Source organism: Aristolochia californica, unplaced genomic scaffold, assembly GCF_029961685.1.
Source record: "Aristolochia californica isolate CCGP_79_NKW_82.1479 unplaced genomic scaffold, dmAriCali1.0.hap1 SCAF_6, whole genome shotgun sequence".
NCBI classification, from domain to species: Eukaryota; Viridiplantae; Streptophyta; class Magnoliopsida; order Piperales; family Aristolochiaceae; genus Aristolochia; species Aristolochia californica.
In genome coordinates this window covers 6,701,239-6,773,327 of record NW_027182257.1, presented here as the reverse complement: position 1 = coordinate 6,773,327, position 72,089 = coordinate 6,701,239, and the positions used below count along the sequence as shown (strand labels likewise).

At 36.9% G+C, this 72,089-nt stretch overlaps 2 protein-coding genes across 4 annotated transcripts; one reads left to right on the top strand and one right to left on the bottom strand.

The window, feature by feature from the left end:
• The first annotated feature begins 29,353 nt into the window (after window positions 1–29,353).
• LOC137935224 (xanthotoxin 5-hydroxylase CYP82C4-like) lies at window positions 29,354–30,521 on the top strand. The gene is made up of 3 exons (XM_068779916.1): window positions 29,354–29,734; window positions 29,784–29,981; window positions 30,384–30,521. The coding sequence occupies exons 1-3, from the start codon at window positions 29,354–29,356 to the stop codon at window positions 30,519–30,521; spliced, it is 717 nt and encodes a 238-aa protein (XP_068636017.1).
• Window positions 30,522–38,343: 7,822 nt separating this feature from the next.
• On the bottom strand, window positions 38,344–54,272 carry LOC137934940 (probable sugar phosphate/phosphate translocator At3g17430). 3 transcript variants are annotated; one of them, XM_068779535.1, is made up of 10 exons: window positions 54,169–54,272; window positions 51,863–52,113; window positions 50,842–50,949; window positions 46,233–46,264; window positions 46,080–46,130; window positions 45,231–45,292; window positions 44,835–45,096; window positions 44,459–44,724; window positions 44,135–44,232; window positions 38,344–38,809 (listed from the first exon to the last, which is right to left on the bottom strand). In XM_068779535.1, exons 2-10 carry the CDS (start codon window positions 51,947–51,949, stop codon window positions 38,621–38,623), a joined length of 1,155 nt encoding a protein of 384 aa, XP_068635636.1. In that variant the 5' UTR covers window positions 51,950–52,113; window positions 54,169–54,272; the 3' UTR covers window positions 38,344–38,620. The 3 variants fall into 3 exon arrangements, with proteins under 3 accessions (XP_068635636.1, XP_068635638.1, XP_068635637.1); XM_068779537.1 differs by having other exon boundaries at window positions 51,863–52,058; XM_068779536.1 differs by lacking the exon at window positions 54,169–54,272 and adding an exon at window positions 53,989–54,041.
• Between the last annotated feature and the right edge of the window lie 17,817 nt (window positions 54,273–72,089).

The window sequence follows — 72,089 nt, the reverse complement described above, 5'->3', positions numbered from 1 at the left end:
TTATCAACAATTGGAAACTGTGTCTCTACAACTAGAAGTAATGTTAAGAGTTCCAGTTTTTACTCCACAAGCAACATTCATGTCTCCCTTAGTGAATCTCCAGGTTGTACCATTAAAAGTCACATTATATCCTTCATCATCTAGCTGCCCTATTGAGATTAGATTACCCATCAGTTTTGGCACATGTCTCACCTTGTCGTTTGACATCCTCAAATTGACATCACCAATACAAACAATATCCAAAGGTTCTCCATCAGCAAGATACACCTTCATGTGATCTCCAACAACATAATTCTGCATGATCTCGTAGTGCGCAATGGTGTGAACAGAAACTCCTAAATGTAACACCCAAAAGTCATTAGGGCTATTAATCGACACGAGTAAAGTATCTTGTATTTTTTCCTATCAAGAACTAGACTTTATATGGAGAAATATATATCAAAAGAAATATATGTAAGTCTATTCTTTTACATATTCAATCAATTTTTTATTTGAATTATCTACATAGAGGAATCGATATTTGAAGCAGTAAAGGTCAGATTGAAAATGAGGTTAGAGCGGCAGCAAAAAGCAACAACTTCCAAGGTATTTTATGCTATTAAGAAAGAGACTTTATATGGATAATTATATATCAAAAGAAAGATAAATAAGTCTATTTCCTTACCTTTTCAACCATTCTCGGTATGATTTTTTTATAAGGAGATATTGATCTTGGAAGATTCAATGGTCATTATAGAAAAACAGGAGAAACATAACTTAGTTTGGCCAGATGATAGAGACCGAAACCTATCAGATTATTTATCATTTGATAATTATATTTTATGAAGAGATGTTATACTTGGATGAAAGGTATTTAAGTCTAGTTTCAGACGAAAAAAATCTAATGTCAACATGATCTATATTTAAAGATATATTCGCATTGGAAGAATCAAAGGTCATGTTGGTATTCTGATATATTGAAAAATCCGAATTTATGCCGAATGTTTTGCGTCACTGTTTGAGTTGATATATCAGGAAAATATCTCACTTCTCCCTGTTTTGAGGGCCCATTTACAAATCTCTATTATTTGGGTTTATTGCTACATTTATGATATTTGGTTCAAGTTGGGATCACAGCCATTACCATCCAGCTTGAGGGGGAGAAGTACAAGAAGTACAAGAAAGAGATATTTTATTCCTTATGTTGTGGATAAGTTTATGTGAGCAAAATATTCAAGAAAGGTGGAGCACAAAAGATGAAGCTTGTACATCAATGAAAAAAAATTTACATCAGATTATTTCATAAGTTTATTATTTTGTTCGTGTTATATTCAGCTGCAACTATTATGTCTCTTTGGAAGAAGATGAAAATTATTTGTGGCTGGAAGTCCATGACGAAGGAACTTATGATTAAATCTACGATATCTCTCAATCCCCCCCCCCACATCATCAAAATATTTTTAACAAATACCAAACTTTGACCGGTCCACTACACATGTGTGCAGTCAAAGGCGACATGTAAGCTTTGATTGCTTACGTATCGCCACATCATTAATGTAGTGAACATAGTTCAACACGTCGGCTGACATGTCATTATTCCACCATATTATCTGCCACATAAGCTGCCATGTCAATAAATAAAAAAATGAAAATAATTTTTTTAAAAAATAAAAAAATCAAATACATTTTTTATTACCTTATATTTAAATTAATAAATTATTAAAAAATCTAATAAATAATTAAAAAATTAATTATTACTTATTTAAAAGCATTTAATATCAATTAAAATATTTATTAAATAAAACAAATTTATCGTTACACTTTTTATTACTTAATTTTTTTTAAAAATAATTACATTTAAAATATTTAGAATTTTAAAATATCTATAAATAGAAAAAATCTTACTCTTACCCATTTATTATGGATTTAAAATATTTATAAATTTAAAAAATCTTACTCTTAAGTCTTACCCATATATTATCAATTTAAAATATTTATAAATTGAAAAAATATAAAAAAATTATTTAGAGTTTAAAAATACAATTTATTTGTATACTTTTTATCACCTTATTTACAAAATAAAAAATTATTAAAAAATATTAGTTAATTAAAAATCTTATAACACCTTTTATTATCTATTTAAAATATTTATTAACTGAAAAAATATGAATAATTTATTAACTGAATGGCCATCGTATTTTAAATGGTTATTTTGGTGAAATTCCCCTAAGTATTTGTTCAAAAAATGCAATAAATTTTTTTCTCTTTGCGGAGCACTTCGTCTTGAGCACATTCATTTCTCAAATGGCGCTAATCTTTCCAATCTCTTTCCTACAAGAATTGCTTCAGGAAAGAGGAATAGCAGAAACATCGACACTTATAAACCTGAACATCGTGTTACTCAGCAAAACCTTAGTTTGATTAGTTCAATAATTTCTCATTGCTGCTATCTTCCTCAACGCAAACATCTGAACCAGTGAATGGCCGTCGTATTTTACAACTCTTATAACCCAGTTTTTTCTAACAACCTTCCAAGGTAAACCAAACAGGCTCAAGCTGTAAAGCAAACCCATAGAGGACAAACCTCATTTATTTAGCAAGATAATATTATGCATTCAACAAGTTTAGAAGTTGTCTCAACAGCCAAAGGTACACCTAGCTCATTCATCATCATAATGCATTCAGTAATTTCATCAATAAGAGAAAAATTAAAATCACCCTATAACTCTCAGCTGATATCATAACATGACTCCATGCATAATCTACAAAGCCATTCTGGTCTGTCTCCAACTTATCCAAATATGATCAATGAAAAATCGTATATTAATAAATGATTTTACATCAAAATGTCAAAGAATATTAAAATACCCATCCTAGTAACTAGGGCAAACATAAGAAAACATAAACAAAACAAAAAAACCTTGTGGTGGATATTTATAACACCCAAAGCTCCTCACCACATGGCATGATCATTCCATGACACTTCAAATTTATTTAACAAAAACTAGCAACTACAAATCTTATCTCAAGTAAACTGCAACTTCATAAATCAGAAAATTAAACAAAATTAACTAAAATTAAACTAGTAACTTTAGAAAATACACTATTGAATGGCATAGGAATCCATAAACTAAAATACAGCAAATTATACAGAAAATTCATAGACTAAAGTTAAACTTTAAAATAATTTTAATTTATCTACAATTGACAGTAAACAATAAATCACAAAAAAAAATCAATACAGTAATTAAACACAGTAATTAGATTCAATTAACAAAAACCCTAAAAAATCACCCAGCTAAATCGGTTTCTGAAATTCAAATTCGGGTTTGGAGGGTGAGTAGGGCTTCAATTTTGAGAGAAGGGGCGGCAAGATAGTGAAATAATAGGGTATTAAGAGAGGGGGCCCCAAGAGGAAATTATAGGGTTCGATTTTGAGAGAGAGGGCAACGAAGAGATGAAATGATATTTTTCGGCTTTGAGAAAGGGGCGGCGAGAGGACGAACAAGGGGGGGGGGGGGGGGGGGGGGGGGGGGGGGGGTCGAGGGCTAGGCCGAACGGAAATAGCAGGGGGGCGGTGGCAGCAGGAGAGCGAGCGGCAGTGGCTAGAGAAGAGGGAGTGAGAGGCGAGGAGAAAGATCGAGGAAGAGAGATTTTTGAGAAAAAACATATCAGTGAGGGCTTACATGGCGCTAATTTACGTGGCATGATATGATAGGGCAAAATAATGGCGTGTCAACTTATATGGCAGATAACAACATGGTAGAATAATGACGTGGCAGCCGACATGTTGATCTATGTATACTGCACTAATGATGTGGTGACACATGAGCGGTCAAAGCTTACGTATCACCTTTGACTGCACACATGTGCAGTGGACCGGTCAAAGTTGGGTATTTGTAAAAATATTTTGATGATTTTCAAAATAAGTTATTTTAAATGATTGTTTTGGTGAAATTCCCATTTTGGTTTTAAATCCTCTACGCACAAATATGATATCGTAAAATATATCTCCTCAGACAGAGTCAAGACGGAAGAAAGATAAAAGATAGAGAACAACCCAGCTGTCATATATTTATTTTGAAAAAGAATGGAGAGAGATTAAATTTCTCAGCCAAATAAACCCACACTTTCAGAGGAGGGTGCAGAAGAAGCTCTGGACTTCGATAAGAGAAGAAGATTACCGAGCTCAGTAAACACTCGGAGGGTAAGGACGAAGTTTGGGGCATCTCTTCTGCCTGCAATATAAACCTTCTCTGCCTGATTATCATCATTCTCGTCCTCCTTTATCACATCAATGTTTAGTCTGGGCATCTCTCTGGCTAGAAGCCTACATGCACTCATAGTGACATTGCAGGCCGACATCCAGAGTGACCTCATGGATTCATATCTCTCCAGCCCCTACAGCAGAGCCACGTTTCCAAATGGGCAATCCCTTATCTCCAGCTTCCTACGCTTTGGGCAACCCTCCTGCACGTGCTGCATCCCCTTATCAGTGTTACCAGCAAAAGCCACGGACAACGTCTCCAGGTTCTTGGCATATTTGCCGATGTACTCGAAAGTTTTGTCAGTTAAAAATCTGGAAACAGCTAGTCTTAGGAGCTTCGTGCAGATCTTTACAACTGCACCAAAGGCTTCATTCATCGGCTGGTTGGTCGTGTAGTCGAGCTCACAGGGGTTCGTGTTGAAGAGACGGAAGTGCGTGACATTGGGACAATTTCGAGCAACGGTATCAACTACAGCATTTGTCTTCTGCCGGCAGAAGTAGAGGGTATACCGGAGCTTTAGCCAACCATGAGATATATTTTTCACCATTAGTAATTTTAAAATCACGTCGTTCCGCATCTTGGTGTTGAAGTTGAGGCTTAAACATCCGAAGCTTCTAGCTATCAGTATTGAGAACAATAGGGGGAAAGGGAACCTGTCAGAGAAGCTTGTGTAAACCGTTTTTATGAGAAACTGTTTTCTCATTACGTGGTCTCAAACTTCTGGCAGTTGCAACTTCCGACAGTTGCAACTCCCTCGGTAACTCGAAACCATGAACCTTGATGGGAGGTTGGTTTTCGGTTAAGAATGGTTTTCGGTCCCCTGTCTCGTCACTCTCATTCCCCTTCAGTTCAGTGCCATCGCCGTGAGTGCCAAGAGATCGGAAGCACCGAGAAAACAGAAGCGAAGGAATTTGAACCGTATGGACGAAGGTATGATTTATCTTCCATTTAATTTATAATGAATTTCATATTGTATTAGAAATTCATGTTTAAGACTTACAGTTGGTATCAGAGCTGACCTCTGATCCAGCGTTTTGATTCCGAGAGACTCTGTTCGGTCTCTGTTTCTGTTTTTGTTTTTTAAAAACAAATTCCGCGGTCTCTGTTTCTGTTTTTGTTTTTTAAAAACAAATTCCGCGCTCACGGGCGCCGGGGCTCTGGCATCGGCGACAGCCAGCGTCGAGCATGACGCCGGTGCCGGCGACCATTCCGCACGGTTGCTGGCGCCGACCGCCGACGGAGGCTGTCGCACAACGCTCTCTGTGAGCTCAATGCGGCGGCTGTCTCTCATGACGCCTGAGAGCGTCAGAGACGCAGCGACGACGCCGGAAATAATTCCGAACTATTTTCCGGCGTCGACGACTTGAAAGTACGCCGGCAGAACGCCGGGCAAAAATTTTTCTCCGCGCAGTTGGAGGTTGAAGACGACCTCCAGCGCACAGAATCATGTTGATTAAATTTATAAGGTATTTTTGTAAATACCATCGAGTTGGCTCGGGACGAGTTTTCTTCGACTCGCCGTTCCTACTCGGCAACCGCGACTCAGGTCGGGTTGACTCAAAGAAAAAAAAAAAAAAAATTGAGTCGACTCGGACGAGTTGAGTTGGCTCGCCATTCCTGGGCCGAGCCGACTCGGTGCATAAAATGTATTTGTGCCGGCGGGATTCGAACCCGTGCGATCGCATATTTATTTGCGCCAGTGACCATTAGGCCACTGGCCGTCTGCTGTTCAATATATAGGAAATTATAAATTTATTTCCTCTTACAGTTATGCATTTTTTTTGCTTATATGTAAATGCATGAAATTAAAGTTATGCATAATATTATAGTTTTCAATTACGCATATCTTATGAGAATATTTGGTGCATAATGATAACATGTTAGAGTAAGTTACAATTATGCAATTCATGCTATTCTCATATATTTATGAGATTTAATGTCTAGTGATTCATATAATTTTTATTAATTAGAGAGTAGCCACAGCATCTTTAACTTAATAAAAATTATATATTATGATTAGGATCACATAAAGAATATTAGACATTAATTGTAACTAATTTTACTTGATATAATAAATTTTATCCCACAGGAATTTTTATTATATTTGAGTTTATTAGTTAGGATAAAGTATCAAGTTATTCATAATTTACCCACAGGGATTATGAATTCATAAATAATTTGATAGTTTTATCATAAAGAAAAATTAGAAATTAATTGTAATTAATTATACTTAATATAATAAATTTTATCCCACAGGAATTTTTTATTATATTTGAGTATATTAATTAGGATAAAATATCAAATTATTCATAATTTACCCACAGGAATTATGAATTCATAAAAAAATTGATAGTTTTATCATCAAGTTTACTCATAAAGAATCTTGAATCTACTTGAATTAAAAACATTTAGCCCACAGGCAATGTTTTCTTATGTCAGTTGATTTGAGTTTTAAGCATGATTTACATTGGTAAAGCATGATATTTTATTCAGGCCTCAATTTTAACATCAGCATGTAATTTGTACTTTTATGCAATTGTACAACCTGCACATTTCTCTGATTTTTGTTGTGATATCCCTGATCTTAAGGGAGATAACTATAAGGTCTGGAAAGAGAGAATACTTCTTCATTTAGGGTGGATGGACATAGATTATGCTATTAGGAAAGACGAACCACCTGTAATTACTGATACCAGCACTACAGCTGCAATTACACTTTATGAACGATGGGAGCGATCTAATCGCCTCAGTGTAATGTTCATTAAGACTAAAATTGTTGTTGGTATTCGTGGTTCTGTTGAGCAGTATGAAAATGTCAAAGACTTGCTGAAAGCCATTGATGCTCAATTTGTCACTTCAAATAAGACATTAGCAAGCACCCTAATCATGAAGTTCTCATCTCTAAAGCACACCAGTATGAGAGGTGTGCGTGAGCACATCATGCAAATGAGGGATATTGCGGCTCAATTAAAAAATCTTGAGGTTGATATGTCAGAATCTTTCGTGTGCATTACATTCTGAATTCCCTTCCGCACCAATATGGACCCTTCAAAATCTCGTACAACACACATAAAGATAAATGGTCAGTTAATGAACTTTTGACCATGTGTATTCAAGAGGAAGGGAGACTGGTGATGGAACAAGGAGAAAATGTCATGATGGCAACACATGGAAAGGGCAAGTATCAAGCCAAACAAAAAGGGAAGGGTAAAATATTTCCCCAAGCTGGTATTAAGAAAGATTCCAAGTGTTTTTTCTGTAAAAAGAAGGGACACATGAAGAAGGAATGTGCCAAGTTTCAGAAATGGCTTGCTGACAAAGGTACACCTACCTCATTTGTTTGTTATGAATCTAATATGGTTAATGTCAATAATTACACTTGGTGGATTGATTCTGGATCAACAATCCACATCTCGAATTATTTGCAAGGTTTGCAAAACCTAAGGAAACCAGTGGGAAGCGAGCATCACATTTTCTCAGGAGATCAGATGAGCTCACATGTGGAAGCTATAGGAACTTGCTATTTAACTTTAAGTAGTGGCTTTGTTTTAAAATTAGAAAAGACCTACCTTATGGATATTCTTTTAACTTTTCAGACTCATCTTTCAGTTTATATTATAAGTCTGATTGTGTTGGGAATGGTACATTGTCTGATGGTCTTTATAGCATTAATTTACAAAACAATGCCACTTACGGTTCAATGCATGTTCACACTGGTAATAAAAGAAGTGTTATTAATGAGGATTCCTCTACATTATGGCACCGGAGATTAGGTCATATCTCCATAGATAGAATTAAAAGATTAGTGAATGAAGGGGTACTTAATACTCTGGATTTTACTGATTTTAAGACTTGTGTAGACTGGATAAAGGGAAAGCAGACTAACAAGTCAAAGAAAGGTGCCAATAGGCCTTCAACCATATTAGAGATCATACATACTGATATATGTAGTCCAGACATGGACGCACATGGTCAGAAATACTTCATCTCTTTTATAGATGATTCCTCACGATACATGTATCTCTACATGCTTTATAACAAGTATGAAGCCTTAGATACCTTAAGATCTTTAAGGCTGAAGTAGAGACACAATGCGGTAAGCAAATTAAGATCGTGAGATCAGATAGAGGTGGAGAATACTATGGTAGATACACTGAGAATGGACAAGCACCTGGGCCATTTGCAAAGTTTCTTCAGGAACATGGGATTGTTGCCCAATATACCATGCATGGTTCTCCGGACCAAAATGGTGTCGCAGAAAGAAGAAACCGAACATTATTAGGCATGGTGCGGAGTATGCTTAGCAACTCCAATCTTCCTAGATCCTTGTGGCCTGAAGCACTTAAGACGGCAGTGTATATATTAAACCGAGTTCCAACCAAGGCTGTTCCAAAAACGCCATTTGGATTATGGAAAGGTTGGAAACCGAGTTTGCGACATATGCGCGTTTGGGGATGCCCGTTTGAAGTGAGAATTTATAATCCACAAGAGAAGAAGTTGGACCCAAGGACCATTAGTGGGTATTTCATTGGATATGCTGAACGGTCTAAAGGTTACAGATTTTATTGTCCATCTCACAACTCTAGGATTGTGGAATCAAGAAATGCAAAATTTTTTGAAAATGACTTGATCAGTGGGAGGGATCCAACTCGGAACATAATTTTTGAGAAGGATTATTCAGAATCTCAACCTTTCACCTCAAGTGATAGATTGGTTATTGTTCACAACACCCCTCAAGTACAAACTGGTGTTGAACAACCAATCATTGAAGTTCCACAAATTGTTGACAACATTCCAGTAGATGAAGTTCTTCAAGAGTTGCCAAGCACTTTTGAACAACTAGTTGAACCACATACTTCTCAGGAAAATGATGGTTCTACATTAAGAAGATCTACTAGACTCAGGAGATCAGCAATTCCTGATGATTATATAGTGTATCTGCAAGAATCTGACATTGGAACCGCAAATGATCCCATGTATTTTTCAGAAGCCATGAGTTGCAAAGAATCAGAATTATGGTACAATGCCATGAAGGTAGAGATGAATTCTATGAAGAGTAATGAAGTCTGGGATCTTGTTGAGTTGCCTAATGGATTTAAAGCCACTGGATGTAAATGGGTCTTTAAAACAAAGAAAGACTCATTAGGCAACATTGAGCGATACAAGGCAAGACTCGTTGCTAAGGGATTCACTCAGAAAGAAGGAATCGATTACAAGGAAACTTTTTCTCCTGTATCTAAGAAAGATTCCTTGCGCATAATTTTGGCATTAGTAGCCCATTTTGACTTAGAGTTGCAACAAATGGATGTGAAAATGGCATTTCTCAATGGAGATCTAGAGAAGGAGGTTTACATGAAACAACCTGAAGGATTCCCCTCTAGTGATGGTGACCAATTGGTTTGCAAGTTAAAAAAGTCAATATATGGATTAAAACAAGCATCCCGCCAATGGTATTTGAAATTCCATAATGTAATTTCTTCATTCGGGTTTGTCGAAAACATTATGGATCAATGTATATACCAGAAGGTCAGTGGGAGTAAAATCTGTTTTCTTGTTTTATATATGGATGACATTTTGCTAGCAACCAATGATAAGGGTTTTCTACATGAGGTGAAACAATTTCTCTCTAACAATTTTGATATGAAGGATATGGGTGAAACATCTTATGTCATTGGCATTAAGATTCATAGAGACAGATTTTGAGGTATCTTAGGTCTGTCTCAGGAAACCTGTATTAATACAGTGTTAGAGAGTTTTCAGATGAAAAGTTGTTCACCAAGTGTAGCTCCCATTGTGAAGGGTGATAGGTTCAATTTGAACCAATGCCCGAAGAAGGACCTTGAAAGGGAACAAATGAAGAGCATTCCATATGCTTCTGTTGTTGGAAGCCTAATGTATGTTCAAGTCTGTACAAGACCTGATATTGCATTTGCTGTTGGGATGTTGGGGCGATATCAGAGTAATCCCGGGTTAGACCACTGGAGAGCTGCAAAGAAAGTCATGAGGTACCTTCAAGGAACCAAAGACTACATGCTGAGGTATAGGCGGACGGACAATTTAGATGTCATTGGTTACTCAGATTCTGACTTTGCTGGCTGTGTTGATTCCCGCAAATCAACATCAGGATACATTTTCTTGTTGGCCAGTGGAGCAATATCATGGAGGAGTGCCAAACAGACTTTGACCGCCACGTCGACTATGGAAGCCGAGTTAGTTTCCTGTTTTGAGGCGACTTCACATGGTGTATGGCTTAAGAGTTTCATTTCTGGGCTTAGAATTATGGATTCTATCTCTAGGCCATTAAGAATATATTGCGATAATTCAGCTGTTGTTTTTATGGCCAAGAACAACAAAAGTGGAAGTCGAAGTAAACACATCGACATTAAGTATTTGGCCATAAGAGAACGTGTTAAAGAAAAGAAAGTGGTCATTGAGCACGTCAGCACTGACTTTATGATCGCAGATCCTTTGACTAAGGGCATGCCACCGTTTAAATTCAAGGATCATGTTGTGAATATGGGACTTGGTTCCATTATGTAAATATTTTCATTGTATGAACAATGTTATTTCAGTGAAATTCTTAATTAATGTGATGTTTTTTTCTCATATTTATGTGCACTTTAATTGTGAGAAAATTCATCTGTGTTGGACCAAGAGTAAACATAGGGTTTATTCATAAAGTATAAGTAATACATACATAGTAATACATGGAAGATAATACTTGTCATTAGAGGACCTATCGCCATGATTCATGTATTTATTACTTAAATTCAGATTATCGATGGGTTTAAGATTATATTAGAAGTTTGGACCAAGTGGGAGAATGTAAACCGTTTTTATGAGAAACGGTTTTCTCATTACGTGGTCTCAAACTTCTGGCAGTTGCAACTTCCGGCAGTTGCAACTCCCTCGGTAACTCGAAACCATGAACCTTGATGGGAGGTTGGTTTTCGGTTAAGAATGGTTTTCGGTCCCCTGTCTCGTCACTCTCATTCCCCTTCAGTTCAGTGCCATCGCCGTGAGTGCCAAGAGATCGGAAGCACCGAGAAAACAGAAGCGAAGGAATTTGAAGCGTATGGACGGAGGTATGATTTATCTTCCGTTTAATTTATAATGAATTTCATATTGTATTAGAAATTCATGTTTAAGACTTACAGCTTGATCAACTCTCTCCTCCTACCTGTCTTCATGAGTTGTACCTAAGGGAATTGAGAAGAGAAATGGTCCAACATGGCTCTATCCCCTCAGGCTTCCTTGCTCGGAGTACCTTTTCCATTGAGAAATGAAATATTGACGAGTTGAGAATTGATGAGACGAAGAAATGGAAGGTGAGGGGGCTGTATTTGAAGACGTTGACTAGATTGGAATTGGAGTGGAGGAGCTTGAGAACTGCCATGCCTTGTTTGATGTGGAAGTCAACGGCAGCTACATCCTGAAAGGGTTCGAGATGCGTTATTGTTACTGGGGTGTTTATTGGAGTAGGGTGATGAGGAAATTGACAATAGTCCTCTTTGTTACATCAGTTTCAAATAATCTGGTGTAGTTGAAATGGTTATGCCGAAACTGATGAAAATGAAAATGTCGACACCACCAAAGGAGAGGGAATAGGTGGCCGTCCCTCCCCTTTATGATTAGTTTATGGAAGAAGAATATGCCGCCCTCCCCGCTGTTGTGCAAAATGCGGAGGGAGGGGGAGAGCGTTCTACCTTTTTTTTTTTGCAGACGAAGAAGGGCCCCTTCGGCAGAAGAAGGGAGGAGGGTCGGTGCTATGCTCCCTTTCCTCTTCTCTAATACTAAACTGGCAAACACAAATTCTTCCCCTAATCAAATTTATTTTTGGTTTTTAGTTATGACACAATATTGACCTTATCTGGTTCAAATAGCAATTGAATCAGTTGAATCGAACCTTGTGAGTTTGCCATGTCAGTCTTTATACATTATTTTAACTCACTCAATCCATGATGATCGTTTACTTTAATTTAGCTTAATCTCTAGAAATCTTTTGCTCTAAGTAACTTTTGGAGTGTAGACTCTATCAGTCACTAAGGGGGTTAGTGCACTTTAAGGGGCGAAGGGAAAGTGGAAGTAAAAGTGAAAGTGAAATGGAAAGTGAATCACTTTTTCCTGTTAGTGTACTAAATGTAAAGTGCACTGGAAAACACTTTCCAGTGTTAGTGTCCAAAATGAAAAATATTGTGTAAACAAAAAAATGAATTACTTTTTATAATATACCTAAATAGATAATAAAGCTAAATAAACATGGTTACTGTTATAATAAGTAATTTAATATAATAGTAAAATAATTTAATATAATAACTAATTAAATAAGATATTTTACTAATAAATTAAGATAGATTGTAGTTTAGTCTAAAATAATACAATAATTATGTCTTAAAATTAATTGTGTACTAATTAATTTAAAAAATAAAATACTTAAACAAAAATGTATACTTTTATAATGTCTATTTTTACAATATTTTAATTATCACTCTTAAACACTAATTTAACAATATTTTAATTATCAACTCAGCTGAGTTGGCTTCATTCTAAGGTCAAGTTAGGGGTTGGACTCACCCCTAGGCCACTCCCAATTTCAAGGACCTAAGTGAGGGATCAACTATGAGAAATGACAAGAAGTATAAAAGCATAAACAAGAGTATAATTTATAGAAAATCAGTAGGTGTTGAGTCCAATTTCTGAATTTAGTTCTCGATAACTTGGCTCGTTCCTCATTCTTTAATCAACGATTTAATTTTCTATTAGTCATATATGTATCGGATGAAGTGGTAGAGTTGGACATAATGGATCATCGGGAACGGACGGAGGACTCATGTACGCAATCAAATCCTTAATGTTAAATGAGGAGTGAATGCCAAATTCAGGTGGCAAATCAACAACATAGGTGTTAGTTCCCACTCTTTTTAGCACCTTAAATGGTTCTACACTACGGGCTTGCAACTTTAGATCTTGCCCCGAAGATAGTTGCTCCCTCATTAAATTCTTTAACATTTTTGCACATATCAGCATACATTTTGTACTGGGTATTACTTGTGTGAATATAGCTACCTACTAGTTCTACTTGAGTTCACGTAAGACTCACTCACATGAGTGCAAGGTTCTCATGCTTGCACGTACGTGTGGTCTTGTACGTGTGTGGCCACGCATGTTCGCATATGTTTGGGTGGGCATGCATGTTACATGTGTGACATGTGGAGCCAAAGTAGGATGAGGATGAGTCTTTTTTTATCGTATCAATTCGACTGTTGGGAATGGATCATGATTAGAGTCATTGGATGAAAATGGTTACAAGATTTAAACCATTGGAAAACCAAAACACAATTGTAAAAGAGTGGTTGATCAACTCAATGGAACTGTCTTTGATCAAGAATTTTTTTCGATTTCCAAATACAAAAATGGTATGAGAATCTATCGTTATAATATTTTATGATGGAACTAACACTTCTCAAGTATATAATTTAAAAAGATGGGTGACTAGAATGAGACAATTCAAAGGGTCCATTGAAAAATATTATAATGATCTTTAAGGTTTGTGGAGAGAAATATATTTTAGCTGTCCTAACCTGGTGGAGTGCGACGTTGATATACAAAAATATAATTCCATCATACAAGAAGATATTCTATACTTTTCTTGATAAATTGGAGGATTAGCTACATAAGATTGGGAGTAATGTGTTGCAACTGCAACTGTTTCCTATAGTAGAACAGACATATGCTCACATTCATAGAAAAGACATTAGATAAGCAATGATGATAACAGGAATAGAAAATACAATTGGAGCTATTATAGCATATAGAGGAATCAAGATGGGGCAACAATAGTCATCTTTACTCCATAAGTATTCTTCTAAAGGGAATGAAAAATTGAATACCACTTCCCAGACAAAGGAAAATCTGAAAGGAGGATGTACTCATTGTGGAAAACTGAAATACCCCCGTGATACTTGTTTTAAGTTATATGGGTATCCAGAATCGTAGTACTACATGGATTATTTTAATTCTGCTAGAGCTAATAATATTCAACATGTGATTAATATCAAAGAGAGACAGATCTGGCTATGGCACCGCCGTTTGGGATATTCAATCATTTGGGTATATGAAGTATTTGTTTTTAGCTTTATTTAAAGATCACGTGATTCAAACTTCAAATCTCATACTTGCTTTTTGGCCAAAAGTCATTGTGCACCTTATCTAATAAGCTTAAATAAAAGTGAAATTATTTTTACTTTAATTCACTTTGATGTTTGGCACATTTGTAGATGTTAACACTCGAATGAATTGGTTGTACATGCTAAAACATAATGATGATGTGTTTAGTGTCTTTTGGTCTTTTCGTGCCATGGTTCTAACACAATTTTCCTCTAAAATTCGGATTCTTTGTTCTGATAATGGTGGAGAATATATCAACTAGGAATTTCAAGTTTACTTTCAGATTCATGAACTTTTACATGAAACTTTGTATATTGCAATGCAATAACAAAATGGAACTGTTGAGCGAAAGAACAAACATATCTTAGAAACAGTACGTGCTCTCTTAATTGGAGCACATATGCCAAGTAGGTATTGGGACGATGTCGTCACCACAGTAGTACACCTATTAAATCAGATGCCTTCAAATGTCTTAAACCTTAAGACCCCACTACAAGTCTCTCCAACCATGCTTCCCTACCTAATCTTTTGGTGATTCCTCCACAAATCTTTGGATGTGTGGCTTTTGTTCATCTTCATAAAAATCATCTCAATAAGCTAGATCCATGTGCGATGCTTTGTATTTTGTTGGAGTATGGACACATTAAAAGGGATATCGATGTTACAACCCTATCACTAAGTGCTCCTATGTCACTATGATGTTACTTTCTTGGAATATGAGACATTTTTTTCCCCAATATCCTACTCTTCTCTTCGGGGGAAGATACAAGGAGAAAAACAGATTTGGTAGAAGTGGCTAGGGTTTGAAGATAATAAATTGAGTGAAGAATATGAGTTTGTGATAAACTACAATGGTTATCTTTACTATTCATCCATTAGGAAAACCATAATAAGAAAATGAAAGAATCAAGTACAACCATGCATTAGAAGAAGGTACGTTTGATGCTAAAGTGAAAATAAAACATCTAATTATACATAACTAAGTGCAACATCTCAACATAAAGCGAATGGGGAGGCAAAATGTGACAAGCCATGAGAAAGACCCAAAGTTACTGGTCTTCATGGACGCATGGCGGACATAGCAAGACTCAAAGGGCGAGGGAGAACGCAGCAAATTTATCGGCAAACAATGTCATCTGAGATGGTGTTATTTAAAATCGAGGGCTATACAATTCTATTTTCCTTCCTTCTGAAGAGAACATTGAAGAACGAAAACTCATCTTTCTGCTATTTTACGCTATTCCAAAATTTGAAGATATGGCCCAAAGTTAACGGCTTTCTTCACCAACAAAATGATCATTAAGAATTTCAAACTAAAAACATTTGGTTTTATTTGAATACTTCGTACTTGAGCTTATAATTGATTTTGAAGTACTATGGAACTAATTCAATGTACTCAAGCAACTATAATCATTAAGAATTTCAAACAAAAAACATTTAAGAACTTGAATTTTTGAAACTCTGCCCTCAAATTCTAATAACTGTACAAATGACCCATCAAAATCAAATATTAAAGTGAATATTTTGATGTCTAAGTATAAGATCAATTTCTCTATCACAAAAGATAATAAGTAAAAAGTAAAAGCTCATAAACACTAAGCTCAATTAAAGAGTAAACCAGAATTGGGGTTGATTGCTTAGGGTTTAGGGAACGAGTAAATCAAAATTGATCAACTCAGTTTGATCCAAATGAGCTAAGACTTGTAAAGTAAGGGATCGAGTCCGATTACTTCCGATTCAATTGGCTAGTTTATTAATAAAACATAGTTATATAATGAAGACTAGTTTTTGTAGTGTAGTCCCGAGAATTATAAGGTATTCATGGCACAAAGCATAAGTCCACTGACCCAATAAAAATGACTGCCAAGAATAGTAGGACAAAACCATTGTGGCAGTATGACTCCAATATTATTATCAGTAGATACAAGAGGAACAAATACTAAGTCTGTCCAAACCAGCTGAAATATATATAATATGTTAGGTGGCCTTGACCGAGTAAAAAAACACGGATGAAACTATAAAGTCTCTAATGTCTACCTTCTTTCATAGTTTTCTCAGTAACATGCCATTTTGGAAAGCCTGCAGCCCACTTATGTCTACCTGGAGGAGCTCTTGATTTAACATTCATCTTCCATTTAAAAAATATATTTTGTTGAATTTTTTTATTCAGGACAAGGGCTCGGTTCATATCTGTTACCCATTAATGGAATCCAATTAATGGGGTTGTATCATAAGTGTTATATAAAATATAATTGAGAAACATATTAGCTTGGCTGTTTTGGTAGTTGAAGTAAATTGAACTAATTAAATTAGCAGATCCGGTAAAAAATGCCAGAAATAGCCTCCAGGCCAAATTCAAGATACTTCCAGGATCTCACATCCAAAAAAAAAAAAAAAAATCTCCACCTTCTCCTCTCGACCAACATTCAATAGGTCATACAGGTACAACAATTAAACAGGAAGCTTATTCACAGATCGCCTGGCAACCTCAATGTTTTTGGATGAGAGGATTCTGATACGGACAAGGCTTCAGGTAGGGGTGGGATCGAGCCGAGCCAACCCCGAACCTGCCTATGTTCGAGCCGAGCCTCATCTCAAGCCTAAAATTGTCATCGAGCTCGAGCTTCAACATACATTTAAAACTCTTCAAAAAAAATATATCAAATAAATTGTATATAAAATTATGCATACATTTTACATAAAATTGGGCATAACCTATATATATAATACATGTATAAGATTGGGCATGACCTCTACTTAAAATTGAGCACAATCTATGTATATAATACCGGTATAAAATTTAGCATAACCTCTACTTAAAATTGGGCATAATCTATATACATAATACCTGCATAAACATTCCATAAACACTCCATGAAATTGTTTATACACTCCATAAAATAGTCTAAACACTCCATACACTGCATAACATTATGAATAAACTCCAAACAATAATCAAACACAACAAAATTAAATGAAATATCACTATCAATTTACAATCACCCAAATAAAAACTATAAATCTATTATAAATTTACAAACTATAAAATTGCAATCGAGCTCGAGCCTAATAATTTTAACTGAGTTTGAGTTTGAGCTCGAGCTCTAGCCGAGTTCGAGGTTAACCTACATTTAATACTCTACATAAAATATATGTCAAATAAATTATCTATAAAATTATGCATACATTTTTTAAAAAAGAATGATAGGGGAGGTTTGGGATTGAATCTCGATAATAGATTAGAAACCACCAATATTAATCTTTTTTACCCCAAATGTTATCTAGTTTATTTTGTAATTTTTGAATCTGGCCATAAATTTACTATGGCCTCCTTGGTGCCCTGATTGAAAATTTATATTCTAGGAAAAACTAGAAATGTTTTTCCTAGGATACACATTTTCAAAAAAAACCTTTAAATAAAATCCTATTACTATTAGAGACTTACTAGAAAATTACTATAAATATTTTAAAATTTTCTTAGGAAAATTAAATGGACCTCTTATTGCCACTTTAGAAATAAATAAAAATTAATAATCGATCTAAAATATTACTATACTTATCGATAAATTTTTAATTAAATAAAATGTCAAACACAAAATTGCTATGAAAATTACCTCATGATAAAAGTATTATAGCATCAACTATCAAATACTTATTCAAAAAAAAATTATACGATTTTCTAGCCCATCTTGGCAAAAAAATTTACTTAGAAAATTATATGATTTTTTAATAAAAATTTCTAATTAGAAAAATATTTCCAAAAAACATGAAGCACTAATGGTCCCTATATTTCTACTAAAATGTTTTTTTAACATTTATTGAAAAAACCACTAATAATCTCTGGAAACGTATTTCTACTAAAATGTCTTTTTTCAATTTTTTGAAGAGCGACGAGGAAGGGACAAAAGGTTTTTTTTTTACTTGTTTATGATCTCACACATGCGAAATCATCAGTTTAGATCTCACACGTGCGAAATCGTCTGTTAGATCTCACACGTGCGAAATCGTCTTCTCCCAACTTAGGTCTTGAGGAACGAAATTATTTCTCCATCGTCAACTCTCACTCTGGTTTTCCGCCGAGACGACACAAAGCGAAGGTGCAACGCCGGCAAGGACCTGTCGTCGACGACGGAGGCAGTGGTGATGGAAGCGGAGGCGAAGAAATCGGAGAGAAGGGGATGTAGCAGCCAGTGAGGAGCTATCGGCGGCGACAGAGGCAGCCAAAGCTGCGGACAGGAGGGGCTCGCCGCTTCCCCCCCCCCCCCCCCCCCCCCCCCCCCTCCTGCTCTCCCGATGTCGATCCCATGACTCGCCCATTAACGAGCCGGTTCACGAACTTTCAAGCCGAACCTGGATTCGGTCGAGTTCGGCTCGTTACCTCAAGCGAGCCAATTTTGGTTCGCGAACTCGGCTCGAACCCGAGAGATACCAAATTCGAGCCGCTCGCGAGCCCGCTCGGTTCGAACCTCTCGCCATACGGATACCATATCCCGTTGGTATGTCCAGGGAAGCATCGATGGTGCAGAACTAGTCATCCTTAATTGCTTACAATTCCATGATAAGACATGAAGGCAATCTGCAATCGAGCACCTGTTTCTAGGAGTACGAGTGGAAGAACAATTGGTTGTGTTCACTTGGAAATGGCAGAAACAGCAATGGTGAGGAGAGCACCTTCGGAACCAGTATTGCCTTGATTTGGGTAAGGATTTGATCGCAATGCAATAATATCCGAGGAATCGTGCATGGATTCCGCAGATGTTTTTTACTCTAGCAGTTGCAACAAAACGAAGCAGTGAACAAAGACATCTCCACCTTTGCTGTTGAATTCGGCAAGACAGGAGCTGAGATACATCACTCAAAAAGCAGGAAAGAATTTACTCTAAGCCACTAACCATCTTAGAAAAGTATCTTGAACATGGAGCCAGACATTGGACGGTTACAAGTTTCAATGGACTACAAAACTCCAAAAAGAATCAAGGGAATTTTAGGATATTACCTAAATTTTTAAACATAATTAGACAAATAACTAACTTTTTAACTTATTTACAAAAATATTCAACTTTGATCGGTCAACTACATATATGTACAGTCAAAAATAATATGTATACTTTGACCGATTATGTGGTACCACAACATCATTACAAATCAGCACCCGATGAGTCCAACGACACGTCATCTTCAAGACATGTCATCATCCATATAGGATGACAAATCATAAGTCAAGTCATTAAATGATACAAAAACCCTCAAGGCCAGTTTAAAGTATTAGGTGGCAAACCACATCATCATTCATGTAGTACCTATTATTATTGATTCAAAATATTTATTAATTAAAAACTATTTGAAAAAATTATTTTAGTTCAAAAAAAAATTTATCGGTACACTTTTAATTACCTTATATTTAAAATAATAAAATATAAAAATAATTATAGTAACTAAGAAAAAATCTTACTCTTACCTATTTTACATATTATATTATTGATTTAAAATATTTATTAATTGAAAAAATATTTGAAAATTTTATTTTAGAGTTTAAAAATAAAATTTATTGGTTCACTAATGATTACCTTAGATTTAAAAAAATAATAATTATATTAATTAATTAAAAAATATTACTCTTACCTATTTTACACAATTTATTATTTTTTTAAAATATTTATTATTAAAAAATATATTAAAAAAATATTTTAGTGTTTAAAAATCAAATTTATTAGTACACATTATACTACCTGATATTTACAATAATAAAATATAAAATAAGTATATTAATTAATTAAAAATGAAAGAAAATTAATTAATATACTTTTTTTATAATTTATTATTTTAAAATAAGGGTAAAAAATGTACCAATAAATTTTATTTTTAAACTCTAAATTTTTTTTTCTAATAATTGTCAATTAATAAATATTTTTAATCTATAATAACTGGTGTTAAATAGGTAAGAGTATGACTTTTAATTAATTAGTTAGTTATTTTATTTTTATTATTTTAAATATAAAATAATAAATAGTGTACAAATAAAATTTATTTTTAAACTCTAAAATAAAATTTTATAATATTTTTTAATTAATAAATATTTTAAATCGTTAATAAGAGATGTTAAATAGGTAAGAGTAAGATTTTTTAATTAATCAATATACATATTTTATATTTTATTATTGTAAATATAAGGTAATAAAAGTGTACCGATAAATTTTATTTTTAAACTCTAAAATATTTTTTCAAATTTATTTAATTAATAAATATTTAAATCGATAATTATAGGTACTACATGGATGATAACCAAGTTTGCCATGTAAAAAATATTAGACGGCGAAGATGACGGTGAGCATAGAAGGGCATTTCGAGGACGTTGTATAAACCCCTAAACACCTAAGACCCTAACCCCTCAAAATCTCAAACGATATTAACTGGAAGTAGACAAAGAGAAAATGAAGTAGGAAATACAACCATCTATTCCATCCAAACACCCAATAGATGCTCCCTTTCTCGCTCTCCAAACCCTAAAGTCGAATGAACCTTCCCGAGCTCCCATTGTTGTCGTCATGTTCCTGAGCTCCCATTGTTGTTGTTTTACTTCTCCTCTTTCCCCCTTTTCGTGTTTTTTTAAATCACTTTCTATGGAAGAACCAAAATGCCCCTATCTTTCCATTTTATTTCATTATTCCTCAACTATCCTTATGAAATGTAACATGGATTGAATTCAACAAATCATCAATTAACATGAATTCATTTAAATTATATCATAACATGAAATTAAATTAAATAATACAATTAAATACAGAAATTAAATCATAACAACAATTAAAGTAATACAAAAATTAAAGATATACAAATATTCAATATCAATTAAATCAATAAATATAAATACATACATAATTAGTTAAATAAACTAATCCAGAAATTAAATATAAAGTAAATATTATTAACAAAAACCCAATTAATACATTTAATTCAAATAATTTAATTAAATTATATAAACTAACACAATTAAATACAAAAATTAATTCATTACCAATCCAATTTCAATAAATTTATTATTTCATTATTAAAAGAATTTATTAAACTAAATATTCAATGTCAACACTAAACACATAAATTACAAAAGTATAATATCGAACAATTTAGAAAACCCTAAATTTTCAAAAATTTAAAAATTTGACAAAAATTTTAAAAAATCCAAATGTTAGGTCTATCCCTTTATTTTTTTTTATTTCAAATTACAAAAATTGGGAGAATTTTTGGGTCGGGATGATAGATTTAGGATTTAGATTAGAGAAATTTAGGGTTGAGGTTTCAAGATAGGGGGCAACCAGGATGAGATGAGAGCAATTAGGGTTAGAGAGAAAGGCAGCAAGGTTGAGATGATAGAAATTTAGGGTTAGGTTCTAAGGGAGGGACAATGAGAGAAAGAGACAACGAGAGAAATCGAGAGGGACAGTGGCTCACGACAAGAAAATAGAGACAACGGTAGAAGAGATTTGGAGGGGCACGGTTGCATATGTTTGAGCTTGGCTTGATCTAAATACTTCAAAGCTTGAACCCAAAACTTTTAACCGAGTTTTGGCTCAAACTTAAGCGGGTTCGATCTTTAACATATATTTTAAACTATAAAAATAAAAACTTACAAGAATAAATAAAAAAAATTATTGTGATAAACTTAGTACCATTGAACTACAAGCTATCGTAGAGTAGTCCAAGACTTTGTAATGGAGCAAACTAATGTAAACTAACTAGCTTAATGGACCTAAATGAAAGAGCAAATACCTCCATCAATAGTGTTTATTCCATTGACAAACAACAACATAGATATTGAGGGACTCAAAAGGGTTGAACTATCGATCCTCTTTAACGTTTTAGGTAAATAAGAGTATCTATTAACCAACTAGAGAGGGAATTGACGAAAGCAATTAGAATAAAGGATATTTTTTGTAAGAAAATATGTGTTAACGAATCGGCTCATGTGCAAACAAGTTGAACTTGGAAAATCTTGAGTTTGGCTTGTTATACTTAACGAGCCTTATTTCAAGTTTGAGCTCGAGCCAAGCTCAAGTAAAAACTGAACTGAGTTGTGCTCAAATGGTTTGCGAGCCCATTTGACTTGGTGTCACCCCTAGCTCTTCTACTTCGTCTCTTCCCCCTTTTTCGTGTGTTTTTAAAAACCATTTGCCAACATGTTCCTATTGTTCTACCTTATTCCACCACTATCCTTAATGAAATGTAGCAAGGATTGTATGTCTAACTATCTATTACATCTTTAATTAATTGTAGCATTTTTAGGTAGAGATGTAATTACTGCTCTTATGGCCTGGCAGCATGACCAGGTCGCTACTGCTTTTTCACATCTGGCTTTTTCTCTAATCTAAGGGATTGTTATATGAAGTTATATTCAACCATGATGAAGATTAATTTTCATTCATTATAACTCAAATATACCACTAGATTCATTTAGGGTTTAGGAAACTAATTTAAATATAAAGAAAAATAATTCATTTGAAATAAAAAATGGAAAATAATTTATAAGTTTTGAAACAAAGATTAACCAAGAAAACCCAATAAAGGAATAAAAGTAGACTAGGAAAAAATCAAAGATCCACTATGAAGATGAAATAGTTTACAAGAGAAATCGCACACACTCACAGGTATTTTTCTTTAACCTCTCTCAGGTTGCAACTCGAGATCCTTCTCCGTGATTATAAACCCTAATAGCGACACCTCAAATATAAAGAAAAATTTAGGGCAAGCGTAATACAAGAGTGAAATCCCCTAATATCAATATAAGGTGTTGATTAGGCTCCACAATTTAACACAATTACCATACCAAATTTTGAATCATTTATCATATAGAAATGGTCATTGATAAGATATAGGTGTCTTATTAGTTCTTTAGTTTGCTCGCTCATAACCATTAAATCTAGATAAAAGTCTCCTACACAAACAATTCCAAATCTTCAAGAAGCTTATATTGCATGGCTACAAAGAACTCGAAAAGTAGCCTAATGGAGATTACCAACACCTCCTTGACTTCCTCTTTTCTTTTCTTTTCTTTTTTTGTGGGAAAGACCGGCTTCACTTTTTCACCCTTCAAAACTTTTACATGTTTATATGGCTACAAGAAATGTTATCATATGTTTGTGGACATTCCCAGCTAGTTTAATATTTTATGTGACTAACCTTTGGATGTGTATGATTAGATGCCCGGCCATATTAAAACACCAACTTTAATCATTTTTAGCAAGTAAAAACAATTATTTAAGTTGCCCAACAATTCAGCAAAAGTATTTGAATCAACCATTGTTTCATTCATTCCTTTATAGTAGATGCTCTTTCTTTTTAAAGCATTTAACTTGTATCAACACAAATTAATGTTTATTGGGTTTTATTTGTATTTAGTGTCTAAGGTACACTAAGTACAATTCAACATCGGTATTTTTCATAGTTAAAACTAGATATGAGTTACTTAAAACATCAATATAAAAGTTTGACCAACTCAATACTTCTTTTAGGAGTTTGGGTCACTTCCTTTTAGCACATGTACCTCGATCTCCGTAACCAATAATTGGTCCCACATTTATGCAAAATCATAATGTACATGAGGGAAATTAGATATTGATTCCATAAAGTTTTTTCGTCAGTATACAAGACAAGAACACTTCAAGCAGGTACATCTTGTGCTATCAAAACATAGTAATCAGATGTCTTGGTGGTGATCATGACCTATAACTTTATAAAAAGAACAGAGCTCAACATCTATAGAACTCACTTGCCCATAAAGGCAAGTCGACTCCAAGAATGTATGTTTCTTCCATATAAAAGACCCTAAAAGGATATATGAAATGTGACACTTTTTCAATTAGTTAGTTATATTCCACAGTTGGTCAATTTCAACACTAGAATCAATAGACCATTCACAAACGGCCTACAAAATTTTACAGTGTTCCAGTAATGATTCACTCGATTATAAAAAAACTCCACCAAAATAAATCAAAATATCATATACCATACTTTGGAAGAAAAAACTAAAATAGTTCAAAATATACTTGCATAAAAGCCCGGATATCACAGGGGAACTGGTCAACCACAAAACTAGGATGAGTCTATAAAAGCTTTGATGTCACATTAAACAGAGCAAGGACAAAGAAAATGTCAAGGACCAAAGGAAGGAGTTTTCTTCTACACTTGGATCTCTGTCTGCCATCAAGAAATCAAAGTCTCCTGTATTCTCAAAGTATGGAAAATTGCAAAAGGAGACTAGAGATTCAAGAAGAGTGAAAGAAGTTTGAAATTAGAGACCCGATGGAGAAAAATAAGGAGTAGAAGAAGAATCACTGATGGAAAGGAAATAGGCAAAAATGGGAAAGGATTTCGAGCCCTAGCCTTTTAATCAGTTGCTGATACATTTTGACGAACATTCTTCTTTTATATCTAATCTTGAAACCGGAACATACAACTCTAGGAAGACCTGTGAGATCCTGTTGGTAGTTGCAACAAGGGACAGATCAAAATCAACAGTTAGGATTACAAATTTGGATAGGACCAAGTAATATTTTAAAACTCAGCTCAAATTCCAAATAGAGAAGCAAATCCTACATGCTATGTTAGGCTTTGAGGCAATCCCCAATCCCTATTAATAGGAAATATAAAAAATACTAAACCGCTTATTTTATACATTTTTCTTTGCACCGACAAAGGATGTACTGCTAGTAAGGAGCGATAAAACTCCACCACACAAGGAGCAATAGAATGTCTACACCTCCTGGAAGAGCTAGGAGCTCCATTTGATAGTTGTAGCAAATCATATATCAAAACCAACAAAGAATGCTTATAGATCCGGATAGGACTGGGTATCATTTTAAAACTTAGTTCAAATTTATTGGAAGATGGGCCCAAGCCCACAAGACCAAGGAAGACCTACACGTTCAAGTGTAGAAGATGGGCATTAAGCCCACTAGACCAAGAAAGGCCAACACATCCAAGAGAGGTAGAAGATAAGCTCAAGACCCATATGCCCACACAATGGTGGCATGATGGTAAATAAGGAGTTCTCTCATAAAGATTCATCTCATGAAGATGGCATTGATGTAATTAGTTTAATTTTTAGGGTTATTATTATATTAATCTATAAATTGAGCCTCGGGAAGAGGGTTAGAACGCAAGTCCATAACCTCTTTCTTCCTCTTGTTTTCTCTCAATATGTCATGTCTCCTTTTCTCCATGATTTAAATCCATGGAGTCCTGAAAATCAACAAGGTATCAGAGTATTGATTTTTAGGACTCATAGTATGGTTTTTTAGAATTTCTATCTTGTTGTCTAGGTTGATCATTCAAAGTTGGCCAACCCATTTTGTTTTTTTTTTATTAATTCTTCCAATTAGCATTATTTTGATATTGGAATCTCAATGGCAACCTTCTTGAGAGAATGCTCATTTTTACAACATCTTTAACATCCATCATATCTCTTAGAGTATTTTACCTAACATTTTGTCCATACAGATTCCAATGGTTCTCAACCTTATGCTACCATATTTTGATGTCTTTCTCAAACATGTTGTTAGAATAGCCAAAATCAGCAAGATGTGGAAGAGCAATAGTTAATCAAGCTGGCCATGGAAGCAATCCACTTCCACGAGCCCTTTGGTTTTGTTCAGAGTAAGGTGTGATACAAGCTTCCATGCATAAATTTCACACAACATATAGATCATCATTAGATCTGCACAGAGGAGGAAGAGTCCCATGATCTCTTTCCAGATACGAAGATCTTCTTCATCTTGAGCATATGCTTCGGGTCATGAGTAAGAAAAGTACCCTCATGGTCGTAGCAATCTATTTAACTTGAGGAGAAGAATAATAGACGTTCAAGGTGAAGTCCGTGCAGGGATTCTAAACTTTTGTCCTTTCGTTGGGTTTCTGGTTGCATGGAGAACCTCTGACTGGATTGGAATAAGATAACTTTTTGTGTTGCCTCTGTCATCTTCCTCTCTGGCTCAATCCTCATGGGTGAGTTTATTTTGGAAGTCGTATTGCTCTGCTTCAAAAATTATTCTATCTTCTCAGTTGGAGCTTGATTAGAAGATCATGATTGGCTTTGTTAATTTTATCATGTATAAACAGAGCCACTGTTGCATTGCTACTTGATTTATTTTTGGAAGTCGTATGTAGTAGTGAGCTTAATCTAGCGAAATCCCAAGTTGAAGTTACCGTAATCTTCTCTCATTGATTTTTTTCAATCGAATCATTGCTCAAAATAAGCTCCAGCTGGTCATTGACAACACTCTGAAATCTATCGAGATTAAATTTTCAAATAAAAATTTGTCAACATGGCTGATTTCTAGGCTTATTCATTTCTAGATTGAATTATTTATGGAATTATTCCCCTCCATGTGAAGATCTCTGTTGCATTTTTGGACGTCTCTATAGCTTGATTAATCTTTATTATTCAAACTTCATCAAGTTGTTAATTTCCTGGGAGCAGTTTTTTTTCGGGAACTCCTCCTTTGGGCATCTTTGGTTTTCTGATTGATTCCCGGTGTTGTTTCTTATTACGGGAAACCTCTCTAGCTCGTCTCCATCGCATGTTAACGCTAGCTTCGTTGCAGTCCATTTCAACTTTTGAATTTCGTGCAAGTGTTGCCATGATTTCTCAGTTGCTATTTTCACTTGACTAGTCACCTCCGAGAAATCCACCATCGTCGTTGGGAAATTGGACTTAACAATGCTGGAAGGTGATAATCGATATTGTTGGTGAAGAAGACGGAATTGCCGCTGATGAGGGCTCAACTGAAATTAAATTTGTGTTGTCATTCAAGAGCAAGAATTGGGTGAACAATGTTAGTTGCCCTAGTGGGAATATGAGTTCCCGCTCCCAGTCGAGATTACAAAGACGTGGAGACTCAAAGGACGTAAACATTGATGGAGGAAGAAGAAGTTCATTTAATCTGTCGGGTTAACCCAGCAAGCAGACAACTAGGTTGACTCTATTCCGCTCGGGTTAACCCATCAAGTCGGGTTAACTCAGGTCGGTTCAACTCAACACGGACAGAGTCAACTCGATACGGGTGAGCCTAACTCAGTCATCTCAACCCAATCTCTGTGACTCAATGTGACACATTTATTGACTCGGATTATTATTCTTCGATCAACATATTATTTGGTGCACAACTTTCAAATGGACTCGCATCGGATTATTTTATGTGACCTTTTAAGGGATTTTCATTATTTGGTATGTGATATATGGGCCCAAACCTTTTTCAACTATTGCTATTGTGTCTCTCTGATTGAGACATTAGCTATTCATTGGATGGTTCTTCCAATTATGATCAACTATATAGATGAACTTTACTATTTGCTGCATTAACTCGCATAACGATAATTTTTGTCATTTGAACATTTAAACCACTCCATGAGTGTTCTAATACCATTATTACTTCCCTTCAAGATCAGTTTGTCAACAATTTTTATAATACCATATTGTTGCACGACATTCAGCATATGCCACACTCACAACTACATAAACTACAATGGTTATCTTTACTATTCATCCATTACGAAACCATAATAAGAAAATGAAACAATCAAATACAACCATGCATTAGAAGAACCGTTTGATGCTAAAGTGAAAATAAAACATCTAATTATACATAACTAAGTGCAACATCTCAAAAAAAACAAAAAGTGAATGGGGAGGTAAAATGTGACAAGTCATGAGAAAGACCGAGAGTTACTAGTCTTCATGGACACATGGCGGAGGCAGCAAGACTCAAAGAGCGAGGGAGAACGCAGCAAATTTATCAACAAACAATGTCATCTGAGACAGTATTATTTAAAATCAAGGGCTATACAATTCGATTTTCCTTCCTTTTCAAAGAGAACATTGAAGAGCGAAAACTCATCTTTCTGCTATTTTCTGCTCTTCCGAAATCCGAAGATATGGCCCAAAGTTCCATTTAATAAATAGGTAAAATAACCAATTTTTTCTTCCTTTAATAAACTCACAAAAAAAAAATTGACAGCCCTAAACTTAAAGCTGTTGATCACATAAATCCAGGTATCCCTTTGAACTATTAAACTAAACACTTTTGTTTTCAAAGAGATATCATATCACATATTAATATTTATCTAAACAAGTTGGCAAAGGAGTCCATTAATCCAGTCAAATTCGGACCACACTGTTTTTTGGTGAATTTTAAAACTATACTAAATTAAAATAAAGAATATTTTAATCAGAGTTGATTGTTGGCACTAAAATAAAATAAGTATCTTGTTGAAAATCTCAAAATCCGATATGCATTGTATATTCTCTTAAATGGGTCTTCAGGTGTTCGACGTCTTGAATTCGTATCTGAACAATGAAATTTAATCATAATAAAGAACAAATAAATAAATAGTATTATATTGCCCTCCTTACAACTTCAACAGACGGGTTACTCTTTACTTCAAGTTTCAACTCTGTAATAATCCATCGCTCACAAAAATCCATGAATATTCAAAGTCAGGTCAAGGACTCAAGTGCCCACATCTTGTCCTTCATCCCTGAAATCCAAACACCAAATGATATTGTTGAGATACTTGACAATGAAATGCAACAACGGTTGATCATGTTAAATACTGCACTCTAGCTTTGATTGTTTCTCGCAGTTAAGATCGTTAGCAAGACCACCATGGATCTGTTTCAGCTTCTAAAAGCACTAGTTTCGCTGGTAGCAGTGCTTGTCCTATACAATCTATGGCTAACAACGTCGAAAAGTGAAGAAAGTGGACGGCCGGAAGGTTCCCGATTATCGGTCACCTCCACCTTCTTGGAGCAAAGGAGCCACTGGTTCGAACTTTCCCTGCCATGGCAGAAAAGCACGGACCCGTCTTCACCTTCTGGATGGGGATGCGTCGGACCATTGTGGTGAACGGCAGGGATGCCGCCAGAGAGTGTTTCACTGTGAACGACAATGCTCTGGCCGGCCGTCCCCGCTGAGCTTCTCGGTTACAACTACGCCATGTTCGGTTTCACTCCCTACGGACCCTACTGGCGAGAGATTCGGAAGATCGCCACTCTGGAGCTTCTCTCCAACCGCCGGCTGGAGCTGCTGAAGCATGTCCCCGCGAGCGAGGTGGATTCCAGGTTAAAATTCCTGTACACCCAATGGGTCAAAAACGATCAACTGCCCATTAAAGTGGAGATGAAGGAGTGGTTCGGGAACCTGATGTTTAACAACGTGGTGATGATGATCGCCGGGAAACGATACTTTGGCAGCGACGACGTCGCCCGAGGAGAAGGAGGCGAGGGAGTTCAGGCGGTGCATGCTGGACTTGTTTTACCTGACGGGGCTGTTTGTAGCTTCAGATGCTATCCCGTTTATTAAGTGGTTGGATTTGCAGGGGCACGAGAGGGTAATGAAGAGAACCGCGGCGGAGATGAACGTCGTGGTGTCCAGATGGATGGCGGAGCACCGGGAGAAGAGATCGTCCGGCGTGGCAGCGAGGGAGGCTGACTTCATCGATATGCTGCTGTCAACGTTAGAGGATGTGAAGATCACGACCTACGACTCCGACACCATCATCAAGGCTACTTCTCTGGTATTTTATAAAAACAGACAATCGTCCGCATTAGTCTACAGAAACGATTCTACCAGTTAGAAGGAACGAAAAATGATAGAACACCAAAATCATTAGTCATGATGAGGTATTTATATTTTACAGAGTGTATTCTAGACTCTTCTGGAATACATGGCAGAGAATACAGTATTCTAGACTCTTCTGGAATACATGACTCGTTGACACCTTCTGGATTCTTCTAGAGGAGCCGCTGAGGTGGAGAGCTGAGTGTTGCTGAGTTAGCCTGGAGATGACTTACTCTGTGCTGCTGAGGTGGAAGTCTTCTTATTGCTGATACCCCCCCCCCCCCCCCCCCGGCGAGCCCAACAGGCCTGGCAGGACTGTGAGGCTCGATCTGAGTGTGCAAATTCTGGTGATGGACAGGGGCTTGGTAAAGACATCTGCGATCTGATCTTTACTAGAAAGGAAGGAAACTTGAAGAGACTTGTTATGGACACGAACAAAATGATAATCAATGTCGACATACTTGGTTCGAAAATGCATCACAGGATTCATAGATAAGTAAGTGGCCCCCAGATTATCACAATAGAGAATGGGTGGCTGAGATAAGTAGACTCCCAATTCAAACAATAAGGATTGGACCCAAACTAATTCACACGTAGCATGAGCCAAGGCCTTGTATTCAGCCTCCGTGTTGGACCAAGCGATAGTAGTTTGTTTTTTTAACTCCAGCAGATGAGATTTGTGTCATAGAATAAATAATAGCCATTGGTAGATTTTCGGTCGTCGGGGTAGCCTGCCCAATCGGCATCAAAGAAGGCAGCCAGAAAAAGGCGCAGAGAAGAAGCGAGAGTCAGACCATAATCCAGAGTCTGTTTCAAATACATTAAGATCTGTTTCATGGATTGCCAATGAGAAAGACAAGGAGCATGCATAAATTGACAGACTCGATCGACTGAGAAGGCTAAATCAGGCCGAGTGAAAAGAAGATATTGGAGGCTTCCCACCACACTCTTGTACAGAGAAGGATCTTCCATAGATGTAGAATCAAAAGAAGAAAGTTTAGTGGAGGGAGACATAGGAGTGCCAACAGGATTACAATTAGCCATATTGGTCTTGTGTAGTAAATCAAGGATATATTTTTGTTGGGACAGAAAAATCCCATTCGGAGTTTTGTGATACTCAGCACTAAGCAATTGAACAAGTTGATTAATGGCAAAGCTATCGGAGCCAGTAAGGAGGATGTCATCAACATAAACTAAAAGATACAAGACAATAGACTTATGGCAGTAGATGAATAAAGAAGTGTCAGATTTGGAGATGACAAAGCCAAATTTAAGGAGTTTGCTGCTCAGACGAGCATACCACGCACGGGGGGGCTTGTTTAAGGCCGTAGAGAGCACAATTGAGCTTGCAGACATAAGTGGAAAATTGAAGGTGAACAAAGCCACTTGGCTGAGACATAAATACCGTTTCATCCAACGTGCCATTAAGAAAAGCATTTTGAATATCTAATTGATGAACCGACCAACTGTTAGAGAGGGCAATGGAAAGAACTAACTTGATGGTTGTCGGTTTGACAAATGGACTGAAAGTCTTGGAATAGTCCAAGCCCTCTAGCTGATTGTAGCCTTTGGCAACAAGTTGCGCTTTTCGCCGCTCAACCGAGCCATTTGAAAGGTATTTTGTTTTGAAGATCCAGCGGCAACCCACAACATGCTGAGAGGGGGAGGGAGGAACTAAGGTCCAAGTATTATTGGAGAGAAGGGCTTCGAATTTGAGTTGCATCGCCCGACGCCATTCTGGGTATTTTGAAGCTTCAATGACAGAGGAGGGTCATCGGGAGTGACAAGGGATGTGAGGAGGGCTTGAGGGGTTGGCCAGCCAACAGTACCGTCAGTCTGGATTTTGGGAAAATGGAGGATAGATTTGATGGGGAGGATTGAAAGGGAAAAACAGTTTCATCAAACAGAACATCACGAGAAACATACATACGAGAGGTAGGGATGTGATAGCATAAGTAGCCATGATGATTAGGGTTGTAACCAAGAAAAACACAAGGAAGAGACCGATAATCCATTTTGTGCCGATTATAAGGACGAAGATTAAGCCAACAGAGACAACCAAAAGTTTTCAAGAAATTGTAATTGGGCTGACGGTTCCACAATTTTTCAAAGGGAGATTTGTGATCTAACACCAAAGTGGGTAAGCGATTAATTAAGTAGGCAGCAGTAAGGAAGGCATCAAACCAATATTTTTGAGGGGCAAAGGAATGGGCAAGAAGAGCAAGACCAGTTTCGACAATGTGGCTATGTTTCCTCTCAACATAACCATTTTGAGAGTGGGCATAAGGACAAGCCAAGTGATGAGAAATTCCAAGAGACTGTAGTGCAGTATGAGGGGAACGAAATTCGCCACCCCAATCAGATTGTAGGGCACGTATTTTGGTATGAAGTAAATTTTTGATTTGAGACTTGAAGGATAAAAATACATTAACGACATCGGATTTACACTGTAATAGAAAAATCCATGTAAACCGACTGTAATCATCAACAAAAGAGAGGTAGTAGCGAAAACCACCCCTAGACACAGTAGGGGCAGGACCCCATACATCAGCAAACAAAAGTTGGAGAGGGGCAGTGGTCCAAGACGGAGAGGATGAATACGGTAGTTGATGAAGTTTAGCCTGACAGCAGGAAGAGCATAATCCAGGTTGTGGAGAGCGCTTAACTGGGAGAGAGAGCTTGGAGATGATGCGGTGGACTAATTGCATGGAGGGATGACCCAAACGAGCGTGCCATTGGAATGGAGAGACTCTGGACCCAGTATGAGCTTGATAGGAAGAGGCAGCGAGAGGGAAGACATACAGGCCTTGACTTACGGCAATCCTTCACAAAGAAATAAGATGAATGAAATTCAAAAAATACAGAATTATCTTCACAAAATTTTCTAACAGAAATTAAATTCTTAGACATAGACGGAACATGATAAAGTTGAGGGAGGAGAAGATTGTCATAAGTGGATGGAATAACAGAGTTGCCAACGTGGTGAATAGGGAGAGAATTACCATCACCAATACAAACAAGTTTAAAACATGGTTGTACATCAATTAAGCATTATTTAAAAACATTTAAGCCCTAAAGCTCAAAAACTCTTGTATACATTGGGATTGAGATTTGGTTGATTATCCTTATACATGGAGTTTTTAAGATTAATCTAATTGACTGGATATAATCTTCATGTCTTCAATTTTCTTATAGGTACCTCTTCAAGATAACTTGACATTTTTTATGGCTTCAAGTCATATGATGAATTTGTCTCTTGAAGGAATTACTTTTGAAAATACTTAATTTAAAATTATTAGTGAATTAGGTTAGTTTTTGTCATCATCAAAATGTGGATGAGGGTCAACCTAGATTAACAATATACACAATTGAAGAAGAAGAAAACTATAGTACTTTGCTACACTTGTTTCCTAGTGAAGTGGGAAATCATCTCTTTTGTTTCTTTTCTCTCTGAATGCCTTGTTTTATGTTGAGAAAATCTAATAATTAAGAGAGAAAGTAACTTTCTCTTGTGGTTTCTTTTGAGTTCAGGATTCTGGACCACTAGACAACAAAAAACGTCTCTTTTTTCCTTTTCTTTCTTTTCTTTTATGTGGTTGCTAAATACACCCTTTAGCAAATTAACTATTGAACTGGTTGGCGATGATATCAAGTACAGATCCTTGGATTGAAAAAGAAAAGCTCATGCTATCATACTAAGTAGGCCAGACTTGCTTTCTCATTCTTGCAAAAAAGAAGAGTGTTAATCGGGTGTCTTGAATCCGATTACCCGACCCGAACCGATTACCCGGTTCGGATCCGTGTCGGGACCCGATTACAGGATAAAATCGGGAACTCTCTGGATTTAGGGATTTTGAGGAGGAAGAGAGGTTTGAGAAGACGAGATTTAGGGATTCTCTGCGTAGAGAAAGAAGGGGTTCGTAGAGGGAGAAATCGGAGCTTGACTTTGTGTAGGAGCTCGGTTTTGTATGCTTGAAGCCGCAACCCCATTTCGTTTTAGTGGATTCTCGTCCCCTCCCGTGGAGTAGGCTGTCGCCGAACCACGTAAGATCGTTGCTTCTTGTGTTTTACTGTTGTTTTACTGTTATTTATGCCCATATTACGTTTTCTATTTGATTATATGCTTCGTGGTGATTATGCCCTCGAATTAAGGGTCTATTATGCTCAGATTACGGTCTTGGTCCTAACAAGTGGTACCAGAGCGAGGTTTTCGGGCGTCGATGCCGGAATTCCGTTCGTTTCTCTTTGTTTCCGCTGACGGGAAGAGAGCTCTGTCCCGAGCTTCCATTTGGTAGTTTCTGGAAGTGTTGAAAGGAGAAGAGAAAAAAAAAAATTTTTGGCACTGTTCGTGGTGTCTGTCAGTGCCCGAGGAGGAAGAAAAAAAAATTGGCACTAGTTGGTGGTGTTTGACAGTGCCGAGGAGGAAGAAATTATTTTTTTTTTGGCACTGGGTGGTGTCTGACAGTGCCGAGGGGAAGAAGAAGAATTTTTTTTTTGTTTTTTGGCATTGTTCGGTGTTGGATTCTGGAAGCGACGAGAGAGAAGATTTAAGAAATCTGAGCATTTTTTGTAACCGAGGGTATTTCAATAATTATGACTACTAAGTATATATTAGAGAGATTTGATGGGCAGATGAGTTTCAGTTTGTGGCGCGTGAAGATGCGTGCCTTGTTAGTACAACAAGGACTCCACAGAGCATTGAATGGAAAAGATAAGTTTCCAGCTACGATGTCAGAAGAAGCCAAGGAGGATCTTGACATCAAAGCTCTCAGTTCCATTCAGTTGTGTTTGGCCGATGAGGTTTTGCAGGAAGTTGCAGATGAGATGATAGCAACTGGTTTGTGGTCGAAGTTGGAGAATATTTATATGACAAAATCTCTCACGAACAGGTTGTATTTGAAGCAACAACTTTACACTCTTCGGATGAAGGAAGGTGCATCTCTCAAAGACCATCTTAATGAGTTCAACAAGATTATTATGGATTTGAGAAATATAGATGTTACCGTGAAGATGAGGATCAAGCACTGATTGTGTTGTGCACTTTACCCCCATCCTATGATCACTTCGTTACGACTATACTCCATGGGCACGATACCATCTCTATGGAGGATGTTAAGGCATCGTTATACTCTCACGAGTTGAGGAAGAAGGTGTCTACCAGTGGGAGCGAGGAGCAAGTAGATGGTCTATTTGTTCGAGGGCGAACGATGGAGAAGGATTCTGGAGGCAGTGGCCGTTCTAGGCCGAAGTCAAAGGGGAAAGGGGGCAAGTGCTATTATTGTCATCAACCAGGTCATTTTTCTAGAGATTGTCCAAAATTGAAAGAGAAGGAGAAAAGAGAAGAAAAGGAAGAGGTTGCTAGGTTTGTTGAAGATCATTCTGATGGTTCGGAATATGTTCTCACAATTGAAGGTTGCACACTCACAGGGTGAGTGGATACTTGATTCGAGCCGTTCCTACCACATATGTCCTATCTAGGATTTTTCTGCAACATATCAGTCGGTAGATGGTGGTATAGTTTTGATGAGGATTTTTGCTCTGTAAAACTGTTTGGGATTGGAACGGCTCAAATCAAGATGTATAGCGGTATAGTGAGAATTTTGTAAGAAGTTAAGCATGTACCAATTTTTTGTTTTGCTTTCTCTCGGTTCTATAATTACCTTGGTTGTCGATATACAGCTGAAGGTGGAGTTTTTTGGAGGTCTGTATAGGGACACTGGTTGTGATGAAAGGGAAAAGGGTTGGTAAGCTTTTATGTGCTTCAGGGCAGTATAGTCATAGGTATTGCAGTAGGTTCCTTATCTTCAGATTTAGTTTTTTTTTTTTTTTTACACGATTCGTCTGTGGAATATTTGGTTAGGGCATATCAGTGAGCAGGTAGAGTTTGAGGGTGATAAGTACGGCTACACCGACATGGTCGCTTATGCATTACCTGTGGCAGAGACCGGTCTGTTGGGAACATTGTGGAGACTCGCCGCTGCTAGAGGCTGGAGTCGTGGAGACTCGCAGTTGCCTAGAGGCTGGAGTCTTGGAGACTCGCCGTTGCCCAGAGTTTGGAGTCGTGGAGACTCGCCGTTGCCTAGAGGCTAGAGTCTTGGAGACTTGTCGTTGCCTAGAGGCTGGAGTCGTGGAGACTCGCCATTGCCAAAGGCTGGAGTTGTGGAGACTCGCCGTTGCCAGAGGACTGAGAGTCATTGATTCCAGAGGGAGTCATTGTAGTAGAGAAGTCTTCCAGTGGCTGCAGGCAGAGGTAGAGGCAGCAGTGGTTGCAGGCAGAGATTGCAGTGAGGTTTTCCACGTGTTACTAGTAGAGGCAGTAGGGAGTCGTTGTTGTGAGAAACCGTTCAGTTTTCAGAGCCCTCTAACTACCGTGAAGCGGTCACGGGTAGTGATGCTGCTCAATTCAGATGCCCTAGGAGGCAAGGTGGAGATGGCCATAGACAGGTTCAGTTTTTCAGAGATAAGTAATCGAATTCAAGCCAAGGTGGAGATTTGTTAATCGAGTGTCTTGAATCCGATTACCCGGTTCGGATCCGCATCGGGACCCGATTACGGGATAAAATCGGGAGCTCTCTGGATTTAGGGATTTTGAGGAGGAAGAGAGGTTTGAAAAGACAAGATTTAGGGATTCTCTGCGCAAAGAAAGAAGGGGTTCATAGAGGGAGAAATCAGAGCTTGACTTTGTGTAGGAGCTCGATTTTGTATGCTTGAAGCCGCAAAGCGTCACCCCATTTCGTTTTAGTGGATTCTCGTCCCCTCCCGTGGAGTAGGCTGTCGCTGAACCACGTAAGAACGTTGCCTCTTATGTTTTGCTGTTGATTTACTGTTATTTATGCCCATATTGCGTTTTCTATTTGATTATATGCTTCGTGGTGATTATACCCTCGGATTGAGGGTCTATTATGCTCAAATTACGGTCTTGGTCCTAACAGAGAGGAATGGTTAATGTCAGGACTTTTCCCCATCCTACAATTGAACCCTTTCGCTAATAAGTTTATTCATTTGTTTGTAAATTTGTATTTATTACAGTATAATATTAATATTATAAAATTCATCCCAAGTCTAGCTGAACTGTGAGGGTCAGCTTCTCCCCATTTCATTTTCACCCCTCTTATTTTGTTTGTTGTTCAAACTACTAATCCTATCTACTGAAAATTTATCTCGACCAAACAGCACCACTTTTCGACATTTCGGCATTCCGGCCTTCCACCACTCTCTCTTGTTTTTTTTATCTGCTCTTTCTCTCTTCATTCTCCTTTCTTTCTCCATTCTTACTCCGTTATTTCTGGGAAGATAGAACAAAAACCCCAAAACGACTCCAACATTCTCCACCTTCTCGCTGCCATTCTTGCCACTAGTCTCGCTGAAAGATTAGTTGTTTTAATCATTTCTCATTTTGAGTTTGTGTGGGCGAACCAGTTTTTGTTTTTTCCATTTATCCCTATGAGGTTAGTCTTAATATTTTACTAAATACTGATTTAAAGCACTCAATCCAACTGGGGTTCCTTCCATGCATCATGCATGCACGTGGAGTGGATGAAAAATGTTAAGCTTCCTATTTTTCAACCCTTGTCTCCTCCTTCCCCATTGCTTCTCTACCTAAGCAGGAGAAAACGTAGAGTCACGAAACGGCTTCCAAAGAATCACGAAAACGGGCGTACCATCGGAGAAAGCGGACGGAACGAGATAGAAAGAGAGAGAGAGAGAGAGAGAGAAAATTAACCTGAGTCTCGCTAGGGTTTTGGAATAAAGAAACCCAAATGACACTAGGGTTTTGAAAACGATCCGCAGAGGTTTTGGAATAAAGAAACCCAAATGACACTAGGGTTTTGAAAACGATCCGCAGAGGTAGAAAAGTCGACACTGGGTTGTATGAATAACGGAATTAAAGATAGAATTATTTATTTTTTTGAAACAAAAAATATTTTCTTACATTTACATTGAAATAAGATATTATACATTTTTTATATTATCCTTTCAAAATTAAAATTATGGTTTAAACTAAACAAATATTTTTCAAATTAATTCATCCTCTATATAAAAAAATTAATATTTATATTAAAAAAAACCTAGTTATAATTTTACCCCAAAATATTTCCGGCAGTTGAATAATAGTATCATAGGATAATATTTATTTGTACTTTTATTCACATATATGGACCTAAATCCATCTAAGCTTACGAGTTTAACCATTAATAACTATGTTCATCACTTTGGTTGGCTTTGATGAGACCGTTCTAAATCTTAGTTGTTGCGCCTGGGAAAATATTTTGGAAAATATTGGAGCTTTAAGATAGCTCAGCAAATGTTCCAAGAAAGAAGGAAAGATACCCACTCTTATGTTTCAATGAATTCTACAACATTTCTTACGAGCTCAGCAATGAGGAGCATGTTCACCTGATCCTCCACAAAAAAACAGATACAATTTCCATAAAAGAATTGCTCCATTTGCCGTCTGGCTTCAGCTCCCTTGTAATCCTTCTTCACATTGAAACACCCAATGCTCGACAGCCTGCATAATCATCAGAAATAACTTGCAATAGGAAAAGAGGCACATTTACATTGTTATGCATTGTGGTAGTCCAGCTGTCATCGTTACGCATTGTGGCTGCTGTACTGACCGCGACCAAGGTGAGATAATCTCATGGAAGCTGATATAAATGGTGTTTCTTCATCTGCAACAGGATCGGCTGCAGACCCAGTTCCTCCATTGTTGCTTCCACCGTTTCCATTATTGCCATTGTTTGGGTACAAGTCAGACGATTTCTTGTCTAACTTCCACTCCTGTAACATGCAGAGAGAGTAAAGTGTCACCACTACAAAGTGGTTATACTGATTCCCATTCGTTAGAGTAAGTCCCACATGGATCCACATTAGCTAAACTCTGTGCCAATTACTTGGGAAGAAGCCCCCAAAGCTACTCATTTTGTAATTGACAGAAACCCATCCCTTAAATGGTATTAGCAAGACTCTGTGACAATCACTTGGGAAGTTGACCACAGTTTTCTATATATAGGTCATAAAGAGAACAGGATGAGAGCGAGTGTTAGAATAATCCCACATGGATCAGGATTGAAAGAATCTTTTATTTATTATTTGAGAGAAGACCTCCTAATTTCGGCTAATTATTTTGAGAGAGACAAGAAATTTTCAACAAAAAAAAAAAAAAAAAAAAAAAAGCTATTCTACTCAAATCAGTAGTTACCTGATCCATAATAAACGTTAAAAAGTTCTATCCCATTCAAATCGGTAGTTACCAGATCCATTATAAAGGCTGAAGTGTCTGGAATTCTAGTATATAAGGTTTACCCTGCCTTTGAATCATCATAAGCACATCCAGATTTATAGTTTGACTGCAGCATTCTTAACATCTCACCCACCAGCCAAAGCCTACTCTCCAGAAGAATCTAGCATGCCACATTTATCGTGCAGACATTTTCTCCTGATCCAAACAGAAGTCCTAGTATGATGATGAGTCCAAGCAGTTGTTACTATTCCAAGTATGATGATTGATGCAGACAAACTAACCTCATTTTTATCCTCCAATCTCTGCGTATATCTACATCTTGAACTTTACGACAGAAAGTTATAGTCATTCACAGGAAAACTATCATGACTGCTCTGTCCAATCACATGAAAGGTGAGTGAAATTGCAGAATGTGTATGATGAACACACATCCGTGTAAAGCAAGCAAAAATAGAGACGTTGCCAAAGGCAAGAATTGTCTCTAATACAAACCTATGATGTTGTTTACTCGTGCAATTTAGAGCACCAAAAAATTCTCTTCCTGCTGCTGCCTGTGGAAGCCCTAAATCTCCTCCCTTTAGGTTTTCCCCAACTCCCCATTTATCTATGTTTTCTAGCAATTTTGTTGTTTCTTCATCTCTCTTACATGCTTTCTTCCGTTCTGAAACTTATTTTCTGCACCTTAACCAGAATCCTGGTGTTTTCTTTTCCTTCTATCATTTGATTGCTCCACATTGATTTTCACTGATGAATCCCCCAAGAAAAAGATAGTCATGTGCTCGAGGTTTCCATGTCTTCCTCTACAACATTTGTGACTCCAGTTTGCCCAGGAAAGCGACAAGTACTGGACAGCCTGAAAACATCCCTAATGATAAGAAACGCTCACCGCTGCTCTTGTGCTGACCTGGTTCCATTTCATCAAGGTTATGCTGTAAAAATGGCGATCATAGCGGCACATTTTCATACATCTGAGGCTCGTTCAAAAGCCTAAGTGCTTTTAGTGTGTCATTCGAACTCCACATTGCAGAGGTAGAAGAAGAGAAAACGTTTTGGACGAAAAACTTGATCTTTGGCTTCATCCATGGAAAGGAAGACAGTATTCTTACTGTAGAATCGTTGAAAAAGAAAGATGAGAAGGGGATCATCCTGCTCCCCAAGCATGTTTCAAAGAGATCTGGCTGGAAATGGTTGCTGGATGGAATTGCTGCTATTCAAATCATAATCCTGCGCCTTTCACCCAGCCTGCTGGCCCTCAGACTTTGGCACATGCAAGAGCCCGATCTTCTTGCTCCCCTGCAATTTGCACCACTGCTCATTGCAAACAGTGCAGCAAATTTCTCAGTGTGGGTTACAGGGGTATGCAGCCACATTAGGTGTCCATTACAACCCCAGTGAAAGATTATGGACATCTTGATCAAGTTCCAAGTATTCCACAACGAGAGCAGGGTTCCCCAATGAATATACTCCCCTGGACCATCTCGGTTCCTCCAAGAAAAGAGTAGTACTCAAAGAAATTTTAAAGACAAATAAAATTGCATTGGCCAGGAAACTAAACGGGAAAACTCTTTTGAGGCAATGACCCATGATCTATGGCATTTGTCAAATTTCGAGTTAGAAGCAAGAGGTAGTGCAGGGGACATCATCATTGTTTGGGACTACGTAAGCTGGCTAAAATTGATTGCCTGAATCAAGCTATTCCGTAGCAATTAAATTTGAAACAAGAATTGATCATCTTGTTTGGGTTGTGGCATCTGTCTATGCAAGGAAGAGCAATCCCAGACTAAAACCACTCCTTGCAACAGAGAGAATTTCTAGAAGAGCAATCCCAAACTAACACCACGTGGTCCACTCCTTGGCTACTTGGAGGGGATTTCAATCCTTCAAAGTACGCATCTGAGAAATCTTCCAGCTTTGGACAAGTCTCTTCAGCCATGAGAGACTTCTCTGATTTCATAGAGAATATTAAATGGATTGGTATCTGATGTTCACTAGGACAAACAGGCAATGTAACCCAGTGCTAACTAAGCTCAACAGTTTTCTTGATAACCAAGACTGGCTAAATAGAGCCATGTACGACCGGAGTTCTATCCAGGCCCATCTCTAACCACATTCCAATTCTGATTGAATCTCAACCAGATTTGTGTGTGTGTATGTATGGGGGGGGGTGGGGGGGGGGGGCGCGGGTTATGTGGTGATCAAAACTGCCTGGTTGGATGAGAAGGACTTCCCACCCTCTTAAAGCAAGATGGTGTGAATTGTACTCAGAAGGACAGGGTGATGTCAAGCTGGTAAGTAAATTGAAATCTTTAAAAAATAAAATCTAACCAGAAGGAGAATAGGCAGGTTATTGGCCAAGATCCAGCAGCTTGACTCTTTCAAGGAAAGCCGACCTATTGGGCATTCAGCATATTTCAAAGGACATACCAGAAGAGGAATTTGAGAACTCTGTCTTCAACGAAAGACAGTACTAGAAGCAACAGGCTCGTTACAAATGGCTGGAGGGAGATGCTAATTCAAAATTCTTCCACTTGGTTGCTTCTAGCTTATAGAAGGCGGAACAGAATCTCATCCCTATTGGTGAACAGTAACCTCAGCTCCAACAAAGAAGAACTAATTAATGAATGAGTTCACTTTCTTTCTTCATTGTCTCGGATGAAAAATTGAGTAGGCCAAAGCCTGAGCTCCTTCCAATCAAGTCAAGCCCATCGAGTCTTGCTGAGGAGCTTGAGAGGCCCTTCTTGATGGAAGAAGTAGAAGCGGCTTTGAAATCTCTGCCCAGAAACAAAGCACCTGGGCCAGATGGATTATCTTCTGAATTCTACAAGTAGGATGGGATTTTCTGAGGCATGATGTATTGGACATGTTTGATAACTTCTACTACAATGGGGTCACCTCCACGAGTATCGAGGCCTCTTTTATCTCCCCTGTCCTAAGAAAAAAGGCACTGACTACCCAAGGGATTATCACCCATTACGCTTAATCTCCAGTGTATACAAGCTGATGTCTAAGGTTCTGACCACGAGGCTTAAGAAGGCACTTCCACAAGTCATAAGTGAAACTCGAGTGCTTTTATTGAAGGTCGTCAGATTCAGGAATCAGCATTCATTGCCTATGAGCTTCTGGGCTCCAAAAGAGGGGAAAGAAGGGATAATTGTAAAACATGATATGGAGAAGGCTTTCAACAGGGTTAACTAGGCAGATTTCATGCTTGACAAGATGGGTTTCTAGCAGAGATGGAGGCATTGAATCTGCAGCTGCATGCTCCGTCCCTCTTTCTGGTGATAAACAAAACTGTTAAATGTTTTTTAAAGAGTACTAGGGGCCTTAGGCAAGGTGACCCCTTTTCATCTTACTTTTTAACACCGTCAGTGAGGCTCTCAGTTCTTTCTACCAGCTGGCCCACCAAAATAGGTGGATCTCAGGGTTAGCCTAGAGAACTAGCAAATTCAGGTTCCCTTACTGCGATTTGTGGACGACACAATCTGCTACCGCAGATCCAGCAACAAGGAAGTTCAAGCATCACGATCCTTCTGCCCGTATTCGAGCTGGTTTCTGGCCAGAAGGTAAATTGTGGAAAATCGGGGGTTTATGGAGCTAACATTAGCCAGCACAGGACAAATCAGCTTGCAGGATTGTTAGTTTCAGAACTCTGGCTTTCCCTTCTACCTACTTGGGTCTCCCTTCCTTCTATGGCCGGCCCAACGATGCTTTGTGGCATCCAATGCCGGACAGGATTGAAAATAGGTTAGCCTTCTGGAAAGGCAGGTGCTCCTTTCCCTAGCAGGCAGATCCACCTTGCTAAAGTCTATGTAGAGGGAATTCCTGTTTACTGCCTCTTGCTGATCCTATGCCCTATTAGTGTAATTAATCAGATAAAGCCATCTACCAAAAGTTCTTTTTGTGGGAAGTCTCAGAGAAGTTTCGCTACCCATTAGTTAAATGGGAAAATGTCTGTAAAACCCAGAATGGGGTTGGATATAAAGAAGATGAGGACAGTAAACAAAGCCCTTCTAGCTAAAGGGCTTTGGATGTTTGGCACAGTAAAGGACTCCCTTTGGAGGTGGTTCCTGAACTCTAGTATGGTTTCCTCCTGCAAGATTAGGTCCCCCCACTGACACTCCCCCATAAAAAATATCCAGTATCTGGAGATCTATTACTCAGTGTAAGGAATGCTTCTCTCCTCAACTCAGATTCCACATGAAATCCGGTCCCCTTGTTCATTTCTAATATGACAGGTGGTGGGGAAATTTTCCTTTTAAAGAAAAGTTCCTGAGGCAATTTAACATTGTCAAAAAGAAGAGGGTCTCTACTCAGGACTCAGGGGACTGGAGAGACAAATGCTAGCGAACCCAGGTCTGGCAGGAATTGGCAGCATTATCCAGGATCACTGTAGAGCTGCTCTTCCTGCATTCTCTGCTCCCATTGTGGTTAGTGATTCAGCTGGTGCAAAAATCAAAACCCTTTTGCAAGACATTCGTCTTTTCAAGCAGAACTTCTCAGCTCCAGTTATTGTTGAAGATGACTTGAAGATGGTAATTAGCTGAATGTCTGATAAGGCCTCCCCCTCTTGGTGTTCTAGTTATATCTGTGATGAAATCAAAGATTTATGTGCCTCTTTTAGTTGTAACCTGGGGCTGCCAATAAAGAGTCCGGTTACTTGGCTAAGGAAGGTGTTTTCCGGTCATCTCTTCTAGAGGGAAATTCCTTCCACCTCTATCTCAATGGCCTCTGGCCTTTTCTTTCGTTTTTTCAGTAATAAAAAGCCTTCATAATTTCTATAAAAAAAAAAAAAAAACAGAACTAACACATGTAAAACTAAAGAAAATCATTCAAAAAATAAAGGAATACAAGAGAATACTGACCTTGGTTGCTCTTTCTGGCAAAGACTCTGGCGGAAGTTGATTTGATGCACGGATATCTTTGACCTTTATGTAGTTGTACATGACTACGCCACATAGAGCTAGAACAGGGAAGACCAAATTCAGATGGACAATTTAAAATTTTACGTATGTATAAGAAAGAATTATAAAAATTGTAGATTTAACTCATCAAGACAAGTAAACATTTAAGGCATACTACCGATTTCTTGACAGAGGCCTCTATTTGCATAATTGCACAGAAAATAACGAGCCAGCGAGAGAGAGAGAGAGAGAGAGAGAAAGAGAGAGAGAGAGAGAGAGAGGTACCAATAGCATATCCAATGATATTCAACCCAGTTATGGTTGATTCAGGAAATATGACAGTAGAAAGAGCAATTAATATCCAATCCTTCAGAACGCCAGCAACACGAATTGTTACTGCTCCTGTTCTACCAATAACTAGGAAAATGGAGAAATTCAACGCCAGCGCGCATAGAGCATTTGAGAAAAATATCCAAAAATTAAACTGAATCTGTGAAACTTCCATTCCTGGCTTCTCCAATAGGTACCATGGTACGAATAAAAACACAAAGCTACATGTAAACAAAACCCCAATAATAAGCTTCCTTGCAACATTAAGTGGTATAACAGCAAACAAATAAACAAGTAACAAATAGTATAATATAAATGCAACAATGGATACCTGCAAGGTGCTATATAATACAAGCTAGTGACTGGATTTAGAGTCAATCCTTTCTTTTGAAGGAGGACTTGAGTTAAAACAAGCCTAAGAGCTTCAGCAAATATGCCAGTAACCTGGTACACTGTACCGACCACATTAAAATGAATTTCCCCATAGGACGAAATGACAACTCCAACACTGACCAGCACCATGTTTGAGAACACATCACACCTCAACTTGTCAGTTCCACATATAACGGCCATAAGAAATGTGGCCACAGGCACTGTAGGATAACATCACATTTTCAGGTTTAGTGCTTCTCAAAGTCAATAGGTTTTCTTGCCGTAATTTCCTTCAGAAGAAAATGAAATGTTCTGAAAATTAAAACTAAGGCAGAGGTGATGGATTTTTACGTACTTAAGGCTTTAAGCATCTGAATAAAAGCCACCGAAATGTGCAAATAAGCAGTGTTGCCAAACCTGCAAATTGACACAGAAACATTCATTCAGCAACTGATCAAATAACAAAAGACTCCGATTTGACAAAAAAAAAAAAAAAAAATCCCCACAGAGAGCAGGGGCAAACTTTTTGAAGACAGGAACCATCACAAGGTCAATAAATCTCATTTCTACTATGAATTGATAGCCCAGTAATTAAGTTTGATTCAAGGTTGTAAGAACCAGAGTGCTTTCCCATTCTCATACAGCAATTTTTTTCTGGCGAAAAACCAGAAAAACTCGCCACCTCAACCAGTGGTAAACCAGACTGATTGGACCTGTCCTGTTCAGGTACTTTATTTAGATGTTTGAAGACAAGGGCAAAATATTTTGTACTGGTTGAAAGATCTGAAGTGCTAACCTATAAAATGCAATAATAAACATCTAACCAGCCTACCCCACTGTTTTCCATCTTAATGCAATGAAATAACACATAAAGGATAAACTTATAGGTGATATCCCATTTAGGCATATGATCACAGCCAAAAAAAAGTCCATTTTGGTTGAACCACAGGATTAGATCAGTTATACTGGTTGAATCCGGTCAAATCAAGTTAGACCGGAACTGGCCAAAGCCTCTGGTTTCATGGTTAGTCCAGCTTCTGAAACATTGGTTTGACTTTTTATTTGGAAACACATATCTTGTTCCAATAGCACAACTACAAGTCATTAAATATGTCACTTCCACACTGGACTTTTGAACATTTTCAGAACATAGTTATGAAGGAAACAAAGATCAACTGATATATAAGTAGACAAAAGTTCCTACCAGAGGCTTGATGCGAAAAAGGCACTAATTGGAACAACACATGTTGCATAACTGCAAAAAATGAGAACTATAAGGGATAGATAAATAAATGAAGGAAAGAATAAGAAACAAAATTGAATAAAGAGTAACATGTAGGGTAGGAGAGAGCCTTACATTTCAAATGTCATCTTAACAGGTGCTACAACCTGCATTGACATATAGCTGGTATGAATTCATATGAAAAAAAAGTTCATAATTGTCAAAGACCAATAAATATAACATTAGAAACCTACCTATTCATGCATTTATTTAAGATTACATGCACAAAAAACAAGTGAATATTTTTTCACTCCCACCATGTTGCCAGTATTTCAATAACTCCCAAAATGAACATATTCCAGGAAGAGGATGCAAAAGAATAAACAAAGACAGTCGAATCCTCTATAATACAATTTTTTTAGAGGTGAAAAAAAGGCAAACTTGGTCACTATTTCTTATACTTTTCTATATTTTTAAATAATTTAATTATTTTATACAGCCATCATTACTTTTGGATCAAATCAAGCAAACCTTTTTTATTTTATTTTTTGTGAGAAAGGGTGCAACCGTTTAATCGAGATCACCATTACAACCCAAAAAAATAAAAAAAATAAAAAAAGCACAATTGTTCCCAACATAATATGATGAAAGTTATCTGTAATCTCATTACATTACCAAAGTGAGAAGATTCAAATCTCTCTACAGTAGTGCATAAGCGTATAGAGAGTTCTAAGGAATTCCCAAGTTAAAATTCTAAAGAGACTCTAGAAGGGGCCAAAGCCACAAGACTGAGCACAAGTAGGGACCAGTTAGAAGAACTGGAACCATTGAGAATGTGTGATAGTGATTAAGGCCTAAAGCATTAGATTGTGCCTCACATTGATTGCAAGAGGTACACAAGAGGGAGGCACTAAATCACATAGTCAAGAAGAGACTATGGTAGCATAGGCTGCAAATACAGAACTGGGCATCAACATAAGGAAAGGCAAAGCCTCAAAAATAAAAGAGGGACAAAGACAATGAGCCATGAAGCATTAAACCAGAGGATCTTGTGGAAGCTGCTTATTGGCACAACTTATACACTCAAGGCTCAAAGAAAGGAGAAGCTGGATTCTGAAAGCAAGCAAAGAGGTACAGTCTTTGAAGGAAGAGGTGCAACGAGGTATTAGGATCATTGAAGACTTGGAAGAGGACATGCACATCACATTTTTAAGTATTCAAACAGAATTTTTGGGATTTGGCGACATCTCTCGACTGCTTGCTTGCATAAACCTGACTCCCAGCTCAAAATAAAAGGTGAAGATGGACATTAATGAGCTGTGATGGAGTCTCCATTCAGCAAGTATTAATTAGTCAAGCTCCCCAAGCTCAAGTTCCATAAGATGCCTGAGATATAACACAATTAAATGATTTCCTTTGGCCAAATTGAACAATAAAAGACAAAGCTACCAAGGTTATACTACCACCATCTTCCTCAAGGATGAGGCAAAGTCTTGGTGGCAAAGCTACAAAAAAGTAGAGCAATGCTTTGCATCATAACAACACGGGAAAACTTCAAGAAAAAGTTGAAGAGGCAACTCTCCCCTAACCACATCAGTTACCTCACAAAAAACAATTCAACAATTAAAGGATAGGGATCCAAGCAGTAAGAATGAAATGAAGATCATATACAAGAAGGGTAGAATCTTTCCATTATGGGCAGACTTCCATTGTTGGCAGAGGAAGCATTGAAAAGCCATGGAGCTGAATACCTTGTATCAGCCATTGTAGTTAAATCATCCTTGAAAAGGCACCAAGGAAGAAGTGATACACTAAATACTCTATACTAGGATCACAGTGACAGAGGTAAGTCACCAATCTATCAGTGTCACTCTTAAGAATGACCATGAAAGGAAACCAGGAACACAAGGAGTTCAGTTTTAGCTGCTTCCAAGTAGGATAAACAGATAGATTGTGCTCCCGAGCAGAATGGTAGAGACCCAAGCCCTTGGTAAAGCAAAATGGTGTAGGAAGAAAATAAAATGGGGAGGACCTAGGATGGCTGCAGCCTCTTCTCAATGCCATCTAGACACAAGCACAAGAAACACAAAAGTAAACTCCTTGGAGATCTTCCAAAATACAAACACCTTGGAAAGTTCCAATGGGATGGAAGAGTAAGGACAAGTTCAAAGACAGAGACCATAAGCTATGACCCAAGCAACTAGTGGAAGGTAGTTGCAAGAAGGGTAGGTGGGGCTGCTAACACCACAAATGGCAGATGCAACTATCCCTTGGGTAAGGTGGGTACACTACATCATTGCAAAAAGAAAGATTAATCACCATATGTTGCACATTTATACACAGTAATTGCTACAACAAAGTATAGGTGAAGACACCTTCCGATCACACCAGAACCAGGAGGTTTTCCCTTAAATTGTGCTTTGGTTTTGCTCCTTACACCAGCAGAAGATATCGAGGGAAACCGCCAACTCCTTCAAAATTTCCCACAGGAATAGCAATCATTAGGTTCAGGAGACAGCAGAAAGTTGAAGGGGCAGAATTGGAGATCAAACTTTTGGAGCTAGATACCCAATACCTAGAACATGCACTTGTTCATATACGAAAAAACATCTTAAGGATTTTTTGGAGTATGAAACATTTTTTTTGAAATGAGAGTATGAAACATTTTATTAGAAGTGAATGACACTATCCTTTCCTGTGTCAGCTCAGATGATCAAGTTCTCAAGCTGGAGGCACTGTTAGGATTATTTGAGCTAACCTCTGGCCAGAAGATCAACTGGAAAATATCAGCCCTATTCTGCTTTAATATGGATGATGGAGATGGGAGAAGAATGGCTAGCTTACTCTGCTGCACTTTTGTCCTGCAACTTACCTTGGACTTCCCATGTTCACCTCCAAGCCAGACAAACACCTTTGGTCATCTGTGATTGAGAAGATGGAGAGACGGCTGTCAACCTGGAAGAGCAAGTTGCTTTCAAAAGCGTGAAGGCTCACTCTTCTCGATGCATCCATTGCTGGACTACCACCATACTCCCTCTCTCTTCCTTGCTTAGTGCGGTAACATAATTGAAAAGCTTAAGAGAAGTTTCCTTTGGAGAGGTGGATCTGAGGGGGTTTAAGTACCACCTTGTCAATTGGAGTGATGTCTGCAGACCCAAGAAGTTGGGGAGTCTTGGGGTTAAATCCACAAAGGAGACAGGCCAGACTCTCCTTCATGGTTTTGGAGATTCAATATGAACAGAGATGCTGCGTAGAGAGACATGGTTGCCACAAAGCTTGCCAATCTTAAGGAATCTTGGTGGCTAGATGGAGGGAAATGAAGATGACCCTCAGCAATCTGGTGTGCCTTCTTTTCAGTTATCTTCTATTTGGGGATGGAATCAAGTTCTATGTTGATCGAGGTGATAACATCAAATTCTGGACTGACTGGTGGATTGAAGAGTCCCCAATGTGCTCTACCTATCAACCTTATTTCAGGCTGGCCATAAATCCAACAGTGATGATCCAAAATTCTAGACTAACTGTCTCTCCTCATATTAGCTGGAACCTCGGTTTTAGAAGGGCTCTGAGAGATGATGAAGATGAAGACGTGGTGGGAGGCTTATGCCATTGTTGGTGGGTATGCGTTTCAGCAATCAAGCTATATAAACGTCTTTTCTATAATTGATACTGGTTAGTTTCATAAGAATCCCCTATGAATTAAGGACGGGAACGCGTGGATCAGCATCAAGAAATCCATCCCAGCCCCAAACCTGCATAGGGATTTCGCCCACACCCCATCCCCACCTCACAAGATGAGAAGCCAACCCCATTCCTGCATAAACCAGGTCACGTCAAGGCAGGTTCCCCCCTTAACTCAACTCTGTCCACCCTGAATTGAGTTTGACACCATATAGGAGTGCTTTCACTTCAGCCTCAGCTATCATAGAGACTGATTGACATGAGTGAGCAAGCATAGTAATCTCACGGTGATCATGAATGAAACCACTGGGGATCGTGGTTCCCAAGGAATTGCTGTCAAAATTTAGCTTTGATTTGCTTATGGAGAAGGGATCAAGGCATGACAACAGGAGAAACAAGATTCTTATGAGTAATGCCAATCACATAACTTTTTACCTTGAATAACACTACAAATGAAGTGCATTAGTCTAACTGATGCAAGAAAGTCCAATGCATGGTCTTCTTACAGGAATTTCCATTTCTTACAAGTCCCTAAATGATTTTTTAAGTGTTTCCTCAACTTCTCCACAAAAGTTTCTTAAATTACATTACTAGAATGACAACTCCCGCCCACCAAAAACTGAGGAAAGCTTTTTCCAATTCATCTGAAAGCTTATGACAAATTCTCAATCAATGATTCAAGAACACATTCCTCAATAAATAAAAGATATAGATTAGACTGCCTGAATAGCTTGAGGCCTCCCATGATAATAGCTGCTAGTTAACTATTTCCATTTTCATGTAATAAAATGGCTTTCTATTTCCTCTAAAAAGATTCATGTCACAAAGATCATATGCATCAAACATAACAACGAAATCAAATTTCTCATGCAGGTTCCATCACAGAAACACACAGAGTTCTATACAGATGAGCATAAGGGAGAGAGGAACCAGAAACTATTAAAAAAACTGATGCTGCATACAACTGACCGAAGCAAAAAAGAGTCCAGTATAATAGATATGCAAAAGACAAGATACTAATCAATAACAACATAGATATGAATGTAAAACACAATAGGCATACCTTAAAAACACGAACAAGGCAGAATGCCACCAGGCCAGAAAACCCCATGTGAATCATAGTAAGTGTTATAGGAAGAGGGAAATTGAAATACTTTGGGGAGAGGACCCACTACAACACAAGGAAACAAAAGCGAAAACAGTTTTAAAACTCCTCAAGAATCCCAATATTCAATAATATAGACTGAACATAAGAAGGAAATTTAGAAAAAATGAAAAAAAGAATAAGTTAATTAAGCAGAAAGCTATCTACCACTAAGCATTAGTCTTCTCTTATCATGCAAATAAAAGAGATAGTAAAAAAGAGACAAGACCTAGGTGGTATATTAATCCAGTCCTGTATAATACCCTCGCAATTTCTTTCCCAGGTTGAAAAAGTCAATTGTTTTGTGCAAATGACACTAGAGTAAGCTTTACCCGGTTGCCATGTTATTTGTGTTAACAAACAGCATATATGAATGGATTTTCTAGTTTAGGTGTAAACAAATAAAGGAAAATGACTAATTAGACACTAGAGCAGGTAAACCCTCAATTCCCATGTCTACAACAAAGTCAGCTTCTATTGGCATTGATTGGACCATGAATATCTGATGAAGCATCTTTTGAAACACGATAATAGCGGACAACAGCTTTACTAACCACATAGCTATCATAGGAAACACAAAAACAATAATGACAAACTTTCCAATGATTGAAAGAGAGAAAATTTTCACAAATGCATAGTAGCCAGCTGTACGGGAAAAAAAACCACAGACGTACATAGTAAATTAAAGTTGTAATTCATTGACCAGTTAAATCAGTACAGTGATATTTTTGTTCTAAAATTGGTCACAGAAGACTTCCATGAAACCATTGACATTTTTGAGGCATGAAAGAAAAACCTCGTATTAAAAAACCTCACAAATTTGCAGAGGAGATTATATAAACACGGGATAAATGTCTGATAACAGAACTCTTATAATGTGTATTAAAAAGAACTCACAGAGAGAGAGAGAGAGAGAGAGAGGTAGAGAAAGAGATGGCACCTTGTTGTATAGGATAACCCCCGATGAGAGCAATATGTAAATTAGTAGATATAGATAAGTTAGGAATAGTGTCTTGCTGAACATCATGTTTTCTCAGCAAGTCTCAAATAATCTCTTTCCTCCAGATACCATTTCTCGGCTTCTTGAGAATTGGTATCGAAATGCAAGAACTCCAGGCTTCTTGTTTCATCAACAACTACTCAACATAAAGAGAGATATCCCACATTGAGGACCATCACCATGCAGATCATCTGTTAACCATAAAACTGTTGTTTAATAGAAAAACAAAAACCTTGAAAACACAGACACAAATAAGAAAGAATACGAGTCTATTGGAATACAGAAGCCCTTTATAGGAGCTTAAATTCAACCATGGAGCTAGAGACAGACAGACAGACAGACAGACAGACAGACTGGGAAGAATGATCAAACCCCATATCTGTGGGTCAAAAAATGGCTATCATTCCACACATAATTACTGGTCATTTTTCAGAATTTCATCCAATTCAAGAACAGATTTATCCTCAATTAATCTCATGTTCGTGAATAAAATATTTTTTTAACATGTTTAATGAAGAATGGAACTAAAGTGCAAACTGTTTTTTACAGAACTTTAAAAAGAGCTAAACAAGTAAAGGATGATCCTAGACAGAAAAATAACTAGTAAAGAACAGCCCCTCACATTTTAGCTATAGTGGGGGCAAGACTTCAATGCCTCGTTGTTAATACTACCATCACCACCCCCCAAAAAAGGTTTTTGCATCTGGCTTAATACAATCTCACCACTTCAAAAAGAAAACAAAGTAGCTAAGGAAAAAAGAAAAAAAAATGTAGCACTGACAAAGAACTATAGTTGCATTTGGAATGTTAAAATACCTACACAACTATAATTGGTTCACTATATGTAATGTCTACACAACTATAATTGGTTCACTATATGTAATGTCTACACAACTATAATTGGTTCACTATATGCAATGTCTACACAACTATAGGCCCATCTCTATCATTAAAAAAGAGGTCGTTGACATAATTTTTTATTCAAACTGTTAGATAAACGACAGAAAATATCTGATCCAAATAGTTGTTTCATGAGGATAAAAATAATAGGAAAAGCAACTTGAACTTTAGAACAGAATATGGTTGTGAAACAGTGTCAATTCAAATAACAGGTGCATAAAATTTCACTTCAACCATCATACTCTCTACCTTTTGTCCAAAAGCACCCAGATCCATCAAATACTAGGAAGCTCCTCTTCCATAAATTATTAATTTTCATTTTTTTTATACAAATGATAGCAAGAGTAGCCATGAAAATAACTTTCACAGTCTACAAAAGGTTTTCTCACAATCATATCTTTTTTTAAATAGTACATCCTAATATTAATCAGTAATTGAATTCGACATAAGTAGACATGTGGTGTTTTTGAAGCTAAAGTCCAATCCAAAAACATCCAACCCGCTTCATCTTAGACTTATAACATCAATGTCCTCACAGAAAAAGTCAACATTCCAAACCACCTCGTTCACTACCAATGCACAAAGGAGAATCTACCAGTTATTGTACTCCAGAAATGTTTGCAATTGAAGTTAATGAAAATAAGAATATTTTTCAATTATGCAGTAATCATTCGATCAACTATCGAGTATCTGTTCAAACAGCATAGACAAGTATGACTTCAGTGCCAACACCTTCATGCCCTAGTCATGGCCCAGCATAAATTGGAGTTTTTAACCACTGTTGTCACCAAGGTTCTCTGTACAGATAACTGTTTTTTTTTTTTAAATGATGTACAGATAACAGTTTGAAAGTGTTTTATGGGATAACAAAGACTACTACTCGTATAACTTGTCACTCACACCATAAAGCACTCAGATCATTCTTGTTCCACCATCCCTAGCCCCTCCTCTATTTCTCTCTTCTTTTATTAGTCAAAGAAAATTTAAAGAAGAAGAAGTGCCACATTGCTGTCCATTTCGACGAACACTACACCTGCAAAAAAACTACATCTCTGCATTCAACAAACAAATTTAGCCGAACAAACGAATTATTGCAACCTCACATTTCAAAATTGCACCGTAGCAATCCAAAATAAAAACTACGCGACTCGTCAACAGATACTCACATGAAAATTTTGAGCACCACAAACCCGAAAACCAAACCAAAGGTCGAAAGGGTCTCAGCCCCCACCAGAACCCAGAGCAAAAACAAATACCAAGTCAAATATGTGACATTTTCCAAAACAGAAGAAAGATAACCAAACAAATGCCGTACAAAAGACAAGGATCCCCCAGATCTGACTTACTGGATCGAACTCCACCGGCTTCTAGCTCTCCCACAGGACGCGATCGCAGATCGAGTAAGAGAGATCCAGTAAGCGAGCTTAGGGTTCTGACCTCCACTCGTGGAGAGAGAGTGAGAAGAAGAACGATATTAAATGTGTATCCAACTGCATACGCCATTTACTCAAAATTAAATATTAATTAACGAAATTCAAGGTTATAGAACTCAAAATGACGCAGAAATGTAATTAGCGAGGCTCTTCCATGAAAAAAAAAAAAAAAAAACTCATGATAAACATTTGCTTGTGCCAAACCCACGGGGGGTATAATATAAGGGCTCTAATTTGAATATCATTTGTAGGTATTTCATATTTTATAAAATAATTATATTTTCGTAAAATTAAATAACAATAAATTGTTTCTTTGAGAGGTATAATGGTTATTTTATTTTTAAAAATTAACACCCCCCCCCCCCCCCCCCCAAAAAAAGGAGACCTACCTCTCTTATTGGATTCCAATTGGTCTATGCTTCTTAGGGTCCACATAAGCAATCTTTCTATGTAAAATAACATGTCAAAATTGCACATATGCCATTGCAACCATTCTAAATATCTACTACCCTTTTCTATCCTATCCCTTCTCTCCTGCATTTCTATGTTAAAATCTCCAGAAATACCACATGCAACAAGTCAAAATAGGTACCTAGGTCTCTTACCTAAGCCTTCATAACCATTGTATGTGAAGGGAACATAACATTTGGCAAGGTAGATCCCAAATAATCACTTGGACGTGTATGTGAAGGGAACATAACGAGTGGCGATTCGGGAATTGGGAGGATTTGGAAAAATTTCGGGAAAGAAAATCTCATCTCTTCCATTCCCTCTTGCCGCCTGCGAAACCCATTCTTCTCGGCCATTTCCCATGTTTCTTTGTCATTTTCATGCTGTTTTACACATGATTTTCTCACGGAAATCGATGTTCATCGATTGGTATTCCTGGGAAATGGGAGATTTTGGTCTTCAAATCCCTCGTTCTCCCTCTCCCTCTTCGATTCCTCAATCTCTATCAAATATTTCGATTTTTTCGTCTATGGTGTGCTGTCGTAGGCAACCAAAAATAAAACCTATACTCCTAAAAATATATGTAGTAGAGCGAGTAAGGATCGGTCCCACGAAGAGTGATTAGTCTACTTTTATGCTCTGTGAACAAGGATTGTGTGGGGGGGGTTGAGTATAACGAAAACACTAAAAAAAAAACAACTTAGAAGCAATTCAAATTAAAAGAATCAAAATCAATCGAGAGAACAAACCTTTGCCGCCGCTGCAAGAGGGTCGAGTACTTTCTACTCCAGCTCAGGTGTTGCAGGCTCATCCTTCAGGGCTCTCTACCCCACCTACGAGCTTGAGGACAAGCTCTTTCTCCAGGAGGGGGGTGATGTTATGGATTCCATAGCATCTCGAGTAATAAACAAGCATAGAAATGAAATGATTGAATTTTCCTTTTTATGTATGTTGGTTTTGGTTTGGGATGGTTTGATTGTAATTTTCGTGAACTTAGTGACCCATGGGTCAGGTTTGTCATTCACGTCCCTAATCCTATTTATAGGAGAGAAGAGCTTAATGAAAAACAAGCATTGAATCAAGTAGAAAGTTAGAGGTCGGATTCTCCCTCCTGAGGTCTAGGTCGAGCCTCCTTCGTGGCTCAATTCGATTTCACCATTCCACATTCCAAACACTGAAAAATCCTCCCCACGTCAAGAACAAATCTGGAGGGAAGAGAAGGAAGAAGGGTGACGAGATCCATGGCTCGGGAAGATCCCAAAACTCTCATGCCATTATTACACATGTTGGTCAAATGGTTTTCTTTTCTAGTTGGTTCTTCATAATGTTTTATGTGTCCTAATTTTCCAATTAAACCTCATTTCCATAAGCAAGTTTATTTATCATTCTCTTTGCATGACCTTGTTTGTTACCTATTTTTGTGCCATATAGGACCTATGCTCAAGGAAGATGATTGGAACGATAACTGAATGGAAGGGTCTCTACTACCTTGATCACGCACAAAAGTCATCATGTTATTACATACATTCTCCATCTAGAATTTGGCATCAACATCTCGGGCATCTATCAAATAAAGTATCAGTTTCATTTCCTTTTTTGAATAAAAACTCCTTTAGTTTAAACAATTGTATGATTTGCCCCTTAGCTAAACATACTAGATTGCCATTTTCTTTTATTTGAGCACAATCTCTAGCAAATTATCTTTTGAAATATTACATGTTGATATCGGGGGTGGGGGTTACCAAATTGCTTCTATTTCTGTGGCCCAATATTTCTTCACCATAGTTGATGACATTACTACATACACATGGATTTATTTGATGCGCCACGAATATGAAACTCAAACTCACCTGACTAATTTCATTAGTATGGTAGAAACTCAATTTTCTGCCTAGGTGAAAGTTGTGCATAATGATTATTGCTCTGAATTTACTCTTGCGACCTAATACTTGTCCAAAGGCATTGCCCCCCAAACAAGTTGTGTTCACACCCCACAACAAGATGGAGTAGCAGAATGTAAACATCGACACCTGCTAAACATGGCCTGAGCCTTACTTTTTCAAGCCCATCTTCCTAAAAAATTTTGGGAGGATGCCATTTTAACTATTGTTTATCTCATAAATAGAACACATACCTTAGTTTTGTAAGGTAAAACACTTGGTGAGTAGTTATTTAATATTGTACCCACTTACATTTGTGAGTATCTGTATGTTTATGTTTTGCCTCTACTCATGTCCACAAGTCATCCACATTTGACGCACATGCAATCCGTTACATTTTTTTGGGTACCCTTATGGACAAAAAAGGATATAGAGTATATGATCTTGAACTTCATAGAGTATTTGTCTCCCGAGATATTACATTCTTTGAAAAAAAATTCCCTCTCAAACACATTTCCACTACAAATAAAAGTCTCATGATTCCTCCACCCATAACGTTTACTTTTTATGATGACCCGATATTAAACACGCTTACTCAGTCAGAAAGTCATGAAATTGCAAATATTGATAATGCTTCTTCCCCCCCACATAACTTCTCCCACTCCCATACCACCTCCTGCTAGTCGCCTCTCTACTAAACCAATTAAGCAACCCAACTTCCTTCAAAAATTTCATGTCGAAGTGACCCTATCATCATGACATGAACATTCATCTGCCTCCAATGTGGTCACCACATCAGGTACACCTTTTAAACTCTTTAAAGTTCTTTCTTATGCATAATTATCCACATCTCATAAAATTTTTGCCAATTCATTAATCATTACCAAAGAACCAACTAGTTTCTTACAAGCCATGAGGGATCTTTAATGGTGTCAAACAATGCATGATGAAATTCAAGCACTACAAGTTAACCACACATGGACACTCATCTCTCTTCCACCTGGCAAGAAACCCACTAGATGTAAATGGGTATACAAAGTAAAGCTAAAATCTGATGGCACCATTGAGCATTATAAAGCTTGCTTAGTCTCCCAAGGATACAACCAGGTTGAAGGACTCAATTATCAAGAGACGTTTGCTCCAGTTGCCAAGTTTGTTACTATACGTGTTCTATTGAGTGTTTCTGCTATTTAAGGATGGCACATTCACCAAATCGATGTCAATAATGCATTCTTATATGGTGATCTTGATGAAGATGTATACTTGTCCCTACCTCCAGGTTTTGGACGAAAGGGGGAGACTCGAGTGTGCAAACTCAACAAGTCATTATATGGTTTGAAAAAAGCTTATCGATAGTGGTTTTTGAAGTTTTCCACAGCCCTCAAGATGGTTGGGTTTCATCAATCAAAGGTAGATTATTCTTTATTCGTCCAATCACACAAGGAAATTTTTTTCCAACAATGGTATCGGAACTAGTGAAAATAGTTGTACAAAACTTCCTTTGCTATGCTTTTGATGAAATGATGCCTCCGGTGGCAGATTTTCCGATGGAGTTCTCTGGAAACATAAATAGAAAAGACACTCTAGTTTTTGGCAGAAGGAAGAAGACGATCCTTGTTCCCTAATTTTATTTTTTCAGGTTCATCGAACAGTTTTCTCCTTGACTTGGTTCATAGATCCGGATTTATTACAACGATTGGTTCTGTGGTCCACTCGTCTAGTTTTCACTCAACCCAGATTTATTAAAACGATGATTCCCACGTGGACAACTCGTCCAGTTCTCGCTCAACCCGCTTCCAACTCGACCGGTTCAGTTCAACTCAGTGAGTTGACTCAGTAATGTTCTAGTAGCTCGTAACGGCTCATCCGTCGTCTGATCCGAGTTATTTTGGCGGCGTTGGATTCGTCTTGTAGAGAGATTTGATTTGAGAAGGTATAAACTTTGGAAAAAAAAATCCAAAATTTTCTTTATTGAGAATTATGGCAAATAGTATGGTATCACTCCAAGTTTCAACACTCGTTACGATAACTGGAGTATCAAAATGAAGGCTCACATGATGTTATGGACATCGTTAAAAAAGACATTAGTAAGCCAAAGAGAAGATGCTCTTACACAAGAGAAAAAGACAACTTGGAAGGATTCAAGAAAGAGAGTTGAGAAATCTCTCAACATCATCTATTAAGAATTAGATGATGGTTTCAAGTGCAACCTCCGCCAGAGAAGCCTAGAAGAAGTTGCAAACCTCTTACAAAGGAGTCGAGAAGGTGAAGAAGGTCCGTCTCCAAATATTATGAAGTAAATTTGAATCCTTACTTATAAAAGCATCTGAGTCTATTTCAAAGTAGCAGCTTTTTTTAATCAATTGAAAAGAAATGATAAAAAGTTAGAAGATAAGAGAAGATACTCCACACATCGTCGTGATGATTACAGAGACTAAAGACTTGGAAGAAATTACGTTCAAGCAACTCAAAGGAACATTGCAAGAAAAGCACACAAGGAAGCAAATACTTCACAAGATTAAGGAATCTACTTGGAGTCATAGGACCAAGTTTAAGGGGGGGGGGGGGGGGGGGGGGGGGGGGTTGGATCATAAACTTGATCTATGATCCATAATCAAAGCCCAACTCAAGAAAGCTTCGTGATTAACAGTTGAGCTAGAAACTTAAGTCAATAAGCTCATTGTGTTGGCAAGAAGCTTGGAGAAGAAGAAAGATAAACAACAACGTATGTGGTAATGAATTTGCCATGTAACAGAGGTTTATGTGGTGATTATTCACCTTTGATGTCCATAAATACCACTGTAAGCTATGCAAAACGATACGAAGAAGATAGAAAAGAAAATATAGACAGTTATCACCATTTTTATTCTTTCATTTTTGTGTGCAAAATTCCAGAATGTAACAGAGATGTTATATAGAGAGATAAAGAGGAAAAGAGCATCGTTATTTTCCAACACCCATTACCCATCAAACTCAAATTCAGAAAGGAGAGAACCAAAAAGAGTAACACACACACTCAAAAAATTAATCAAAGAGCATTGGGCAGTCAAATACTTTCTCTAACGGAAATTTCTTTTAGAGTCAGTGTCCTCTGAAGTAGAAGGTGAAAAGATTAAAGACGAAGAGACAAAGGAGAGGGTGACCATTCCAGCATGGCGAAAGATTCATCTTTCATCTTCTCAATTCTCATACCACATTGGTAATGGAGATTTAAATACTAAGCAAATTCTTCTTTTTTCTTCTTCAAAAATTTGGTTCCTTGATCGGGCAGCAGTCATGATCAGTGAAGACGAAGCCATCTTGGACCCAAGCAATATCCAACCGGGTAGCCCATGGCATCTATGTACAGTCACTCAAGTAGAAGAGGTGAAATGTGTTTTGCGACTGGTTCCACTCTGGTTCTGCATCATCAGTTATGCTACCATCTTCATGTTGATCCTTGTTGGATCATACAATTGATCCATGATCTAGGATCCAAGCCCAACTTAAGAAAACTTCGTGATTAAGAGATAAGTCGGCAGCTAAAGTCGGTTTCTTGAAGAAAAATTCATCATTGGCAAAGAAGCTTGAAAAAAAAGAAATGTGTATGGCAGTGAATTTACCATGTAACAAAGAATTATGTGGTGTTGTGGTGCTTATTCACTCTTGTTATCTATAAATACCTATGTAAACCATGTAAAATGATAATAAGAAGATAGAATAGATTACAGAGAGAGTTTTTATCCCTTATTTCTTCTTCCATTTATGTTTTTGAAACACTAGAATAAAACAAAGACATTAGATATAACTAGAGAGCAAAAGTGGCATTTTATTTTCCAACAGTGGTATCAGAGCTAGTCAGAATCCTTGAACGACACTTCGATTGCCAATCTTCCTATGAAAGGATGCTTTCGGCGAAGGATTTTTTGCTATAAGGAATTCCAAAAACAAAGATGACAATGTCTCTGGTTTTTCGGCAGAGGAAGAAGACAACCAGTGGAACTCGGTCCTGAATTCTTAATTTTTTGGGTTTTTGCTCCACCCGAATTCATCAAAAGCATTAAACGACCAGTTCTGTGGTCGACTCGACTCAGTTTCAACTCGGTCAGTTCTACAGTCTACTCGGTTTCAACTCGTTTGGTACTGCGGTCGACTCGGTTTCAACTCGTTTGGTCCTGTGGTTGACTCATTCAGTTTCCTATAAACCCAAATTCATTAAATCGAGGGTTCTCGTGTGGACAACTCGTCCGGCTTGTGCTCAACCCACCTCCAACGCGGCCGATTCGGTTCAACTCAGTGAGTTGACTCAACAATCTTCTTGTGGCCCATGACAGCATGTTTGACATCCGATTAAGGTGATTTTGGAGGCGTTGGATTTGTCTCGTTGAATGCTTCAACATGATATGGTATAAACTTTGAAACAAATTTCAAAAATTTCTTTTATTGAGAAAAATAGTAAATAGTGTGGCATCCCTCCAAGTTTTGACACTCATTACGACAATTGGAGTATTAAGATGAAGGCTCTTCTTGGAGCACACGATGTTTGGGACATTGTTGAAAAACTTTAACAAGCCAGAAAGAGAGGATGCTCTTCCACAAGAGCAAAAGACAACTTTGAAGGATTCAAGAAAGAGAAATAAGAAAACTCTCTACCTCATCTATCCAGGATTAGATGATGGTGTGCAGTGCAACCTCCGCCAGAGAGGTGTAGAAGAAGTTGCAAACCTCTTGCAAAGGAGTCGAGAAGGTGAAGAAGGTCCATCTCCAAGAGGTGAATTTGAATTCTTACATATGAAAGTATCCAAGTCTAGTTCGAAGTAGCAGTTGTCTTTAAGAAATGATGAAAAGTAAGATGTGAGAAGACACTCCACTCATCGTTGTGATGATTAAGGAAACTAAGGACTTGGAAGAAATGACGATAGAGAACCTCCAAGGAACATTGCAAGTTTATGAAGAAAAGCACAAAAGGAAGCAAAGAGTCAGGATAAAGTTTAAGAAGGGGGGGGAGGGAGGGGGGGGGGGGGGGGGGGGGGGGGGGAAGTGGGTGGTTAGAACATAAACTTGATCCAAGCCAACTCAAGGAAACTTTGTGATTAAGAGATAAGTCGGCAGCTAAAGTCAGTTTCTTGAAGATAAGTTCATCGCTGGCAAAAAAGCTCGAAGAAACAAAAATGTGTATGGTAATAAATTTGCCATGTAACAAAGAATTATGTGGTGTTTATTCACTCTTGTTATCTATAAATACCTATGTAAACCATGTAAAATGATAAGAAGAAGATAAAATATATTACAGAGAGAGTTTTTATCCCTTCTTCTTCTTCTTTTGTTTCTGTTTCTGAAATTTTAGAATGTAATAGAGATGTAAACAAAGAGACAGAGAGAAGGAGCGTCGCTTTATTTTCCAACAATCCTAGCCTTCTTCTTAGAACAAGGAGCGAGTATCAACAATTGCATTGGCACCTTTTGCATGCCTCCAGCTAGCATGACAGTCTTTGACATCCTCAACATCTCTTTCTTCATCATCTTCTACCATACCTTGTTAGCTCCTCTATACGCAAAAATAACCAAAAGAAAACCCGTAGAATTAACTGAGATGCATAAGAAGGATGGCCATCGGCTTAGTCTTCACCATACTCTCTCCGTTATCAGTAGGACTTGTTAAAACACAGAGACTGAGATATGTAACAAAAGATGGAAAGCAGTCCAGTTCTCTCAACCTCTTCTGGCAAGTACCACAATATATCCTGGTAGGCTATTCAGAGGCATTAGTCTACGTGGGGCAGATGGATTTCTTTGGGAACCTCAGAAGGTCTGAAATGCTTCGGAATCTCTCTCAGCATGTCGTCCATCTCCATTGGTAATTTCTTCAGCATTTTGCATATTAAGGTGACGATGGATATCATGACAAAAGGTGGTCAGCAAGGTTGGATTCCACCCAACCTGAACCATGTACATTTGAACTGGTTCTTCTTCATGTTAGCCGACATTTCTGTTGCTGATCTGCTCATGTTGATATTGTGTGCTGGGAGATTTGAGGCTATTGTGGTGGAGGAGAGAAGACTTGAAACAACACAAGGTGACAAATGAAATGTGATTTAAGGTCTTTTACATAAAGAAAGATGAGAGGGCACGATTTGTAGTTAGTGCTAGTGTTGATTTTCTATCAATAATGTTTTTGTTTTATTGGGTGGTGAATTATTATTTTTTTCTCTTTCCTTTGGATGAGGGCAAAGTGTAATTTGTATCATCGTATAGAACCAATGAAATAATAGTAGTGGTGTAAGATCTACTACCCTATCTGCAAGCTTAGGATTTTTATTGATTAGTTATATGCACTTATATGTAAAATGGTATAATTATCTTCATAGTCCTGGATGATGGTATGATTACCTTCATATCCTTGGTGTGAACCCGGGCTCTTAGTCTTGGGTCCTTATTGTCTAGGGTAGTTTACAACAACTTCACTCTTAACTTTGAAAGTGATTTACAACATCTACCTTTTGTTGGTCTTCTACTGCTTTTCTCTCTTACGCTTGTCAATTATCTATTAATTTTTCAATTTTCTATTATTAATTTATTTGAGTTGTTTCTCTTCTTGTTAGGTGCCTTCAATAGAGTTCAAGAGTTTGCTTTTCAAGCATCTAGATATTATTATTATTTTTTATTTATCCCCTATGTATGGTATTTTTTTTTGTTATTATAAATCTAAATGTATATGGTCTTTACTAGTAGAGTTCTATGGGTGTGGTTTGTATGCTATGAGGAGCTTTGGGGTCAATAACAATCTATTGCATGTTGTTTTCTTTTTGTGAAATTGTAATATTTCTAATATGCTGAAAAATCTTGTTTTCTTTATTCTCTCTTTCTTCTCCTTTCCTCCTTAATTATTTCTCATTCTCATTTCTTGTTTCCTTCTTTCTTTCCTCATTCATTCTTTCTTTTATATTTATTTTTTCTTTCTCTTTCTTCGTCATTTATTTCTTTCTTCTTTATTTCGTTCTTGTTTCTATCTTTCTTTCTTTCTTTTATATTTTCCTTTTTTATTTCTTATTTCTTGTTTTATTTTTTCTTTATTTCTTTCTTATTTCCCATTCTCCTTTTTGTTTTTTTTCTTTATTTTTATTTATTTTTCTTATTCATTCTTTCATGGGGTCTACACAGAGAGGGAGCAAGAGAGGACATCTCCCACTCCCAATGAAATGACTGGCTTCAATCTGTGATTATGATGTTCACACCTACACAGATTCACCTCCATTCACGGTGGATCGAGCAGCCATTAAAGCTGAATTTTTTCACCCCAATAATCTTGGTTCCAAAAGTTGGTTTTATGAAACCTATGGGGATGCCCAACGCATGGAATTCTCAAGAGAATGTTACCTTTATTTAGGAATAAATAAAGTTATTATGTCTTTTGTAGACTGGTTCATGCGGTATAGATTGAAGTAGAAGCAACCCTTAACTTCAACTCCAACTCTTTTAACCCTCATGAAAGATTGGAAACTTCAATCTGGAATTCAAATTAAATCAGTTCATCCTCCAACTAATCCTTTAAAGCTTAAATTCACAAGCACTTTGATAGACAAACCAAAGGAGTCTATCAAAGTTGTCACTTTTGTCAATCCAGGTGATAATGTAAGTCCCATGGAACAAATAAGGCGACAAAATAACTATACTAATTTGAATCTTCAAACATGTAGTCAACAACTAAATAGAATTGAAGATTCCATCAATGCCATAGCTCTTATGATTCCTCCTCTAAAATATTACTTTTACTTAGGGAGAATAAACCCCTAATCAAACCCCCAGATCCCATCAGAAACTTCAAAACTAACAATAATTCCGAATTTGTCAGTGAATTATTATCCAGACTTAAAAGTCTTTCTCTAAATGCTTTAGAGGAAAAGGATAAGGAAAATGATGCAATATCCATCACCTCAGATATTTGTTCTTCCATCTCAGGAGACATAGCTCCATATCTGGCTACTAATATTGATTCAGATCCTACATCACAGTTAAAATTAACCAATATTAGCCAAATTGAAGAAATTCTTCAAACAATGATTAAACAACCAAGTGTTTAGAAATTATATTACAACAAGAAATCTACTCAGAAATGGGATATGACCCATAAATTCTATTACCATAGGCCCACACCTTAAGGACCTATTGTATGAAGAAAATGCTTATATAGATAAAAAATCGTATGATGGAAGATCTATATATGAATTGAATTTGGATGGATTGTCTGAATACCAAATCTTCAACTTATGTCGAAGAATGTTAATGTACTGTACCATTTTTTGGCAACATAAAAACTTAGATCATGGTATTGCCGAAATGCTTATAGTAGGGTTTTTTTGGATCCCTTAAAGGCTGGTGGGATAATGTTCTTACCACAAACCAACAGCAGGAAATCTACCATTCAAGAAAGATTATCAAAATTGAATCTGGTCAAACCCAAATTGGGGACGAAGATGCAATTTATACTCTGATTTCCACTATATTACATCATTTTGTTGGTCATCTGACTTCTTAAACTAATAAGCGAAAAGAGGTGTTGCAAAATCTTAGATGTCGAACTCTTAGCCATTTTAGATGGTATAAATATGTCTTCATTACTAAGGTTACGCAACAATCGGATGCTAATAATGAATATTGGAAAGCAAAATTTATTGATGGATTACCTACTCTTTTTGCTAGCAAGGTAAAAAAGAAATTAGGTAATGAGATAGGAATTATTAATTACCATCAATATGCATATGACCATCTAACCAATGCAATTATCCAAGAAGGATTGGCCTTATGTAATGATTTGAAGCTCCAAGCTCAGCTCAAAAAACAAAGTCTTACCGGGAGGAAAGAGCTAGGAGAGTTTTGTGAATAGTTCACCTGTACCATAGAACAACCATTTTCCCATCAAAGGAAAGGAAAAGGCAAAACCTCCCATTGTAAGAGTCAGGATCCTTATTCTCATCAGAGTAAGAGATATCCTAAACGATAGTCTCATAAAAAGACTAGACATGAATCTAGAAGACCTCCACCTAAGACCCCCTCCTAGAAGGAATATGCCAAACAAAACAAAATTGTCTATTATAAATGTGGTAAATTAGGCCACTACTCAAATCCATGTAAAACGAAAGAGAAAATTAACCAACTAGAAATCGATGAAGGATTGAGAATTCAATTGGCCAAAATTCTCTTAAAATTTGATTCAGGGGATGACTTTTCTTATAATTCCTCTAGCCAATCAGAAGAAGACCACAGTTGTAGTTGCTCTCATCTCAAATCTGTGGCACAAATGCATTAGATTAATGTTATTTCTACTAGCCAGCAAACATCCCTGAGAACATTGATCAAGAGGAAGATCCTCTGATAAAAAGATATTTAATAAAAGAATATCTTGAAAAATCGTCAAAGAATAATCAAAGTGTTAAACCTTATTCTTTGAAAGAAATTGTGAGTCGTTATGAAGAATCTATTTCTTTAAAACAACCTGTCTCTCTAAATGCTTTACCGGGAGAAATCAAAGAAATCAAGCTTGGATCAAAAGAATTGAAATCCTTATATAAAAAGCTGCAAAATCAAATAGAAAAATAGGAGAAAAAATCAGATGACAATTTTCTCAAATAGATCACCAAAGTCACTCATCAAAAGTGGCATACTAAGATTAATTTGGTATTCAACCAGAATTTGGTCATTCCCAACTTGACGGCTCTGATCGATAGTGAAGCAGATTTAAATTGCATCCAAGAAGGGTTAATTCCAATCCAGTATTTTGAAAAAACCACCCAATCATTGGCCGATGCAAATGGTAAAAAAATAAAAATAAAATCTAAATTAAACGATGCCTCTATCTGCACTAATACTCAGTGCATAACCATATATTTTCTATTGGTTAAAGGCATGAGTCAACAAGTCATATTAGGCACTCCATTTTTGGAGAAAATCATGCCTAGTAAAGGCATTGATAACCATGGAATTCTTGGAGAAGTTAATAATAAACCAATTTATATATATTTCAAATCTCAACCATAAGTTAGTTTTATCAATGAGATTTTTGAATTGAGAAATGTCAAAGAAAATCAAATTAGATTTTTGGATAAAGAAATTCAATTCTTAACTTTAGAACAACAGCTGGAAACTATAGACATTAAAGAGAAAATTAATTCTCTCCATAAATTATTTTCTAAAGAAATTTGTAGTGATATCCCTACTGCATTTTGGGACCATATATTGATGGGTTCAATAAAAGGACCATTGCCACCAAAGAAAGGCCTAGTCAAATGAAACATACCTTTGTACACCTGTGCAAGAAAGAAATCCAAAATTTGTTGGATAAAAAAATAATTAGGAAATCATACTCCCCATGGAATTGTAGTGCTTTTTATGTCAATAAAAATGTAGAGAATGAACGAGGTGTCCCTAGATTAGTGGTTAATTATAAACAACTTAATGATTGTTTAAAATGGATTCTATATCCAATCCAAAACAAAAAAGATTTATTGGACAGATTATGTTCTGCAAAAATATTTTCAAAATTTTATTTGAAATTTGGATATTAGCAAATTCAAATCAATGAAAAGGATAAATATAAAATTGCATTCACAGTACCTTTTGGTCATTTTGAATGAAACGTTATGCCTTTTGGTTTGAAGAATGCTCTATCTGAATTTCAAAATATCATGAATGATATTTTTTCAAATTATTCTGAATTTACCATTGCTTATATTGATGATATCCTGGTCCATTTAGAACCTCATTTTAAGCATTTAAATGTTTTCAAATCAGTTATTAGAAAACATGGATTGGTGATATCTGCACAAAAAATAAAATTATTTCAGACCTCTGTTAGATTCTTAGGTCATAATATTCATAAGGAAAAAATAGTTCCTCTTGATAGAAGTATTGAGTTTGCTTCCAAGTTTCCAAATGAAATTTTGGATAAAACTCAACTTTAGAGATTTCTTGGAAGTCTCAATTATATTGCTGACTATTATCCTAATCTTGCTCGAGACTTAGAATATTGCATAAAACTAAGAAAGAATCTTGAGTCATGGACTCCTAAACATACTTTGGTAGTCCAATTAATCAAATAGAAGGTTAGACAACTTCCTTGCTTAACCTTACTAATCCTTCATATCAGAAGTTGTTGAAACAAATGCCTCTCATATTGGTTATGGTGGCATATTAAAACACGTTAATCTAGTTGGTAAAGAAGAACTTGTTAGATTTACCTCTGGTAATTGGCGTGATGTACAAATCAATTATTCAACTATGAAACAAGAAATTTTTGCCATAATTAAGTGCATTCATAAATTTCAAGATGATTTATTAAATTAAAAATGTCTTTTAAGAGTTGACAGTCTTGTTGCAAAATCAATTCTTAAAAAGGATGTCAAAAATCTTAAATCCAAATAAATCTTTGCTAGATGGCAGGCAGAATTAAGTGCCTTTGATTTTGATATTAAACATATCAAATGAGAATTGAAGTCCTTACCTGATTTTTTAACCCGTAAATTTCTTCAGGGTTCAAATCATGGTTAACCTCAGCAGGGGTAACCCACTCCCAATCAGAGGCAATGGTTATTTATTGCAAGATCGAGGCCGCAATAATCAAGGAAGAGGAAATTCCTCTAAGAATAAGGGTAAAGCCCTTGTGTCGTATAAAGAGACACTAGAATCTGAACCAGAGTATATTACTCTTCCTGATCAGGAAATAATTTTGATGTTGAATTTAGGACCCCTTTTCCATAATCACGAGCAAAAGAAAGAAGAAAGAAAAAGAGAGAAAATGGGAGAAGTACTCTCGGGTAGAGGAGAAAATTAAAGGGGAAGGGATGAGTTGCACCAAGCAAGGAGAGGGAGAGAGAGAGCCAAACGTGGGATTGAATGTGTTGCTTGATTAATTCCGAATTACAACCTCTTTATTTATAGGAGAGGAGGAGGTAGAGTCCTCATACAAATTTTCATTCAATCCTAATAACATTCTAACTATAATTCTTCAAAATAAGTATGTCTCAAAATAAGTAAGTCTCAATATAAGTAAGGGATAAGCCAGCTCGTGGCCTTATCCTAGTGGGCCCTTCATGATCCTTTAACGTATCTTGATAATTGTGCCAGCTTGTGAGATCTTGTGGTTCCCACTTGATCTTCACTTCTTCTAAGGGGGGTGGGGGGTTAGTCCCCCAAATGGATTTTTGAAGTTCAAGTTCATGTCCAACATGAAGATCATGTCAGTCATGTACATGAAGATTATCTTCGCACTTGGTGTTAGTGTTGACGCCTTCATGTACAAGAAAACAATCTCTAGTGAATAGTGCCCACTCATTAGGAAAACATAAAAAACAAGAGAATCCCTAAACCTGTACAGTATACTTATAATTACAACATAATCCTCGAACCCCAAATTAGGTAAAACAATCATTATTACTAAACGAATAACTTATTTAATGTATAATTAAAATATATAAATATATTTATTAATTGAATTAGATATGTTATTGTGCATTAATATGGTAATTACGTGAGCCAATGAAATACGCACATGATTAATTACAAGTAATAAATAAATAATATTATAAATAACAAAAATAAAAGTAATATGTTTAGCTATTAATTTATTAATAACATATGATATACTATAGCCTAAAAATGAATGATTTAAGAGGAAAAATTGATCTAATCATAACTTTAATACACTATATATTTGTACGTAATATTACCACTATTAAATCACTAATATAATACAATAAATAAAAAATAAATATAATCAGTAAATAGAGAATTATTTTATTAAAAACGTAATATGGCATAGTATTAATTAATAATATATTTCCGCAAAATTGAAATTAATCAATTGATCAAATGCATATTGTAACTATATTTTATTTTCCAGATTTAAATATCTAGTTTAATATAGTAATAAAATTTAATAAATATAATATATAAATAAATATACAACTTTATTACTAATGTAACAAAGTTTTTTTGTAATAACCAGTTCGTGATTAGTATTAAAATCATCAAGTTACAAGTTTAGTACATAAGAACAACACATGTTCAAAAACAACAAAATATACAATCATCTGTTATCATTCCACATGCAAGTCGCTATGTCATCTCAAAATTGTGCGGCTCTTGTGGATTCTAATGCACGCTACCTTCGAAAGCTTGTTACTTGGGTATCCTCTTCCACAAAACCATCGCAATCATCGCTGTCTGTATCATCCGTTGCACGTAATTGGACCCCATCACCTCCTCCACCGAACTCGTCATCCGAATCATCATCTTCTAAATCAAATATATCATTGTAATCCTCTCTACGTACATAATTGTGCAATATGCAACAAGCAATGACAATTTTTGTCTTCATCTTAAAAGAAAATGAAGGAGTGCCTTTCAACATTTGAAATCGAGCTTTTAAAGCACCAAAAGTTCTCTCAATAGTATTCCGCAAAGACGAGTGTCTTGGATTGAATAATTTTTTTTCATTCCTAGGAATATTATCCCCAAATTCTTGCAAATGATACCGAGTTCCTCGATATGGAGCTAAAACTCCTGGTAGATTTGCACAACCAGCATCAACTAGATAATATTTACCTACAATACAAAATATTTTCTACATTAAATAAATAAAGATAAAATAGATAAAAGATTACTACATAAAAATATATTATTTACCTTCAGGTACAAATAGTCTATTTTGGCGAATCAAAGCGTCCTGCAGTACACGAGAATCAACTGCTGATCCACCCCATCCAGCTAGTACATAAGTGAATTGCATGTCGAATGTACATGCTGCCATCACATTTTGTGAGAGATAGCCCTTTTGGTTCCAGAACCTTGGTTGTTCTTCAAGAAGGATGTTCGCTTTGATATGCATTACATCAATAGCCCCAATAAAATCCTAATTATATAATTTCAATTAGTATTGACTAAATTTGTATAGTAATCTAAATAGAGGGCAAGTGATGTTACCTGAAGTATATAAAACATTGAATTGTTTAAAATCCTTGAGTGTGTGCGTTCTGAAGGCTGTTTGATGTAATCAGAGTGAAGTTTGAGGATAGCATCCAACACCTTGTTGAAATATTTACTTATGGACCAGTTCGATCTATCAAACATCTCTGCTGTGACATTATAGGCTTGTTGTTGACCAACAGTTAGGAGGAAATAGGCAAGTTGTTCTTCTACTGAGATGGTTTTTGTCGCTGATAAAACCCTCTGCTATTAAGTATTTTTGCCAATTTGTGAAATACAATTTGATTCATCCTGTAAGCTTTTTGAAATTTAACATGAGATTTGTCTAAGGTCTTTTGCAAATATAATGGACCATTCATCCCACAAGAATGTGGTACACCTCTATTGCCATGACATGGATAGTATCTTGCTATGACGACAATAATACATACCAATCCAACCATAATTACATTCGTCTCTTCTTCTGTCATAATATCCATCAGAATCTACAAATTTAATCTTCTAAAAAGTCATAAACAAAAATAATGGCTAATCTTCAATCATAACCTATTCATCCAAACTCAACAATCATATTCACATCCATACTCATCCACCATATTATCCATATAATATATTAAGACAACAAGCATATAAAATAGAAACCTTAACGATACTGATAAGTCTAGCAACGTTATAATTCAAACATCGTCTTTAATACATAACAATCTTCTCAAAAAAGATATTATACTTAAAACGCATTACAATTAGTTGTTTGCACAATAATTAAGCCACCCGACCCCCTCTGCCACTGTCATTTTTAAAAACAAGGCCTTCTTACTTGGCGTATCCAACCATCTAGGAGCGCCATACTTCAGTGCATTTGACAGGTCCGGAATTTCTATGAGGGCATTGATCCAAGTTTCTTCGACATCGCGTTCCTTATACTTCATAACACATTTCATTGCTTCAACGATTTGGCTAACTGCATCAATTAATTGTCTATTGTCATTAGTGGGCAATTCGCTTCTCTTTCTATGACGATGTGAAGATGGCCCTTTACTTCCACGAGATTGATCCGCTGTTGAATCATTTCCACTAATGAATTGTGGTGGAGTTCCCATAACTACGTCAACATTGTCAGGCTCATCCATCGGGATAGGAGCCGACTCATAATGGATGATTTCATCACCCAGATCTATAGGAGTTGTACTACCACTCCCTACGGCTATTGTGTTTCCAACTACCATAGCCAATTTGTCTTAAAGGGGGCAACCTTCTTGTCTATACTTCTTAGCATCTTTATGTTCCTACAAGAATAAAACATCATTTTTAATGAGATAGAGTTCTTAGTAATGCGTAACAATACAAACTATTTTACAATATATCATGATTTACTGACCTTAATGTAGTCTTGCCATACTGAATGACATGCAGTAACTCATTGTGTGGTTGTATCCCAACCGAACCTACTAGCGTTGAGATAGCTCGTTACTGTTTGGTATGTTTTCTTCCATGATCTTGTTCGATTCTTAAGCTACTCAACAGTTTTTTTATTGACTGCATCTT

What these genes read in the sequence shown, in the direction of transcription:
- LOC137935224 (XM_068779916.1), top strand. Translation starts at nt 29,354, where the DNA reads ATGCTCTGGCCGGCCGTCCCCGCTGAGCTTCTCGGTTACAACTACGCC. An exon ending in TTGTTTTACCTGACGGGGCT is followed by an intron (nt 29,735 to 29,783) that starts GTTTGTAGCTTC and finishes TTGGATTTGCAG; the next exon opens with GGGCACGAGAGGGTAATGAA. An exon ending in TCATCAAGGCTACTTCTCTG is followed by an intron (nt 29,982 to 30,383) that starts GTATTTTATAAA and finishes GGTGATGGACAG; the next exon opens with GGGCTTGGTAAAGACATCTG.
- LOC137934940 (XM_068779535.1), bottom strand. Translation starts at nt 51,949, where the DNA reads ATGATGTTCAGCAAGACACTATTCCTAACTTATCTATATCTACTAATT. An exon ending in GCCTTGTTCGTGTTTTTAAG is followed by an intron (nt 46,265 to 50,841) that starts GTATGCCTATTG and finishes ATGTCAATGCAG; the next exon opens with GTTGTAGCACCTGTTAAGAT. An exon ending in TATTATATAGCACCTTGCAG is followed by an intron (nt 44,725 to 44,834) that starts GTATCCATTGTT and finishes GTTTACATGTAG; the next exon opens with CTTTGTGTTTTTATTCGTAC.